Source organism: Hyaena hyaena, unplaced genomic scaffold, assembly GCF_003009895.1.
Source record: "Hyaena hyaena isolate Hyena2069 unplaced genomic scaffold, ASM300989v1 scaffold_275, whole genome shotgun sequence".
NCBI lineage: Eukaryota > Metazoa > Chordata > Mammalia > Carnivora > Hyaenidae > Hyaena > Hyaena hyaena.
Window position 1 is genome coordinate 1,432,939 of NW_024080908.1, and position 72,089 is coordinate 1,505,027.

At 42.4% G+C, this 72,089-nt stretch overlaps 1 protein-coding gene across 1 annotated transcript; it reads right to left on the reverse strand.

Annotated features, from left to right (window-relative positions):
- Positions 1-6,991: 6,991 nt before the first annotated feature.
- On the reverse strand, positions 6,992-56,379 carry RGS5 (regulator of G protein signaling 5). The gene is made up of 5 exons (XM_039245982.1): positions 56,244-56,379; positions 28,989-29,099; positions 21,686-21,747; positions 11,435-11,601; positions 6,992-8,600 (listed from the first exon to the last, which is right to left on the reverse strand). The coding sequence occupies exons 1-5, from the start codon at positions 56,285-56,287 to the stop codon at positions 8,439-8,441; spliced, it is 546 nt and encodes a 181-aa protein (XP_039101913.1). The 5' UTR covers positions 56,288-56,379; the 3' UTR covers positions 6,992-8,438.
- Positions 56,380-72,089: the final 15,710 nt, after the last annotated feature.

Sequence of the window (72,089 nt, forward strand, 5' to 3'; positions counted from 1 at the left end):
AGAGAGAGAATCCCAAGCTGGCTCTACGCTGTCAGCGCGGAGCCCGACGCAGGGCTCAATCGCATAGAACCATGAGATTATGACCTGAGCCAAGATCGCAAGCTGGTTGCTTAGCTGACTTAAATTTGTTAATTTAGAATACTGGAAATGACAAGCTAATAGAAATTCAGGGATGTTTCTAAGTGAAATTTGCATTTTGCCTTTCAAGACCCGAGTATTTGAAATAATACAGAGATGCAAGGTGTTAATGGATGGTGCACACACATCTTTACCGATTCTACTCTTGGGCCTGGAGTTTCTGGGAGGCTGAAAAGGTCATGGAAAGGTTTTAAACAGAGGAATAACACAATCAGATAAATCATAAGAAGAGAGACATGAGCAGATAAGCTTCGTTCTCCCTTGCTGTGAAACCTGTTAAAGATTTTGTGTTATTCCTCCTACGAGAATTTGCATTTAAGGAAGATCACTGAAATGATGGACAATGCTCAACAAAATGGAATAAACCATAAATGGTAGTTGAGAAATTTAGCATAATGACTTCGCCAGTTCTCCAAATCCAGGTAAAGAGTAAAACAATACGTAATAGTTGCTAGACTGTTCTGCATCCGTAAATTGTGACTTATTACCTGGTGCTGTTGGAATGGGGCCATGCAGGACATAGAGGGTTGAGCAGATTTCAAAAAATAAGATGATAAAAGATAGATCTGCGCCCACAACCAAAACACTCTTTCCTCCTGGGTGTCTTCAGGAAGGTTTTGAGAAATAAGTTATATGTATCACCCTATTGGATTTATTCACGTTCATGTTGAATAGCTGATAACTTTCTAATAGGACATTTTACCTCTCAATGAGTACTTTGTTAACCCAAAAGGATATCTGATTGAGAGAATTATTATAGAGATAGAGGAAGGATGAATATTTTTGAAAAGCACGGCCTTTCTGGGCCAGCCCTACCTTACCATTTCTCTCATATCTTACAGTTCTTTGATTTCTTTCCTTTTTAAAAAAAATTTTAATGTTAATTTTTGAAAGAGAGAGAGACAGAGAATGAGTGAGGGAAGAGCAGAGAGAGAGGGAGACACAGAATCGGAAGCAGACTCCACCCTCTGAGCTGTCAGCACAGAGCCCAGTGTGGGCCTTGAACTCATAAGCTATGAGATCATGGCCTGAGCTGAAGTCAGACCCAACTGAGCCATCCAGGCGCCCCATCTTTGATTTCAACTTTAAGAACACTCACTGTTATGGATATGTGAAGGAGGCATACCGTGAATTTCATTCCATAGGAAATATTCCCCAGAGTGGAAATCAGGTCATCTGTAAGATGTATGCTGTTTATTCAGATGCATAACTTTGGGCAAATCATTTCACCTCTATGGTCCTCAGTTTCCTCATCTTTAAAATGAAGATCAAGAAGAATAATTTCTTAGAATGGCAGAGTGGTTTTTCATGTGGGACACCTGTTACTGGACTGATCACCCGGGGCAATCCGGCTTACCTAGGCAAGTGGAGGCCCTCAAGGGTTGTCTCCCAACTGCTGGCATTTAGCTGAAGAAGAACTTTGCAGAATGAGGAAGACTACACTCTCATCCTGGACCTTAGACAGCATCTGGAATGTCTGTTCCAGGGCTGACATTTCTCGCCCCTGGAATAGACCTTCCAGAATCTGGATTCTTCCTATATCACTCTTTCCTCACTCTCGGTAGAACTGTTGGAGAAACTCAAGTAGATATTAAAGCGATGGCCTTAGCTGCTAAATGACAAAGCAGTCAAAATAAATATTCAGTTAGAAGAAATGAGCGAGCATCAATCTCCATTTACCCTTCTTCACTAAAGTCTCTGGGCTCCAATTCCTCTTCAAAGTGTTTATGTTTTCCAAGAACTTTGTTTGAAACAAGGAGACTTAGGGCATCTGGCCACATGGTCCGAGGCAGGTGTCTACTTGTCACAGGTCACAGGTATTTCTTCCAGTGGCAGTCACAAGGCACCAGTTCTTCAAGACAGAAAACTTCCAAAGTCACTTGTGGGACCATGTACCCACTCTGGCCTGGCTACCTCAAGCTCAGAATTGTCCCATGGCTGAAGTCACTTGGAACTAAAACAACCAAACAGACTTAGCAGTCTGGCCGTGAGCCCTGGCTGCCAAAGATTGAGCAATGGTGGCTTCCTTATAAGCTTTGCTTTCTAATAAAATTCGCATCCACATTTTTAAGCAAGCTATAACACTGAGAGGGTAGGACTTGACCAAAAAATGGAAAAGCATGGAAACAGGACCAGGAATTCAGCTGATGAGACTAATTCAAATGAAAATTGCACGGAGGCATTGGAAAGCTATCTGAGAAGGCTTTAAGGTAAGATTTGGAAAGGAGTTTACGAGCAAAATGATTTTCAAGATGCTGCTGATTTAGAAATGGAAAATTAGCAAAATGTGCTTTAGAGATCTGGAGAACTTGGCTTACATCACTGACAGATGATAGACTGGACTCCCACTTGGACAGTATTGGTCTAGTCTGTTCTACTCAAGTAAGAACTAGTAACCTAAGGCTGTGAGGGGTTGCATGTGGATCCTTTAGTCCTAGTGGAACAGACAGGAGTCCGAGAGGCAGTGCCGAAAGGCACTCTGACCTTTAAGTCTGTTCTGCCACTAATTTATAGTGATCTTGAGAACATCACTTCTTCTCCACGGGGGAGAAAAACCAATCAGTGATCTTTGCTCTAGTAATACTTCTTGATGGGAACTCCCAGAAACTTATCCAAGATAATTAAAGAGGAAATTAGGTGGTAATTAAATGACTCAGGGCCATGTATAGTAAAGAGTTAGGCTTCTTTATGCTTCTTTCTGTACGCCAACTTTCCCTACCCCCTAGTCCCTGTCCCTCTAGTTGAATAATTTCAGCCCATTACCTAAACCATCTGAACACCAAGTCTAAGGTCATAGAATTGAGCTGCTTGCAAAGGCACTGGGATTTCAGTTCTTTCATGAGTGCAAGGGGAGAAGGGAATGATGATACTCACTCAAAATTGCAGTATCATGGGCTTTGTTCTAACTGAGCAGCAAGGTCAAGAAACTGTCACTCGAATCCAAAGGAAAGTAATCAATGGCGTGCACAAGGCTGGGGTACTTCGTATCTCCCTTTCTGAGTTTTGCTGGCTGTCTATATTATAATCGATGCTTATTAGGATAAGGATCATCCCCATCGATCAAGTGCTCACCTGGTGTCGAGAGCATGGTGAGCGAAGAAGCTTATCTGGAGGGACAGTTTCACATCAAATATATGCAGGAGTCAAGAAGGACCCACAGGAGGTTGTGATATAGATATATATTTAATATAACGTATGTGATCATGGTTACAGATACATATATGGTGCTTTATTTATCAAGAAGTGTGAGTCACATAGTACACAACATATTGGATACACAATCAGAAGATAAACACGATTGTTTCTAAATGAAAAACTTATGGGATAAATGCTGACAGATGCGTTTCCAGCCTCTCATTTCTCCTCCCATTTCTCTGTCTGTAAGCTCCAGCATTTTTAAAAAACTCAGTTCTCCCAAACCCTCATACTATATGATATGTTTAAAAAAAAACTTATAGCAAAAAATGATCCAGATAACATCCCTCCATTGGAAAATTTCTCAGCATATCCCGTTGCGCACATATTTTCTTAGACAGGAAATTAAATGCTTTTAATGTATCTGTTATTACATAACTATGGTTACACACACCTATTTTAAGTGTTTCCTCTTACAGGAGGGAAGAACAGAAAGGAGGTATAGGTGTGAGGTGGGGAGGGAAAATACCTCAGGAGACAACTAAAGAGGCTTCTTAAACTGGATTTGAGTAAGTTTGATGTGTCACTTCTCTACTAGAAAAATCAGATGAAAAGATTATGATTGTTATTAAACTGTGAGGTGAGGATAATATTCCAAAGGTTATTTTTCTCCCTTCGCTTTCTTCTCTGGGTCTCCATTCAAAGCTACAAATGTCTCATCAGTTGGAAAAATCTTTTCAGCTCCAGGATGGTTCATGGAGGCTGGGGAAAGCCTTTCTTTGGGTATCAAATACTCTGGTCTACCAGATGCTCTATTTGCATGAAAGTATGTTTAACACAAGTAGCAGTTGAGCCTCCTCCCAAAAAAGTGTTACGTACATACTTGTCTCATAGAATGAAGAGACCAGAAAGCCAGAGATGTCTAATGACAATTCAGTCAGGATACACTGAGATGCATGAAGACCTCACGTCCAGAACCTACATAGAGTTGCCTAGCTCTTGGGTTTAGACGTTTGGATGTTAGAAACTCAGTTCTTCATTCTCTGCTTCCCGGCACAGGTGAGCCAAGTGGGGACAGCAGATCCACCATATTGATTCTTCCCTCTAATTAAGACTGCCTAGGGGTTTTATTCTTTTTTAATTTCTAATGTTTGTTTATCTTAGAGAGGAAAGACAGAGAGAGAGAGCGAGCAAGCAAATAGAAGGCCAGAAAGAGAGGGAGACATAGAATCCAAAGCAGGCTCCAGGCTCTGAGCTGTCAGCACAGAGCCCAATGTGGGGCTCAAACCCATGAACCATGAGTTCATGAACTGAACCGAAGTCACATGCTCAACTGACTGAGCCACCCAGGTGCCCTGTGAGACTCCCTAGGATTTTAAAAGGAAGTTTCTCATCAAGCTGCACTGTGAGTCAAGAAATGTCTTTCTGCAAATCGTGGTGATGACAGAAAGAAGTGGTTTGGTTTTCAGTCAAGGGGAACTGTTCTTAAGTGTTTCCTAGGAAATGGATTAACTTTATAGGTCTGACCACTTATTTCTTCACCGTGTCCCTTTCTCCTCTCCCCCCCACCCCGCCTTTTTTTTTTCCCCTCTGAAGCCTTTATCTCCCAGACTTGCTAAATTCCCAGGAAACAGAGGAAATTTTCAGACTGCTGGAGGGAATGATTTCAGGGATAAAAATCATTTCCCTGAAACAGAGAATTTCCCTTTAAATACTTTTCATTATCTAATCTGTGATGGGGCAGATAATTGGACAAAACCCTAGCATGGAATTATTATTAGGGGATCAGTTGATTTGCTGATGATCAAGTTTTTATGGAAACTTCAAAACAGTTGCTACTCATTGGGAAGCAACTGATACCCGCATCCTACTGAAATGGAATCTAGAGAGAGAACACACCAACCAAGCAAATCTTTGTCTTTGTAGAGGATAAAAATAAAAACAGTTTCCTCCACCAAGTTTTTCTCATCATGCACGAAAAACTCATGGGGGTGGGCACAAGATGTTTCCATACAATTGATGCTATTGATGTGAAAGCAAAGTGATTGTACTGTCTCCCTTCTGCATTTCAAAAGGTCAAGATGGGAGGAGGGAAGGGTGTGTGTGTGTGTGTGTGTGTGTGTGTGTGTGCGCGTATGGGGTTGTTCATGTGAACAAATACTGCTTTAGCAGATAAACACAGCCTCTTAAGTTCTTCTATCTCTATCCACATCTGTCTTTTTATTCTGGTCCGGTTGGGACCCTAATCTGATGCCAACTCCAAACCGTATCAAACCCAGGCAGAAAAAGTTAGGTTGCGGGCTATTTCCCGGCCTAATCTTAGGTCTCCTTCAAGAAGGAGAAGCATATGTGCCTCTTCGCCTTGACCACAATTTGGTTCCACTACCTCTCTTCATCCCAGATCACTTACGACTGAAGTCACATTTTCACAAGGGAGAAAAACAAGCCCCACAGGACTCTTGCATTAAGTTTCACTCTTTCCCAACAATTTACTCAAGAGACAAGTGGGGAGAATGGGGCATGAGGGGGAGGGAGTGGTAAATAGACATTACACAGGTTTTTTTTCCTGGAAAGATCATCCCAGTTTTTCTAAGTTCCCAGAATTAAAAGAATGTTATTTTCTTTGTGTTACCGTGGAAACTTCCAGTAACACTGTGCATTGTTTTTTTCTTTTGTCCAAGTTTAAAAACACTTTTAAAAGATTTCACAGAACTTTTTTAGGGAAATTTTGATATGTTTGTTTTTCTCATTTTGGGCTGTGATACTTATATTCCTCTGAATTTCTTCATTTCATATGTTAGAATAGTTTCTAATGTGTGCCTATGCTACTTTAAATTTAGACTCGAGGGGTCATCATTTGGCTGGGAAGCATTCATTTTCACTTTCCTTCACAACCCTGCCCTCAGGGTGCTTCCCCCCCCACTCCCCCCCCTCCTGAGTTCAGTCTATGAAAAGGTGAAGGGCCATCCCTTTCAGTCCACTGACAAGTCCTCCCCACCGCCATAGGGCATGCGGTTTGTGAGTCCAGTCGATCTGGGTCTGTGAGATATCAACCACCTGGGTGAGCTCTGTAACATCTCGTAAATTCTCTGAGAGCTTTCAAACAGTTGGCTATTCAAAGAATGTGAATCAGAACTTTTGAATTTTTAACTCAACGAACATTTTTCTGAAAAATATTTTGGCATTCAAGGACAACAACACACCTAGATCCTGGAGTTCTTACCGTTTCTAGCTGCATGAGAAAGTAAAGGGCTGGAGATTGTATACTGATCTGGACAGGGTAGACGGATGCTGAGGAAGGTGGGGCGAGGAATTTGTGATCTGAGTCTCCTGTCCCTCCCACACAAATGTACGTGGAGAAGCCTTCTCCACGCTCACGGTGGTGATCTGGCCTAGCTATCGACTGCTTATGACCAATTTCTCTGAAGCAAGCAATATTTACACCTATGGATGGATTCTTACCACACTGGCAACAGCGGACCTACTCACTCCAACCCACTTTCAGAATGTGAAATAGCTAGTATTCAAAAGAGCGTGGTATCCTTTGAAATAGCAAAAATAGAGAAAAGCCAACAAAAATAGCCAGTGTTTGCCTGAAGGAAATGGTAACAAGCTTCACCTTCAATATTCTCAGGAAGTACGTGAATACATGGGCTACAAATGTGGAAAACGAGGAGTGTGTAGAGGAGGGAGGGAAATAAAAGGAGGAAATACAAGATTAAACAATGTAATCTTCTCCTGAAACATTTCAGGATTTTTATTCATCCTTAACAAGTTCTTTTAAAATTAACTCAACATCATCCTTTCGGTCAGCCTCATACATAGGTTAGCTTGATTCTCCTCATCACTAAATTAGGTAAGTCATTACTTAGTCAAATCTATTAAAGATAAGAAAAATAATCTAGCGAGACTTATAATAATGAAAGACGGAATTAAAAGTCTAAAACTACTAAGAAATACCATGGCCTGTCAATCATCTGTGCGCAAGCCATGGTAGGATATAAATGTGTGCTTTGAAGATAAGTACAATCCACTAACATGGGTAGCAAAACAGGGAGGGAAGACGGAGTTGCTAAAAAATCAAATTATTTTGCAGAATATGGGGTCCTTTGGGACGCCACCTCAGAAAGCCTCCACGTGCCATCAAATTATTTTTCCTAAAGATAATTTGGTATTTTGAAGATAATCGCCATTCCCTACACAGGCAGATGGCATCATAGGGTAATTAACCACTGTAGGCTCGACAAAATTTTCCCATTTTAGTGTACAGCTCTCCAGAACTGAGTTAAGAGAAATTGCACTGGACAGCATCTGTTTTAATTTACATGAGTGGAGTTCCAAATTTTGGAATTTTCTACTCACAGGGACTGAAAATAATTTGAAAATTGAAACATTGGGCCTACATACTAGATGCATACATACATTTATTAAATACTCCATTGTCAGGTCGTTGACTTAAAATAGAGTTTGGTAACTTAGTGGGGGGAATGAGTTAGGTATAAGGAAAGAATCAGTATGGATTATGTTCAGATTGATTTTGTGTACACATATTTATGGTTCTATCTTTGGTTAATGATCTCCAGCCAGCATGAAGATACTCTAAACGGAAGACTGATATTTTAAATAATGTATTTGCTTAAAAATCAAATAATGGCTGCCTCATAAAATTCTTATCACCTTTTACCACCTAAGGTCAGAGAAGGAGAGGTAATTCTGCCTGCATCAGAATGAACACAACAAATGGGACTGATGGATCTCACTTGATATTGATCTTTCTTCATCCACCTTCTTTTTCAGACCAGTCTGGGTAGATGGAGATCCATTACCTAAACCAAATGGGCCCACATTCTAGGTATCATATAGTTATCTTACGTTTCTTTGCCATAAGCAGAATTTTTCTGTGATTATGATTCGCTTTGATGACAATATACTCAATGGGGCAGGAAGAAGAAAATGGGAGAGGCAGGCATTCAGACACTAGATAAACATCCAAAATACGGAGCACAAAAAGAGTGAGCAAACACTCACAAAAATTCCTGGGATTTTTCCCTGTTTGGGTATCTTTGAACGAAGCCGCTACGGGAAGCTAAGTAGATTGCCGGAAAATGCAGGGTTATTATGGAGGCAATAACTCACTGGACGATCCTCACAGACCAACTAAATCACTACTTGATTAATTCCTGATAAAACTCAGAGCGCACAAAGCGAGGCAGTGAATCCTTTTCCATCAGGGCGTAGATTCTTTTCTGGGCCACATCGAAGCTGCTTGGCGATGGTTCCACCAGGTTCTTCATTGTGATGTCCTTTGTGAAGTGGTCAATATTCACCTGCGGGCCAGCGAACAGGGTCACGAGTCAGCCCAGGTGGCATAGTTGGATGGCGGTGGGTGGCGGCGGGGAGGGATGAGGAATTGGTCACCAATAAAAGACATGAGGGGAAGAGGGTCATAAAAAGTGAGAAGAAACATCATTTCTGTTTTATGGGCAGTGGGGTAAAGCAAGAGATACTCCAAACAAATGCATGAGTCAGAGTAAGATCCAAACAACGCTAGGAAGTGTGTCAGAATTCCAGCAGCAGCTAATACGCACTTACCACTTTTAATCCTCACAAGAACCCTAAGAATATATATATAAAGCTTAAGTGGCTTTCTCAAGGGCACAGAGCTAAGACGTGTATATGGATCAGAGATTTAGAATTTGAATCCTGGTGTCCTCCTGTCTAATCCCTCAGCCTTCCTTCGCCTGCATGTGCTTTCACGCCTGATGGAGAGAGGGAAGAGGAGAAAGAAATTCCGACCCGGATCTTTTTCATGGATCTGGAAGAGCAAGGAAATTCGGTCTTTCCCGAAACAAACCAGGCAAGAGTGGCTTTGAGAGACTGATGATAAGAATAGCAGCTGATGTTTACTGAGCTCTTTGTCTGCACAGGCTCCTTGCCGGGAACGCTAGTTTTATGGGCTCTGTGCCGATGCACCCATTTCAGCTCATGACTCTGAGGGGGCCGCCGACATCTCCGCCTTGCAACCGAGGAACAAATGTGAGGGATTTGCTCAAGGTCATAAGTGGTAGAGAGAAGATTACAAAGCCTAGCAGTGTAGCTTTTAACCAGTAGACTGCAGCGTTGGAAGGCGTGGTGGCTTTATGTCCTGAACGCACGGCCATCACACTGCACACATCCTGGGGGGACCATTCATATTAGGTCCAGGTAGATGGTCCCCTGGAGTTGTGCAGTGCACAGCCCTGCACAGGCATGCCCGAGTGTGATTTGAGAGGAATCACCATTCATCATCTCGATGCTTTCAGGACTCTTAAGCTATCTGAATATTGGAAAATGTTCTAGATCTCTCCTGGGCTGCTAGAGGTCCTCGGCACTGAGGAAACCTCTCAGAGGTTATGGCCGTGGCTGCATGTGGAGTCCGGGACGAAAGCCTGGGTGGAGAGCGCCCACGATGGGTGGGACCGGGAGCGTGAGCTGTGCTCCAAGCTCCAAGATAAAGGGAGTTGACATTGGGGTAAGACTTTCCATGGTGGGAGGGGCTGGAGTGCTTTCTGCAGGCGGAAGTGACACAGAGCAGCCTCAGCGCTGAGGTCCAGGACCTGCCTCTGCGTGTCAGGACTCCAGGCCGGAGTCAAGTTACATGCTCACGAATGCTCCAGAGGGACAGGATGGAGGCGAGGCTGTGATGTGTACTTCTCTGTTCCCAGTCTTTCTCTTTTTTTAAATTAAAAAAATGTTTATTTACTTATTTTGTGTGTGTGTGAGAGAGAGAAAGAGAGATCAGGAAAAGGGCAGAGAGAGAGAGAGAGAGAGAGAGAGAGAATCCCAAGCAGGCTCTACACTGTCAGCATGCAGGCTGATGCAGGGCTCAAACCCACGAACCGTGAGATCATGACCTGAGCCAAAATCAAGAGTCCCGTGCTTTTTTTTTTTTTTTTATATGTTTATTTATTTTTTGAGAGAGAGTGTGAACAGGGGAGGGACAGAGAGAGGGAGACACAGAATCCGCAGCAGGCTCCAGGCTCTGACTGGTTAGCACGGAGCCCAAAACAAGGGCTCGAACTCCCAAACTGAGAGATCATAACCTGAGCGGAAGTCAGAGGCTTCACTGACTTGAGACACCCAGGCGCCCCTCCCTTTATTCTTCCTGCCACACTAAAGCAATGCTTTTTCCTCTCTTACACTGAATATATACTGAGCTAGGTAGGCAATCTTACACAGAATGGTTCAATTTCAAAAAAGTATAAGACTCTCTCCTAATCTTAATGTGTAAAAGAAGGGATGACTTTACTTCCCTTTCAGACACTGTATCCAGCAACTAATAGCCTCTATTGATTTATTACTTTTATGCGCATAGACCCCCTCTAATGAATCATTTTGATACATACTCATGTGTTTGCTGAGCCAGGAAAATATTATTGCATTAATTAGGTATGGTCACATGACAATCTGCAATATACAAATCACGTACGTATTCCACTCTGTGCAGCCATTTATTTCTCTTTTTAAAATCTTACTTCCAATTCTTACCACTGTGTTCCTTACCACTCAGTCCCTGCTGTGAAAAGGCTGAGCTGAATATTCAGAGAAAGAAAATTTAAATTGCTGTTTGACTGGGTAAGTGTGTTATGTGGGTCAATCTGCTACTCATCAGAACAAATGAGTACACAATTTTAGGGAAAAATACAAGACTTGGAGAATTTTTAAAGTATTAATACCTGCAGTTTTAAACATACTCAAGGTAGGGGTGCCTGGGTGGCTCAGTCGGTTAAGCGTCCAAGTCATGATTTAGGCTCAGGTCATGATCTCACAGTTTGAGGGATGGAGCCCCGAGTCAGGCTCTGCGCTGACAGCACGACGCCTGCTTGAGATTCTCTCTCTCCCTTTCTCTCTGCTCCTCCCCACCCCACCAAATAAATAAATAAACATTTAAACATACTCTAGATTCACACACATAGATAAATGTTACAGTGAAGGGGACCGAGGATGGAGAACCTGTCCAAAGTCACACAAGGAGGAAGCCCTGGAATTGGAATGTCTGCCTCCGTTCACCTCACAAATGTTTGCTGAGCACTTGTCATGAGCCCGGAGCAGGGTCCCATCCTCCCTGACGCGTGGCCAGACATCGGTGACAGCACTCACCCGCCTCCCCATCAAGGCCTACCTCTTTCGGAGCCTCTGTTTGGATGAATTCTTCATAAATTTTCTTTGCCTTCTCCGCCATCTTGGCAGGGGACTTGATCTTCCTGTATTCCTCACAGGCCAGCCAGAACTCCAGGTTTTCCTCACTGAATTCAGACTTCAGGAAACTTTTGAAGCCGGCAAGCCCATCTAGTGAGGGAAAAGTTTGGTTGGATGGATGAGTACACACATACTACATAATTACATGCATTTTGAGCAAGTTTATCTAAAATAGATGACAAATGTATTATAAATCTGCTTGCCTGTTTACTAACACTATAGTAAAATAAAATATATATTTTAAAAAACCCTGCTGTATAGCCTGGATTTATTTACTGCATATTTCTGTCACTTTTGTAAGAACCTTACAAATATTAACTCTCTCTTATTTACTCCCCTTATAAACCATGAGGCAGGTGCTGATCATGCATATTTTACAAATGACATAAAACAGATCAAGGGGTGCCTGGGTGGCTCAGTCCGTTAAGCGTCCGTCTTCAGCTCAGGTCATGATCTCATGGTTTGTGAGTTCGAGCCCCGCGTTGGGCTTCGTGCTGACAGTTCTGAGCCTGGAGCCTGCTTTGTATTCTGTGTCTCCCTCTCTCCCTGCCCTTCCCCCACTCATGCTCTGTCTCTCTCTCTCTCTCAAGAATAAATAAACATTTGAAAAAATTAAAAATAAAAGAGAGAGCAAGGGGCAGAGCCAGGATTCAAATCCAGGCAGTCTGTGTTTGGTGAGAGCATCTAGGAATGCTATGAACACTAACACCATTCTTATCAATCACCAAAAAGAAAAAGATACATTTGGAACTTGACTTCCCAGTGTAATAGTGCTGTTGATTATTGTGTGTATTACATTCATTTTTTTTCCCTGCAGATGATTTGTGAGCAGATGTTAGGCTCCCGGTGCTCTGATCGGTCACTATGGTAAGTAAACTTGTCATGACTCCAGCCCTAATGGAGCGTATAGATTCTAGGGGAAGTCGGAAGAAAATGAAGAAACAAAAAAAACATTTACACAAAAAAGGAAAACCATATGAAAGATAGTAACAGAGTAACAGAAGAGTCTTAACTTTAAGTTTAGGGAAGGTCCCATGAGAAACGGATGTTCTGTTTGAGACCTGAGGATGGGCGGGAAGGGACCGAATGAAGTTACCACGTGCTGAGGAGTTACTATCATATGTTGGGTTGTTTTTTTTTTTCATTGTATTTATTTTAGAGAGAAAGAGAGAGAGATAGAGAGCAAGCAAGGGTAGGGGCAGAAGGAAAGAGAGAGAGAGAGAATCCTAAGCAGCCTCTACCCTCAGCACGGTGCCCGATGCAAGGCTCGATCTCATGACCCTGGGATCATGACCCGAGCTGAAATCAAGAGTCGACGATCAACCTACTGAGCCACCCAGGTGCCCCTAATATGTCAGCTTTTAAAACATGTTAGCTTTCATATAATTACAACTATTGTGTGTTTAGTGTGCTGTTGCTCATATAGACTCCAGCTTATTTCAAAATATGTGTCCATCCATGTAGTATATACACATACATACATCTATTACAAATATGTGTATCTTAGAAGTTCTTAGGCCTGATCGCTGTGCTTCTTTTTCTTCCTTAACCTCCACTGGGGCTGATATGTGGAAGGCAAGGTAAAGATTTAGGAAGGCACTAGAGAGGAATATAGGAAAAATCACTCCGTATCTCTAATAGTTTCCTCAGTTATATATATATATATATATATATAAACCAAAGGTCTAACAAATGCATATCTGTAGAGCGAATCCATGTCTACTTATTATTTAAGGAAAATCGATTTCTGAAGGGAGGAGAGAAGAATTCCAGCATTCTACAGACTGTCACAATGACAGGCCACCTCTTGGTGTCTCAGCTGGCATGCCACTTTCCTTCCAGGTACAGAAGGAAGGATTGTCACCAGTACCTTAGGGTCCGATTTTCCTCTAACTTGCTCTCCATCAGGAAACACTTGTCCACCATTAGTCCTTGGGAACCACATCCAGGTACTGAATTCATGTCTTTTTATTTAATTTCTGTCTTTCCCGTTCCCCTCAACTATTCCTCAGTTCTACTTCTTACTCCCAGCTCTCATTTATGCATCCTCGCTGAATGCACTGATTTCATACAACACGCACGCAGCACGTGGGACGATTAAACCAGGATATACAGTTGTCTTTTTTTCCCAATTTTCCTTTAATACGCTTTGATTGTCTGCATGCCCCTTACCATCCCCTGCAACCACATTCAATTCTAAAGAAACAGAATTGGTTAGTTGATAAGTAACTTGGATTAGAGTGACCAGCAATTTCTGGATCCAAAGAAAACACTTTGCATTTGAAACCCCTCTTTTTATAGTTCACCTAAGGTTTTTTTTTTTTAATTTTACTTTTTTTTTTTTTTTTGAGACAGAGAGATAGAATGAGAGAGCGTGAGCAGGGGAGGGGAGAAGAGAGAGGGAGAAAGAGAATCCCCAGCAGGCTCCACACTGTCAGCGCAGAGCCCGACATGGGGCTCGAACTCACGAACCGGGAGATCACGACATGAGCCCAAACCAAGAGTTGGATGCTTAACTGACTGAGACACCCAGGTGTCCCAGATTTTTTCCTTTTTTCCTGATCGACATCTAAGATAGATCTGGGAGCTATGGTAGGCATGATACACAATTTGCTCTAAAACCTTGCTGGCAGATTTACTGTAAAACCATTTGATAACACAGGCCTGGATAAAATCGGGTGTGTCTTCCCTCTCTTTCTTTCCATATTTAATACTATATTTGTAGCACCGTTTGTTATAAGTTCGTGCCACAGGAGTCAATATACATGCTGAAAGAAGAAATAAGACCTAGATCTCTCTCTCTTTCTCTCTTTGTCAGAGTTCAAATTTTCACTGTTTCTTAAACAAAAGGTATCAGGTAGCCTCTGTTGAAATGGGAAAATGCCCAGGACTTTGTAGCTGCTGGGAAATGAAAACAGGAGTGAAGTCTCATGAGCCCCCACACAAGACTAGGGAGGAAACTGTAACTTCACAGAAATAAGTCTGTGGCCAATTTATTCACATCAGGCCCCTGTTCCTACAACCCATCAGTCTCTGTGAATCAGCCATTTCACATCTTTAGAAAAGGTACAGATCAAATCCCAGTCCACCCAAGCATTGTTATTTATGACCTGAGGACGCAGGCCAGGAGTCCAGAAGAATATTAACATTTACCAGGCATCAGGGGGCTGGGCTTGGAAAATAACTTTCCAGTGAAGTCAGTCCATTTCCTGGGCGCTGGCGTTATTACTCACATTGAAGTCTACAATACGAATTTCAGGTCTTTTTATCAATGTACAGGCTTTGATCGGAGACTCGTAACATGGCTTTAAACTCACTCCATTTGTCTGGGAGATTCTTAAAGCTGTTCTTTCTCTTACCTGGCTTTTGAGAATTTTCAGGATGGCCCCTTAGTAAGAGCCTCAAATCGCTCTCCAGAAATCTTCCCCTCCTTAGCCTCTGGTTTTCTAGTGGGCCATTCCTCAGCTCTCTGTTCAATTCCCATAACCCCTGAAGATGTCCTCTTGGGTCAGAGCCAAAGAGCTTCCAGGAGAAACGTCTCTGGTCTGCAAGTAACACACACATCATCTCTGGCCCACACCACTGCCAGCGCGCTTCACACCCACACTGTGGGGTCCCCAGCACACATCCCTGATGGACCTCTGCAGCCTTCCCTGCTGAGCCTGCACAGAGCTTCTGGATACCTCTCCACACACCTACCTCTTTAGGCAGCCATGACTAGGAAGCAGATGAAGCCTCCTGAACCCTGGTCTTTTGGGAAAAGTCTGGGTTGTGACCCACACTACATTCCCAGAGCTGGCCGGTAAGGAACAGTGTCACTTTTGACATCTAAGCAAAAGAATGGAGCAGGCCTACCAAAAAGTGAAACGAAGCCAGCTCTAAAACTGCTTTGAAAATAAAAGGAATATAAGACGAATCCAGGTCAGTTGGGTATAAAGTAAAAATATTAAAGGTGAGGGGGGCTTGGGGGGCTCAGTCGGTTAAGAGTCCGACTTCAGCTCAGGTCATGATCTCAGGTTTTATGGGTTCGAGGCCTGTGTTGGGCTCTGTGCTGACAGCTCAGAGCCTGGAGTTTGGAGCCTGCTTTGAATTTGTGTCTGTCTGTCTGTCTGTCTGTCTCTCTCTCTCTGTCTCTCAAAACTAAATAAACATTAAAAAAAATATTAGAGGAGAGATTAGAATAAATCTCTTCTCCTAGAGGAAAAATAGTGAAATGTCATGAGTGATAGCTGATAGGTGCCATTACACAGCTTCCCGGTTCTGAGCATGGGCTCTGGAGTCAAGGTCCCCTTGGGTGGATCCAGTGTCACCACATTATGACTCAGTAATGTTACTACTCAGTAACTCAGGCAAGTTACCCACCCTCTCTGAGCCTCAACTGCCTCATGAGTTAAAGGGATATAATCATGGAAACCGTCTGATAAGGTTGTTGTGAAGATTCAACAATTCTTGTAAAGCTCTTACATGGTGTCGAACCTAATGGGAGCTCAGTAAGTACTGACTTTCATCATTATTTTTCATGCCTACTTTAAAATGAATGTTCACCATCCTTCACAAGCCTGCTCCCATCTTGCTGCCCGCCCCCCCCAACCCCCGGGAGGTACGCGTCCCTCTACTTGCTCTTGAGGATTCGTTCTCTTGTTGTCACCATTCACCAACACGCCTGTCATCTCCAGGGGGCTGCTAATTCTTTGAGTTCAAGGTGTAAGTTTCACGTACCTTCGCCTTCCTGCACGTCCACCTCCTAGCCTAAATCTGTGCCTTGCATTGAATAGACAGATGCTGAGCCAGATAAGACCCATTAAGGGAAGCCTTTCCTCCCACATCACAGAGCCGAAGAACAGAAAGTTAAGAGAAAAATAAATGTCCTACCACGGTAGTGTAGTATTTCATAAGCAAGTTATCTAACCTCAGTTTCCCATTCTGAAAAATAGAGATTGTTATTGTATTGAGGCACTGAAATTATTGCACTCGTTAAATAAACCACTACGTGCAAAGTGCTTTGGGCAGTGCCTTTCACATGGTGAACCACACGTGTAGCCTATTGCTGGTATCATTATTGTTGCATGGAAGGAAATTTTGGCTGTCATTGAGTGAGATAGGGACATAGATGAGTTAAGAAAAGAAGAAGGGAGAATATTGGAAACCAGCGAGAGAGAAGCAGAAGGAAAAGGCAAAGATACAGAGAGAGAGAGAGAGAGAGAGAGAGGAGAAAGGGATGGAGGGAAGGCTAGATCTGGGCTATTCCATTCCCCACAGATGAGTCTAAATTGCAAGGGTGTCTCAGGAAATATTCTGACCTTTTAGAGCTCCTGGGGAAAAAAAAAAAAAGAATTCACATATAAACTTTCCTGCTGCTACTAGATTGTGTTTCATTCTTCCTTGGCTCTTTCTCAAAAAAATTTTTTTGATGTTTATTATTTATTTTTGAGAGAGAGAGACAGACCATGAGTGGGGGTGGGGCAGAGAGAGGGGACACAGAATCTGAAGCAGGCTTCAGGCTCTGAGCTGTCAGCACAGAGCCCTACTCGGGGCTTGAACTCACGAGCTGTGAGATCATGACCTGAGCCAAAGTAGGGGGCTTAACTGACTGAGCCACCCGGCGGCCCTTCCTTGGCTCTTAAAGACAGTCATGTGGAGGGATTTAATGTCACCGTCTTTTTTATTTTTTTATTTTAAGTTATTTTTTTTATTTTTTTTATTTTGAGGGGGGTGGGGAGGGGCAGAGAGAGAGGGTAGAGAGAATGAATCCCAAGCAGGCTCTGCACTGTCAGCATGGGGCCCAATGTGGGGCTTGAACACATGAATCATGAAATCATGACCTGAGCCGAAACGAAGAATCAGACACTTAACTAACTGAGCCACCCAGGCACCCCTAATTTTACTGTCTTATTTAAACTTTCATGTGCAGTTCACATCTGTGTTTAATGAGCAGCACACTTGATATTTGTCCCATGGGCCTAATGACTACAGGTGATGTCACCTACAGAATTGAACACAAAACATGTAAGAAATTGACATACTGTGAAAACAGAGTCAAATATACTGGAGAACTAAACATGATCTCTTAAATGAGGAAAGGCAAGAGAATTCTTATTAGCTGGAAAAGACTGAATAGCACCTTAACTGTCTTATTTTTTTATTTTTTAAAATCTTTATTCTCAGCAAACTGAGGGCTACAGGGGGTGGGGGAGAGAAGGAGGTGGGTGATGGGCATGGAGGAGGGCACTTGTTGGGATGAGCACTGGGTGTTATATGGAAACCAACTTGACAATAAACTATGAAAGAAAAAGTCTTTATTTATTTTTGAGAGACAGAGAGAAACAGAGTGCAAGTAGGGAAGGAACTGAGGGAGAGGGAGACACAGAATCCGAAGCAGGCTCCAGTCTCTGAGCTGTCAGCACAGAGCCCAACATGGGGCTTGAACTCACGAACCACAAGATCATGACCTGAGCTGATGTTGGATGCTCAACTGACTAAGCTACCCAGGCACCCCTTAAGTGTCTTCTTTTTAAGAGGTTAGATACCAATTGATTTCATTTCCACTCAAGAAAAATGTGGGTTTAAGGAATACTCAGGAACTATATCTATCAATTGTGAGGCAATACCCTGCATTAGCAGAACAGAATGCCAAATGTTCTTGGTAAATCAGAGAAGATGCCACTCCTCGAGGTTCAATGGTTTAATTTATCCAATCAAACATGCAAGCAGAGATCATGGAGTTTCAAATGCAGAGATTTCTCAAATGTTTCTTTCTCAGTTACCTATTTTGCATCGTTCACAGACAATGTTAGGTATTTCTGATTACAGGCCATGAGTTTCAGCAGATTCAAATACGAACATTTCATGAGAGCTGAGTTGCTAAATTTTGACTTAAAGTTATTCACGAGGCTCAGTAGCTGGTATTCAGGAGAATAGATCAAATGTTTCTTCAGGCTGATGGCGTTCCATTAGTCCTCTAGGGAGAACGAGATAGCGAGAAGTGGAGAGCAGGGACAACATGGCAAGAGAGACACACCGAGCAAGAAGGGGAGTCAGAGAGGAAAGCAGGCGGAGAGGGGAATGGAAAAGTAAAGAGGAAGAGAGACACACAGAGAGTAAGAGCAGAGGAAACAACTTCGAGAGAGAAGCGGTCTTATTTACTAATGGCAGCCGCCCCCCTTAGGGCATGGCTCTCCATGCTTTCTGTGAGATCTCTATACTCATACCAGAACCTCTCTGTTTCACTTGAGCTAATTTGGATATAGAGAAATATCCTTTCAAAGGAAGAATTTTGACCTGAATGGTTATCAAATGCTTTTCCATCTATCACTAGGATAAATTAATTTCCCAAGTCTTAAAAATGTTAATTACTGGGGCGCCTGGGTGGCTTCATTGGTTGAGCATCTGACTCTTGGTTCCAGCTCTGGTCACGATCTCAAGGTTGTGAGTTTGAGCTCTGAGACAGTCTGTGCACTAAGTGCGGAGCCTGCTCAAGATTCTTTCTTTCTCTCCTTCTGCCCTCCTACCCTGCTTTCTCTCTCTCTCTCTCTCCCTCTTATCCCCTCTCCTGCTCTCTCTCTCTGACCCATTCCCCTGTTCTCTCTCTTTTTCTCAAATTAAAAAAAACATAGAAGTGACAAAAACACATTTAAAGAAAAATGTTAATTACTTAGGAGGATAATTACATAGAACTTAAGACTATACATACACACACGTATACACAGATACATACTGTATAACACATCTACATGCATATGTAATTTTTAGATATATATGATTAAATGAAATGTGAATATTACATAGATATGTTTACACAAACACACTGATGGGACTGTATATTCTCCCCACTGAGAAGTGGCAGATACTACTGTGAGTGTGTCAGCCCTTAAGCTCACACCATGATGACCGTCTGTTTGCACGCTAAAAGACTTCAGACCCTCAACAAATGCTAAGATGTTAACATTAACTGCCTCTGGCTTAACGTCTATCTCTATCTTTCTTATACCAATAGCTCCCTGTCCCTAAAAGCCTGAAATATATGAACATGTGCCCCTAAGGATTAGTGGGACTGAAAAGGATTGGATATAGGCACACAAATTTATATCCTACTTCTAAATGGTTTTGCAAACATGAAAATAGGTCTGCTAATTCTCAGGTTTCTTGACAGTAGCAATAAACACCTGTACCCAGGGTACTTAGCATTCATAATGTAGCAATATATCATCTGTCAAGCTGTGATTGGCCCCAAACCCATTGTGGAAGACAATAAATAAGTCAATTGATAAACATAAATATTTTTCTCTTAATCGGCCTTGTGGGATTTCTGGATCCAAGAAGCAAAATGAACTAATTCATTCATCCGTTAAGTCAACAAACATTTACTGAACACTTTGTATGCGACAGGGCCTGGTATTCTGTTTGGCACAAGAAATAAAATGAGAATCAAAGTGGATAAGATGAAGAAAGTTACAAAGTCAAGGTTTGGGTGGTCTTCCTCCAAATATAAGATAATGATTATTCTTTATCAGGTAAGCAGAAGCTTACCCTACCCAAAACAAGACAGACATTTTTTAAGTTTATTTATTTATTTTGAGAGAGAGGGAGAGCCTATGCCAGTGGGGAAGGAGCAGAGAGAGAAGGAGAGAGAGATTGCCAAGCAGGACCCCACTGTCAGTGCAGAGCCTGATGCAGGGCTCAAATCCATAAACCGTGAGATCATGACCTGAGCCAAAATCAAGAGTCAGAAGCTTAACCGACTGAGCTAACCAGGTGCCCCATAAACATTTTTTCATACACAATTCGACATATGTTCTTTGTTATCTACGCTGTGCCTATTATTAATGATGCTCCTGTGAGAGCTATTTTTTAAATCTTTATTTTTGCAAAGTATCTAACAGTTTCATATACGATTCTTGGGGTAAAGGTGGAGAAATACAGGTTGGATCCCTTAAATTGAGTCATATCCTCAAAATGAGCTATTCCACAAATATTTATTCTCCCCAAATTGTGCACTTCCTATTGGGAAATTATTCAGATCAAAAGGCTAAGTCCTTGATGTCACCGAGTTCATAATCTAACATAGGAGGGAGACAGCTGAGAAAAAGTACCTGGTAGGTAGTATTGAGCAGCAAAACAGATGTGCAGACAGGTGCTCTGGGAGCTCAGAGGGAGGATAAATCACTCTGGATGGCCAAGGAAGACTAGGCATTTAGTATTCAGATTTGCTTTCATGGAAGAGTAAGAATGTCAACAGACAGAGATGGGAATGCAAAGTTTTCCAACCACAGGGATAACATGTAGAAATCCCATGTGGAGGGAGGAAGACTTCAGTATGACTGCAAAGCAGCCAGATTGTTTTCGTGGGAGAATCTTAAACTTGATACCGTAGGCCTTGGGAATCAGTAAGGATTTGGATTAGGGGAGAGGCAAGCAGCGCTCAGGTGTATTGGTATTAGCTTGGAAACGGGTTCTCTCTGGGACCTCTGTCATGTCTTGAATGAAGATATAAAAGTCAAGCCCAAGAAGAGCAAACCAAGGCTAGGGGAGATAACAGCCCGTGTCGGGCCCCAGGAGGAGTTAAGAGCAGCTTGGACTAGGACATAGTATCCAATCTATGGTCCCTAATCCACTGTCCTTCAAGCTGCTATACCCAGTCCTTATCAAGCCATGATGAGGCTCAGCAGGAAAAGGCAGTGTCTGTCTTTTACTGATGAAAATATTGAGAAACACACAGGTCAAGCCACTTGCTCTGGCTCATACAAGTAAGCAGGATAGATGGGAAAACAATGAGAGACCATGAGTCCTCGGGACACTTTATTTTCAGGTTCTCTTAAGTACGGGAGACCTTTGTCTTCTCATGTGCTGGATAACCACACTCTCAGGGCTCCTTCCCTTGTTGAGCCACCTTGAAAAATTGAAGACGGCACCTGGGTGGCTCAGTCGGTTAGGCTTGGGTCATGATCTTGTGGTTCGTGAGTCTGAGCCCCACATTGGGCTCTGTGCTGATAGGCTTGGATGGAGACTGGAGCCTACTTTGGATTCTGTGTCTCCCTCTCTCTCCCCCTCCCCTGCTCATTCTCTCTCTCAAAAATAAATACAATAAAATTAGAAAAAGAAAATTTGAAGAAGTGTCAAAATTGGAGAAGGACACCGGCCTTCCCCTGACCTTTCATAAAAGAAAATTCCAACTTACAGTTGTTCTGCAGGATCTTGTCCAGGGAATCACGCCACTGCAGAGCCTCATCCAGCGGGGGTCTACATCAAGAATTTAAAAAAAAGAAAAGTTGACCACTATGAGAAGGGTACTAACCACATCCCTGACCATGCCTTGGATCTGCTTTGCTTAGAAGAGCTACAACCAATGACCCATCCTCAGGACGAGAGAGTGTGAATTATTTTCTTTCTAAAGACTGGGTTTGGTGGGCTGTGTTTGCTGTCCCACATCTATATCATGTACTTTCATCTCTGTTTGAATGATTTGTTTAGGTCTGTCTCTTTTTGGAAGTAAAGTCCACTCATCATGAAGCTGTGTCATAATATTCTTGTATAGCCTATGACAGTCCCTCGAATTGTGGCCCTTTCCCCCCAAATGCAACAGAATGAATTCCAGTGGCCCCCTTATAAGGATTGAGCTCATGTCCTCTGCCTCCCCGATGCTCCACTTTCACCACACAATCTAATCAGCAAAGGGCATTTGATTCCACATCCACATCCTGCTGCCATCATTAAGGCTAGAAGATGGAAGCTGTAACGCTGCCTCACATTGGAAATGTGAACAGAGCAAGTCTAAGTTTTTAAAAATCTGGGTGCATTTTTCCTGCCCTGTTAGGACAGGATGGCGATTTTTAAAAAATTTTCTCCATCTGAGAAGAAAAGTGGTATGCATTGTGAATAAGAATGTTGTACATACATGCTCTAGATACTGACTCAAAAGGAGAAGGGAAGAGGCAGCATATAATTTCCCCTTAGGCTGTTTTTGTTTTAACATTTATATATGCGGAAATCCTGCAGGTATTCCATTATAACCACTAATTCCCCTCGCCCCACAGGACCGTGTTAGTCAGGCTGGTGTCTGGGAAAAATGGCTGACTGTGCTCTCCCGGGCCCCACCTGCCCTAGCTCCTGCATTATGATGTGAGTCCTCCCTCATCAACTCAGAAGACAGTAACAAGGCATTTGCTAGAATAGCAAGGCCAGTGAAGGTATTTTTCCTAAACTGGAACTTTCTTAGCTCTTCACTATGTTTATCTACTGTTCAGAGAGTCCAAGACCATTCCTGCCCCCCCCTTTTTAATATTATCTTGGGGTTTCAAGTATGAAGATTAGCAGCTGAGCTCGATAAGACCATTGCTAATTCCACTTTGCATTTTGCTGCCCAGGCTTTGCTATAGATTCACTGTTTTGGGAGTCCAATATGGCAGTAGGTATTTTGGCTAAAGTGCTGTAAGTACTTCCTTCACTTTTTTAAAAAAAATTATTTATTCATTTCGAGAGAGACAGAGAGAGCAAGTAGGGGAAGTTCAGAGAGAGAGGGAGAAGGAGAGAATCCCAAGCAGGTTCTGCACCGTCAGCACAGAGCTCATCGTGGGGCTCGAACTCACAAATTGCAAGACCACAACCTAAGCCAAAACCAAGAAAGAGTCAGATGCTTAACTGAGCCCCCCACGTACCCCTCCTTCACTTCTTTATTTTTCATCCTGGAATATGGGCAATTTGGGGGCATTAATTATTTGATTTTCCATAAAGTTTTGTGTTTTTGCTATTTGAAGATTAAACAGGACAAAAATAAGAAGAACAAAACTGGTGAAATGATCAGAAGTGGTTTCTTTTTGCCTATCTAAGAACACGGGTGTCATAGATCAAGAACTCCACACTAATTGCTCTGAAATTTATTTTAAGATGTGAACAGCCTTCCCTCCCCTCCCCCCCCCTCATTTTCTTCTGGTTGGCATAAAGGAGCACAGGAAAGAGAAATGACATGAAAAAGGGATTGTGAATATGTCCCTATATTTTTCTGCCTTATTTTATTTCTAACCAGAAAAGGACCCACTTTCTAGAGGTCATAACTCCTTGTGGCTCTCCTTTATTACCCCATGCTGAGAACTTTTCCTATGTACATGTTATTTCATACCTACATTTTTACCATAAGGCTCTTCACATCTTAACTTCACTATGGTGGGTCTAATGTTCTGCAAATAATAGACCCCCATCAAGTCTCTACTGATTGTTTATAGAAACAGCAGGACATTAAATAATTGGACAAAAGAAACAGAACAAGGGGAAGGCCTGGTTCCCTCACTGAACCTCTTTCTCCTTTCATGAATATTCTCATAAAAGGAAATCACCTTCCTTTTCCCCTTTTCCTCTGGTTAGGAGAGAGGAACACAGGAAGAAGAAATGACATAGCAGGTGCACCTGACTTAAGCAGGCTCCCAGATCCAATTTGTCCCAAATGGTGTTGTTCGAACCAGACTAATGATCGGTATCAGCGGTACATCACAGCCAAGATTAAATTCCTGAAAAGGACATGTGTAGAGTCCGCCTGGGGGTTAAATTAGCCCAAATTGATTCAAGGACACAGTTGAGCAGGATGCATGCCCCACAGCATAAAGCCCACTGTTCCGATTACCAGCCTAGGAGGCAACAGAGGTTCATCCTGTCCTGATTCTCAGAATTTGCCAGCCCTCATTAAGTCTGACTTCTTTGGAAACAAGATAGATGCGGATCTAAATGGCCAATAAGTGCCCGGTTTGCAAGGCCATCGCTGACCACAGAGAGTGGGCACGAAGCCTCTGAGTGTGGGCGTGGGGGGAAGGGGAGGAAGCCAGTTCACATGAAAGGCAAAACAAACATTTACAGAGATGATTAACCACGCGTTTTCTAATGGCCAGCGTAAATGCCGCCTAGTCCAGGAAGGGACCATCTCGACCGGAAGTGTTGTCTCTCTTTACTGTCCTCTTACCCATTTACTTGTTAAGTCGCTGACAGGGTGACAGCGTGCCCACTGCCAAAATGTAGAGTTTGTCAGTCATGGAGAGCTTTTCCCAGTCCCCCTGTCTGATGGTGCAGCCCCTACAGCATTAATCTACAGCCATAAGTGTGAGTCAAATAAATGCAAACATTAATGATGATTCAGTTTGCCCATAGTTAATTAGTCTGGTTGATGAAAGCCATAAATAACGCCGAAACTTCAATCTCAAAAATGCTAGCCCTCTGAACCATTGCTACAACTGTTGGCAACTCTGACACATCCTAGCTGTAACCATGGGAAAGTATTTTAACCTTTCTAAACACCAGTGGGTTCCCTTCCTTGTTTTTTAATCCACACGGTCCTGGGCACGTACTGAAACACTTCTGGTAATGTTCTCCCATGTTCCCATGCTTGACAAGGGAAATGAAATCCCAGTTATTTATTGGCCCTGATGTGCCTGCTCTGTTCTCTCTTCCTTCCCCGCAGGGCAATGTGCTCACGACTCAGCTCCGGTCCCCTCCCGGATGTTTGTTGAGCCCTTACCCCATGGCCAACAGTGTGACCTGTGCGCCAAGGATAGGGATGCAGATAAAAACACCTGCCACTTTTCATCGTCTAGCTTTGGGCCAAACATTGTACATACAGCCGTAATCCTGGCAGTGATGCTCACACAGCAGCTCACCCGGTCAGACTATGGATACGGGAACACTTCATAACTGTTCACAGCTAGATCCTGCCTCTGTGTGGAGATCGTTCTAGAGTCATGAGATGGTAAAACAACAACAACCAAGTGTAGTTTAAAATTAATAGCATAGGGAGGGAGAAAAGGAACATCTAGAATATAAAATAAACTATAAGAATATTTGTATCACATAAGGGAAGGGAAGCAAAAATAAGATAAAAACAGGGAGGGAAGCAAACCATAAGAGGCTCTTAAATACAGAGAACAAACTGAGGGTTGCTGGAGGGGTGTTGGGTGGGGGGATGGACTAAATGCATGATGGGCATTAAGGAGGGCACTTGTGGGGACGAGCACTGGGTGTCATGTGTAAGTGATGATTCACTAAATTCTGTTTCTGAAATCATTATCCCACTAGATGTTAGCTAACTTGGATTGCAATTAAATTAAAAACAAAATCTGTATCAGCTCCTAAGCATTTCACAATTGATTATATGACAAGCCATGATATAAGTTATTGCAAACTAAATTTATGTGTTGTATTAATTTTTTATTATTCATTATGAGGACCTATGGCACAGCCTCGGGAAATGCTCACATACAGACAGGGTGCAAAAGCAGGAGTCCTTAGAGAGAGAGAAGATGGTGGAGCAGAGTCAAACCCTGGCGACAAGTCAAACCCTGGCGACAAGTCAAACCCTGGCGACGAATCAAAGGCGAGGCCTGAGAGAGGGTTCCTGGGGGCAGTAAGGTTTAAACCTGATAAGCAAGAGTGAAGAGAAGATTCTGGAAACAGCGGCTTTTGCAAAAGAAGATTTAAATCCAAGTAAACATTTTGAGGAGTAACTCAGAATGGAGTCGAGAGGATGTTGAGGAAGCAGGCACATCTCTTAACACCATAAACACGTGACTTTGGTCAGAGCACCTAGACCACCTCCTGGGACACATCCTTCTACTCTGGGCCAAAAGAGAGGTCAGGTAACACCTGTTAGCCAAACAACCAATTGTGTATTTGTTAAAACTGTGCCACACGGGGCCCCTACGTGGCTCAGTCGGTTAAGCATCTGACTTCGGCTCAGGTCATGATCTCATGGTTTATGGGTACGAGACCTACATCAGGCTCTTTGTTGACAACTCGGAGCCTGGAGCCTGCTTCAGATTCTGTGTCTCCCTCTCTCTCTCTTCCTCTCTCTCTCTCTCAAAAATAAATAAACATTAAAAAAAAAAAAACCTGTGCCACGTGAATCACAATTCTTTTAAAACAAGTTACATAGCCTTGTGGTTTTTGACTTCATAAGCCTGTATTTCACGCTGCCAATCAGGACCACATTTTCAGTTTGGGTTGGCTCTGTGTCTCCTAGATTGCCATCCATAAGACCCCAGATAAATGCTTGGGTTGTTTTATAGTCTCTTCATGATTGACACTTTCTGTTTCTAGAATTACCCCATGAAAGCAAGAGAAAGAGATAGGAGTGGGAGGGGGGGCTGAGAGAGTTTTTCAGAGTGGAGCACAGGCCCAGAAAGAAAAGAACAATTAAGAACATGAAAATGGCAACAGACACCGGCTATGGGTGGTAGAGATGTGGGCAACTCTTTCCTATTTTTATTTTTCATTTCAATTTTTTTCAATTTCTGTTGTTTTAGTGACAAAAATAAAAACATGTGGGGTGCCTGGGTGGTTCAGTTGCTTAAGTGTCTGACTTCACGTCAAGGCCATGATTTCACGGTTTGTGAGTTTGAGTCCCGCATTGGGCTCTGTGCTGACAGCTCAGAGCCTGGATCCTGCTTCGGATTCTGTGTCTCCCTCTCTCTCTGCCTCTCCCCTGGCTCGTGCTCTCTCTGTGTCTCAAAAATGAATAAATGTTAAAAAAAAAAACTTTAAAAAGAAAAACATTGAAAAAGTAGAAATGCTTTTTAAAAAATGGATTGCTTTTTTTAAAAGATGAGGGGGTTAAAAATACCTTCAGTCTGGTGAAGGTTTATTTTCTTCTCTGAGAGAGGAACATGGGTACAAAAAAGGCAGAGAAGTTTTAAGTGGGGAGAAGAGAGATCCATTGAGCTCATGCAGAACACAGTCTTTTCTTGATAGTTAAAAGGCAAGGAAATTGGCCAAACATGAGGAGGTGGAAGGGGTTTAGGGGTTTGACAGAGGGTGGGAAAGCCTTGTAGGGGTCACCCTGAGAAAGATAATAGAGACACACAATAGTCTCTAGAGATATGAAGGATGTTTTCCCCCAAACAATTTAAACTCTTGGAAGAAGAACAGCAACAGAAGACAAAATCATCCAATAACTATCGACCCCAAGTTTTCTTCCCAAACTGCTTCTCTGTGAATCCCTGTTAAGCCAAATAGCTTGAGTGTCTGTATGGAAGATTAAAACAGAGAATCAAAGCAGGAAATGTAGCATTATATTTATCTTTGAAAGTGAATTCCCACAGATCCATAACCACCACATTGTTTACTTCAAAATAGATTTTATTTTTTGATCTGTGGCTGCTATGAAATGTGTTTCTCATTCCCCACCACTGCCTGGTGCCTGCCACTCCACACTGAATTAGCTTCCCCTTTCTAAATGCAGAAAACTCAATTATGCCTCACTTCCGGTATGGAATCACTTTGAAGTAATAAGAGGAGAATGGAAATATCCACTTAGGTTGATGGAAAAAGATTTAAAAGGACTAACCCGTCTTTTCCTCTTCCAGCCCACCCACCTATATTAAGTTGAAGGTCATTTGGACAGGAACGATTGGCCAATTTATATGTATGTTACATTTAAAAAGAAGTTCAGGTCTAAAGGGGGTCTTGTGTTCCTACCACACTTCTGCGATCTCCTCAAAGCTTTTAGACAGCAGGGTGAAAGAATGCACTACGTTGGTTTTTCTTCTACCCAGTTGCCCTTCTTGATTTTCATGCCCATGAAAACGTTTGAGGGGGTGGATGGAAATGGAAACGATACGTGTGCTATGAGGAGCATTCCTCCAGTGGTCAGCTGGACTATGCACAACAGCTTGAATCTTTGGACCCCCCGCTCCCCTCCCCCCCATTGTACTGTTGTGGCAGAAAGAATACTGATGTAGAAATCAGTATTTTGGAATTCTAGTTTCTCTCCATGCCTGAATTGATTGGAGTGGGGAGACGGGGCGGGGTGGGGGGCGGGGAAGGAGAGAGAAGTCCAGTCAAGAATAGTAATTTATGGATCGGGGTTAAAAATGCTTCATGTACATTAAATAGACTTGGCTGGTCGGGTGCTCCTTCCTCTGTCAAGGAATAGTTTTCTGTTCCTCTTTTGGACCTTGGGGGAATAATATCTTGGAGAATAAGCTATTGGGCCTAAACTGTCTGCCTTGGTCTTAGCATCTTCCTGAGGGAAATGTTTCCATTTGTATCTTCCTGCGGAGGAAGCCGCCTTGGCTGGTTGGGTAGCAGGTGAGCTCACCCTGTGATCATAGTAATTGGATCAGGAATGGTTCACCCAGAGCCCCAGGCAGCAAGTGAATAGGTTGGGTTTTTTGTTTTTTTTTTATTTTTTGGTCATAAGTCTGTGTGGTAATTAACTGATGAAGAAGCTGGTGCCATTTTATAAGGTATTATCTGTCTCTCCAACAAGGTCCCAAGGCAGGGCCTTATCTTTATTTTTTAAGTCATCTGCCAGTACCCAATATTATGGTCCAGATATAGAAAAGTAAAAACATGCTTATTTACAAACCAACTCTTCTCTGAGGGATCTTATGACCTTCAGTGAGTAATCGAAGGTGGGGAGCTCTACACGGGAGGGTTGGTGCTACACACTTGAGAAATAGCCATCCTCTGGAGGGAAAGCAGTGGGATCCATGTTCATGACTCACTTCTGGGTCTTGGCTGGCTTCTCCGGCTTCTCATTGTATGGAATGACAAGGTCAACAGCTGAGTCTGGCTTCTGGAGGAGAATTCCCAACTTGAGCTTAATCTCCTTGGCCCTGAAAGAAAAAGATGTAAGGGGGAATGGAAACACCATATGAGCACATAGATCTGACACATAGATTTCTTTCTGTGTCAGAGAAACAAAAATGAACAAAACCCCATTGTACTGTTGTGGCAGAAAGAATACTGATGTAGAAATCAGGACACATGAGTGTTAATAAGTAACAACAAGCTCTTATTATGTTCCTGGTTCATCTGCATTATCTCATTTTTGAGAGAGAGACAGAGAGAGCTCAAGCAGGGGTGAGTCAGAGGAAGAGGGAGAGAATCTCAAGCAGCACCATACCTATGTGGAAATTGACATGGGGCTCCAACTGACAGTGAGAACATGACCCGAGTCGAAATCAACAGTTGGATGCTCAACCAACTGAGCCACCCAGGCACCTCCTCATTTTACTCTTAATTACTGGTTTACATGGATTCTTTCATTTTATGTAAGACAGATACTATAGTATTAATCCCATTTTTCAGATGGAGACACTAAAAGTCAGAGTGTTTAAAAACTTGCTTACTAGGGGCGCCTGGGTGGCTTAGTCAGTTAAGCGTCTGACTTTCGCTTAGGTCATGATCTCGCGGCTCATGGGTTCGAGCCCCATGTCGTGCTCTGTGCTGACTGCCAGCTCAGAGCCTGGAGCCTGTTTCAGAGTCTGTGACTCCCTCTCTCTCTGACCCTCCCCTGCTCACGCTGTCTCTCTCTCTCCTAGAAATAAATTTAAAAAATTAAAAAATAAATAAATAAATAAATAAACTTGCTTACGATAACCCAGTCAGTCTGTGGTGGAGATGGGACTGGAGCCCACATGGTGTGACTCTAGAGTTCACAGGTGAGCTACTCACTACATTGCCTATCTGTCCTCTGAGGGCCCTGGTCCCAGATCTGTCATTAATTAGATGTAGAATATTTGAAAAAATAATCATTTTATTTTTTACCACCAGGTCTCAGTTTCCTCATCTGTAAAATGACAGAGCTCCATGTTTTCTTCAGCTCCCTTCAGCTATATGATTAAGTGATTCTACCTGAAGACGTATTCTCTATAAAGCGTTCTTTTATTTAGATGGGTCTGGTTTTTTTCCTAGCCACTTGCCCATTGTTGCATAATGGCTACTGGAGTATCTTATGTGCAGTAAGCCTTCAGTAGATGAGTATTAACTGTGAATGGGTCAACTATAGCAGCATTATCCCATTGCTTTCTATCCTCAACATTTTAGTGAATAGATAAAATCAGAATTCTGGACATTCCACAACCATAGGATGCAACTGTTTTCATGTCTAGTTTCAAAACTAACCTAAATTATCCATTATTTCATAGCAAGTGTGAACTCTAAGAGCACCAGCAAATCATAAACATTAGTCCATGAGGCAAGCTGTTGTGTATTGATAGACCCAAAAAACTGTTCTTTCATTGCTGTCTAGGTGCTTTGCACAATGCCCTTAAGATAGGATTGATCATTTTGCATTATGGTTATTGATTCAGATGTCTTGTTTTCTACTCTGGAAGGTGAAGGTAAGCGCTGAATCCTGAATACCTGTCATTCTTGTGGGAGCTTCATGCATGGTCACACAGTCAACACTCAAAAACATTAACCAGAATGAACTGAAGAGATCCTGACTTTGTTCCTGGCAAATCTCCTCACATTTCTCTCCCCTTCAATGCTGATCCTAGCCAAAGTCTTCAAGAGCTATGATGGGATTCATTTTGTGGCCAGATAGGGTTTTCCTGCTCCGAATAAACTTCCATCATCCATTCACATGGAGAGACCGATGAGACAATTTAAGTAAAGAAAATGTGTGAGAGGCACCTGGGTGGCTCGGTCGGTTAAGCAACTGACTCTTGGTTTCCGGTCAGGTCATGATCTCGAGGCTTACAAGTTTGAGCCCCGCATCTGGCTCTGTGCTGACGATACAGAGCTTGCTTGAGATTCTATCTTTCCCTCTCTCTGTGCTGCTCATACTGGCATGTGCACTTCCTCCCTCTCTCTCAAAATAAATAAACTTGAAAAATTTTTTGAAAAAAAAAAGAAAATGAGATTAACAATCATGGATATCAGAGAGAAAAAGTTAAGAAAATCCACTGTCTACTTTATCAAAAAACCTATAAATATTGAATCACATAATAGTTTCCTTTAGTATTACAAATATAATTTTGAAACTATGATTTAGATTTAGTCACTTCTACAACATCCTTTCTTTTTCATTTCTTTCCACTTCCATTCTTTCCCTAGGACCCTCTCTCTGGCTGGAGCCGGCTCAGATCCCACAGCCCAGAGCCGGAGCACAGCACTTTGGTTAAACTGGAAAGTTCCACAGGCAGAGCTTATATAAACCATGAGAATAAGTGTCATTTTGATTCCAAGCTCTGCGAGTTGCTTAAATTAACCAATGTTTCAGACTTTTGCCCAGAAAATGGGACTGATAAAATAGTACATCCTCTTTTTCGTGATGATTAAATATGCTAATGCATGTGAATCACTTACCACAGCGTTTGGCATATAATACTGCTTCTTCAAAGTTAGTTCTAACTGCATAATCATTTTTCCAACCAGGCTCATCCCATGTTCCCTAGCTTCAAGTACCAAATTAAAACCTCCAAAAAGATTCCCACCAGTTACTAAGAATTACTACACCCACCACCTGTCATATTCTAGCTCTGGAGACAAGAATCACCAATTTAATATTTATCCGGAATAGAAAGAAAACATTACGAAAGCAGGGAAGGGGAGGGTGCACACAATATTTGTGGTTACCCTCTGCTGGCTAGCGTTCAATAGGACAGCCAGAAACAAACACCAGGGCCATTATTTTGCGGTCAGGTCACAGTATCGCACCCAGTTCTTAAAGAACTTCACCCATAACATACTCTCCTTCTGGCCACATATGCCCCTTACTCCCTGCCCTTAAAGGAACTAGTCTATGAAGCAGCTGTTTTCAGTCTTAACCTTGACTCCGTAGTTCACCCACTAACATTTAGATAAGGATGCTCTATTGAACGTCTCTCATATGCTTGGTTTTTTGTGTGGTAGGTTCTTTAAGTTTTGGGTATTTTTTTCTTTCAGTTTCTGTTTCTTTTTTCTCCCTATGTCCTTTGCTCCATTTGAGCCATTGCTTTTTGCAAAAGGTAAAGAGACATTTGTATATAATTGCTGGTGAAAGAGCAGGTTGGACACAAAAGGGTAAAGAACAAGGAGTGGAGTTTTGTTAAATTGTGTTTATTCATCATTAATTTCCCCCTTTAAATTTTTTTTAATGTTTATTTATTTTTGAGAGAGAGAGAGAGAGGCAGAGTGCGAGCTGGGGAGGTTCAGAGAGAGAGGGGGACACAGAATCTGAAGCAGGCTCCAGACTCTGAGCTGTCAGCGCAGAGCCTGCTATGGGGCTCGAACCCACAAACTGTGAGATCATGACCTGGGGTGAAGTCAAGAGTCGGATGCTTAACTGAATGAGCCACCGGCACCCCATTAATTTCCTCCTTGATCATGTTGTCCATGTCAGCAGCACGCGGTAAACATATAAATACAGAGTTTGGTCCTTGCCTTCAAGGTGCTTATAGGCCATTGATGCCTCAAACCTGTAAGCCATCACAAGCAGCGTTTCAAGGAGAGGATCCAGTGAGCAACAGATCACTGGCCCACAAGGGCAAGTCAGGGGGGGCTTCTCAGAGGAGGCAGCGGGAAAAGATGGGCTCTTCCAGGCAAAAAGAGGGGAGTGTGCCTATCCTCTGAAGGGAGGCAGAAGTGGTTCTGCATTGCTTGAGTGTAAGGTGTGAGTAGGGAGAGAAGAAAGCTGGGTTAGAAGCTGGCTCACTCTGCCTCCCCTTCCTGATGAAGAGGGGATGACAGAGGGGCCTCTGTAGAGCACTCAGCCTACCGCAATTTTGGTAGGAAAACAAAAAAGAGGTGATATGATTGAAAGGGGCCTTCAAACACTGTGTCTCTGTAAACAGGTGGCATCTGGTCTTACAAACTCAATCTGTTTTGAATTTTTTTTTTTGTTAACTCTTTCAGGATGTACTTTCCCATAAAAACGTGGTTTTACTAAAGGTGGTTAAAATTTTAAGATATCCCACAAAAGCCTTTTAAAACCAGAATCAATCAGGGGCGCCTGGGTGGCTCAGTCGGTTGAGTGTCCAACTTTGGCTCAGTTACGATCTCATGGTTTGTGGGTTGGGTCACCAAGTTGGGCTCTGTGCCGACAGCTGGAAGCCTGGAGCCTGCTTCGGATTCTGTGTCTCCCTCGCTCTCTGCCCCTCCTCCCTTGCTAGCACTCTGTTTCTCTCTCTCAAAAATAAATAAATGTAAAACATAAAAATAAAAAAATAAATCTAAAAACCAGAATCAATCAGAACCCCAGTGCAATTTCATCTGCATCACTGCTTAAATAAGCTTTTCATGGGATGCTCTAGAAATCAATGGCCATTTATAACATTGCCTATAGAAAATTATATTCCATTTCCTCAGAGTTACAAACACTCCAGAACATCGGATTACTCTTTTCCTCATATTTGCCCTGGGGATGTAAAGGAGAAAGGAAGTGCAAGGCTTTGGGGAATACTTCTTCCGATAGCCTCAACTCTTAGCTTAATGTGTGTTCAAATATCAGTCGTTAAAGAGAGTACTTAAGCCAGGAAGTCCATTTGGTTTAATTAGGAGTTTGCAGGAATATGAGAATGAATAATACGATTGCATCTCTTCTTACAAAACACTACAGGTTTTCAGGATGAAGCCGTTACGGTTAAGGGATGCTGCAGTTGAAACTACTTGAAACCTTTTATGCTTTTTGCAAGGATAAACAATGTTACTACATTTGCTTTTCTCCCCAGGAGTTTCTGGAACAAAGGGGAAACATCCCCCCCCCGCCCCCCGCTTTCCTCCCCACCATAGCTACACACACATATGTGATCAAAATAGACCAAGAGGAAAATGACACAAAACAAAAGCTCAAACCTATCATTTTGTTTCCCCCCTTAAAAATCAACTTGAATATATCTGACATTAACTTAATGTCAAAAACAGCCCCACCAGAGAAGACTTTCTAACTCGTTTATGATTTCATCTCAGTCTCGGCTCTGTTTGACCGCCTCGGCTCCGTTACATTCATGCTGGTGAACACGAAGCAAGTTTTATCTCCTCCCATCTCAACCCCTTCTTGGTTGTCTTTTGTTTTACAAAGAAAACCTTGTTTTGAAATAAAATCAATTGGAGATGCCTGGGTGAGATTTTAATTAAAGGCTCAGAGGGAGATAATTCTTTCTGTAGATGACTCATACTAGCGATTTCAAACTGAAAAGGGGTTGGGATAATTGTAGGGTTTGTGGTTTTAAATCTGCGCCCTCTGTGGGTATTCTGGCCAAGAAATCAAATTTCAAAAGGCCCTGGGCCACCTCGGTCCCTCCTTCTTCTTATGGGTGACTTGAGTCAGAGATATTACCTTAAGGTGCACATGTGTGGAAAACTGTAGAAGCAATCAATCAAAGCAGAAATATAGCTGGATTTTTAAAAGTACAATTCTAGGGGTCCCTGGGTGGCTCTGAGGGTTAAGTGTCCGACTTCGGCTCAGGTCATGATCTTGGGGTTCGTGGGTTCAAGCCCCGCGTTGAACTCCGTGCTGACAGCTGGGAGCCTCTGGTTCCTGTCTCCCCCTCTCTCTCTGCCCCTCCCAACTTGAGTGCGCGCACACGCTTGCTCCCTCTCTCTCTCTCTCTCTTCCTCTCTCTTTCTCTTTCTCTCTCTTTCTGTCTCTCTTTCAAAAGTAAATAAACATTAAAAAAATAGGTGCTCAGAAAAGATCTGCTATGTAAATCGATGAACCAGTAAATGAATTAATGAACTGAATTGCTCACTTATAGTAAAATTGCATTTTGCGGCGGGGTGAGTTAAATACCAGGGTGTAGCATAGAATGTGCCACTGAAACTAGGATTTTTTAAAAAGTCTGTTTATTTACTTATTTTGAGAGAGACAGAGAGACTGAGAGCAGGGGCGGGGCAGAGAGAGAGGGAGAATCCGAGGCAGGCTCGGTGTGGTCAGCACAGAGACTGACCGGGGGCTCGAGCCCACAACATCATGAGATATTGACCTGAGTCAAAATCAAGAGGTGCTGCTTAACCGACTAAGCCACCCCAGGGGTCCCAAGACTAGGATTTTTTTATTTGGTAACTGGGAGAGGCAAAAAGCCATTGAATGACTATAAGGACTCTGAAGGAACTAAATTCAATTTCTATCTGTTAAAGAAGATGAAAGGTTGGGGCGCCTGGGTGGCTTAGTCAGTTAAGTGTCCGACTTTCGCTCAGGTCATGATCTCGCGGTTCGTGGGTTCGAGCCCCGCGTGGGGCTCTGCGCTGACTGCCAGCTCGGAGCCTGGAGCCTGTTTCGGAGTCTGTGTCTCCCTCTCTCTCTGACCCTCCCCTGCTCACGCTGTCTCTCTCTCTCTCTCCTAGAAATAAATTAAAAAAGAAGAAGAAGATGATGAAAGGTAAGTGAGGCTCAAAATGAGCTCGAGCCAGATAGGACAGACTCTGAGGAGAAGAGGCGGGGAGGGCAATCACAACCACTAACACCCTGATCAGAATCTATTGTGAGACCATCATTTATCAGGACTGAAAAACAGAAGTAGTCCCAAGGCACAGACTTTTAGTGACCACAGGTTTCATTCTAGACCCCAGACCTATGTTGGGAACAGTCAAGAGGAAAGACAAGATGGAGGACACGTGGGAAGTACGGAACAGGGATTTTACATTTCCAAAAGAGGTGTCCCAAAACGTCCCCTATCAAGGACAATCCCGTTTAAAGTCAATTCCATTTAAATCTGCGTCGCAGGTGCCCCCTGCTGGCCGTGGGAAAGTGTGCGCATCGGTGGAGAATCCTCTAGAAAGCAGACCCAGATGATGGGAAGATCAGAAGACAGTGTTCCAGGCTGCTGCTTTCTGAAGACACACCACAGAGCTTGTTACCACAGAAGTAAAAAGGACATGCCTTTTCTTGGCTCCTAAAAATGTCATAAATACCCAGAAAAGATAAACAACAGTTTCTAAAGCACTTGTTTGCAGCCGGTCTCCACAGCCTGAGAGTACTGCATCCACAGAATAGGCTAATCTGAGGCTCGGAGGAAGAAATGAGCTCCTCTGAGGTCCTGTGGTCAAGGTGGGAGTCACACAGACAGAACCTGAGCCGAGGCACGGGTACCCTGAGAGGGTGTGTTCCCTAGCAGGACCCATCTGGAAAGCCTCACTGGGTGGAAGACTGGAAAAGCTTCCTCGTCGGCAGCTCTTTTAAAGCTTGAGATGAACAGAGTCTGTTACTCATCGGCGGCTCATGAGAGGCAGGGGTTAGGAAACGACCTTGAAAGACCTTAGCGGAATATAAAGAAATACCAGTAGAAAATCAGGTCAGTTCAGGACCTAAAATTCTCAACTCCCCAGAATGCTCGGAACGTGGCCCCTTAAAATCAAGATCAATGCTCAAGTGGAGGGAGAAAGCGGTACAAGCTCATTGTGGAAGAGAGAGGATGTATCAGTTTGGAATCTACCATCTTCCTGAATCAACCTACTTCGATATGAACGACAGACAGTACACACACTGCTTATGTTCAAGCTCACTCCCACCTCCGCTTCCCCAGATTAACTTGTGACTTCCAGGTCCCTCACAGGCAACGCACAGTAAAGGCTAGAGAGCCGACCAGGGTGCTTACTCAAATAAGCAGACTATTTCATAGGATCGTAGCTGAGAAAGAAAAGACAGGCCGCAGTAGAGTTCTCCTTTCGCTCACTTATTTATTCAACAAATCATTAAATGCTTGTCCTGTGCCATAGACTATTATAGGCTTGAAATCCTCAGTAAAACAGAAAGACGAGGTCCTCTCATGGAGTCTGTATTTGAGTTGAATAAGACAAACACAAAATGAGGAATCAAAACAATGAAATCAAAAATACCAGCTGGTTGTTATTGCTACAGGGTGACATTGTGTATGTAGGCGTTAGCCTCAGCTACAGGCCCAGATAAGGAATTCACGTTACGCTGGTGGTCAGCAAGCTTCTTAGAAAGACCATGCTCTAGAGGTGACCGCTGTGAAGTGTCTCAGCTGTTCTTATTGGGGTCAACGTCAGATGCTTTGCCCGTTAGCGGAATATGTTAGAGATGAGTTTTCACATGTAGGTTTGTTCATTAGATAATGGGCTCTCTCCAGACACAATAATAGTGTTCACGTCATTTGGTTGGGCGACTTATTGTGGAGACCTGCACCCATTTCTCTTCACCCTCAGAGATGGCACCTGTAGCTTGATCCTTAAACTAGTCCTACATTTGAGCCTTGATTCAGGGATTCCTTGTTGCCTGATGTCACCTACAAGGTATTCGACATCCTGCCTTGGAATATTGTCTGACCGAATCTTTCCTACAAATTGTGGTCAGATCACAAAGAATGAGGCCTTTACTGAGATTAGAGAACAAGTTATATATCCTTTGTGCACCAGCTTGTTAATATTTATTTGCATAAATAAGTATGGCCCATTTGGGTTTCACTCTATGGATTGTGGTCTTGTTTTCATCCCAACTCGCTGGTAGTAGAGTTGTGGGGAAAGAAGTATCCATCACCCGTGGCTAACCATTAATAGCTATATTTATCCACCAAAAAGAACCTGATAGTTGGATATGAATACATTGATTTAGGCTAGTTTTCAACGGCCACTTACTCTCTGTGGGACCTTATGCAAGTTATATAACATCTCTTGGCCTCGGCTCCATCATCTGTTAAAAAAGGATAACATTAGTGTGTCCATAAAAAGATTTCTGTGGGGAGAGTGTGAAGTAATGTATGTAAAGGTTAGCATAGTGCCTGGAACATAAATGCCATGCAGTATATGGTGGTGGTGGTTTTCATCATCATCACCATCACCATCACCACCATCATCACCATCATCATCACCATCATCATCATCACCATCATCACCATCACCACCACCACCATCATCATCACCATCATCGTCATCACCACCATCACCACTACCACCAACACCACCACCACCATCACCACCACCACTACCACCACCACCACCACCACCATCACCACCACCACCATCACCATCACCACCATCACCACCATCACCATCATCATCATCACCACCACCACCATCACCACCACCACCATCACCACCACGACCATCACCATCACCACCATCACCACCACCACCGTCACCACCACCACCATCACCATCACTACCATCATCACCACCACCATCACCACCACCACCATCCTGAGCAGCGAAAAGGTTAACATTAGGCAAGGAGAGACAAGGCACCTTCGGGGAGGCAGGCTGCAGCTGCAAGTGGGAGGCTGAAGCTGCTGGCAGGGGTTTGGGGGGAAAATAAGGATAAACACATTCCAGACCTGCCTGGGCTAAGCACCATGAGTGGGGTCTCGCAAACGTTCTGATAAGGTCCCAATAAAAAGTCAAAGACAGAAAACTTTGGCAGCAACCCAGTCGGGATTCCTCTCACTCTTGAGAGCTTTGTACTTTCGCCCAATAAGCTCTATCACTTTGCTCACTCTCTGTTGTCCATGAGATTCATTCTTTGACTCCACGAGACAAGGATCGTGTCTCTCCCACCCTCCTGTAACTACCATAACCAACACCATCATCGTCATCACCATCATCACCATAGTCTTCATCACCCCTACTTAGGAAACTTCATCTTATACCAGTTTTACAGTTTGTATCAGTTTCCTTTAACTTTGGGGATATTAGTATTTGATCACATTAAGCTCCTTTTCTCTTGGTTGGACGAAGGAACTCCACGCTGTGAAAGGTGAAATGAAAAGGAGTTACCTATGTCCAGCGATTTTAAAATAGAGCCGTGGACGCCATTGGAGAATTGGGCCTTATGCACGTTCTCACAGGATGAAACCACAATCCTTGAACTAGCTGCAAATATTCGAACGACTCAGCCTGGACACCTGCTACTTGCTATAGTAAGAGATTTTGCTTAGTGATTGCCTTAGCAACCAATTCTATTCGGCCAAGATTTGTTTCCTGCCACCAACACCAAACAAAATTCTTTGTAAACAACATATACAAGCATTCCTTTTTGTCTTAAAAAACCCCTGACTTTTGATCCCTGGAGGGGTGGCAGGGGGGAAGGTGAGGAGAAAATGACACAATCTGAGTTGCTACCTGAATCTGTATTCTCTGAGTTGCCATTCTGAGACCCCAAATAAATGCTTTCGTTTTATTTTAGCTCTGCCTCTTTTCTTGGTCGACGGTGCCTTCAACGTGACTTTCTTAGCGAAATAACAAAGATACCAAACTGAGAGAATCAGGAAAAGTCAGAAGCAATTTCTGGTGGCCCTGCTCTGGGGAAGACAGGAGGGTCTTAGCAGCGACCAAAAACAGAAGTGAGGGGCTGACTCACGTACGGGTGGTGTGGAAAGGTCTATCTTTGCAGCACCCTTGTTTGCTCCATACTGGTCAAAAACAGGTTGACTGGATGTGGGCAGGTTGATAGAACCTGGCATCCTCTTCCTCAGTCACCTGGGAGAGAAACACTTGGTCTCCCCAGACTCCTGATACATAACGAGTGTGGAAGACCACGCAAGGTCACTGGACTTCCCTTGTAACCACACAAGCTCGGTATCAGCTCTCCACCCGGTCAAGAGGCCCCTCCTCCCCACAGCACACAGGTAGAAAGCAAGCGCTCTGTAGCAACTCTTAAAGATAATAACAGTGATTTACACAAAATATTAATTTACTGAGGTGCTAATTCATGTTTTCCCCTCCGTAGAGATTTTCCTCTTGCTTCTAAGAATCTGTATTCCCTCAGTTATGGTTCTGAGACCATGCTTGTGCTTCCTTACCTCTGACAGAGCCGTGTGGAAGGCCAGACGCAGATGTTAACTGAAGGTAGTCCTTCCTTTCTGGCCTTTGTTTCCCAAGACCCTAAACTCCCTGGAGAAATAGGGTGGTTTATTCTCAGAGAAGAGAATTGCTTTTAATGAATGGTAAAGGAAGAGACCAAAAAACAGAAGGACAAGAGGGGGTTCCTGAAACAAGGTCAGAGGACCGTGGTCCGGTGTTCTCCAAGGCACCAGCCCCCCACCCTCGGCCACCACACACCGTTGCAGGACCCTGGGGTTTGGAAGGACCACAGAGGGGCAAACATATAAGGTGTCCGTGAGACTTGACCCTTAGCACCAGAGCTCCTAGCTTTATCCACAATGGTATCCAGACCCAAAGCAAGGGGCCCGGGAGTGGCTTCAAGGCGTTATGAAGCCTCAAACAAGAAATATAAATAATGATGTATCCGTTTTTAAATTGTTCAAAGCCAGTCACCTGAAAGTGTGAAAAAGTACCCCCCACACAAACACAAGATTGCTTAAATTAAAACAGTAAACGTTCAGGAGAACTCGGTAACCATATGGTGAGGAAACCATGGGAATAGTGAACTATACATAGCGAAGTTTCCACTGCCGAAGAAAAAAATCATCAAGAAAAGACAAGCAAGCAGCTGTTTGGGGTAACTTAAGTCATATATAACCACCTGCATCTGTCCGGATGATCTCAGAAGACACTTTCCAGACCTCAATTCCATTATTACAGTGACAAATAACATGTTGAGTTGTGTTCAGTCTCTTCCCTGCACTTGGCAAAGGAAATGTCCGCCTCCCGACTGTGGTAAAAGCCCATCTCAGGTTATGTAACTGCAAGAGTTTGCAAAGCAAAGTGGAGCATTGAGCTCTTACCCATACAATCGAATTAATACCCAAACAAAAAGGCAAAAGGCAGAGTGGCAGAGTGGTTACGGGCATGGATGTTGGAGCCAAACCATCCAGATTTGTCCAACGACCTATGCAATTTCTGGCAAGTTTTTAAACCTTACCTCTCCTCAGTTTTCTCGTCTGTAAAATGAAGACAGTAATGGCATCTATCTCATAAGGTTCTTACGATGATAAAATGAGTTACTCCATATGAAACACTTATATTAATGCCTGGTATAATTTTTTTTTTTTTTTTTTACAAATAGTTTATTGTCAAATTAGTTTCTACTTTTTTTTTTTCCAAATAGTTTATTGTCAAATTAGTTTCTATTTTTTTTTTTTTACAAATAGCTTATTGTCAAATTAGTTTCCACATAACACTCAGTGCTCATCCCCACAAGTGTCCTCCTCCATGCCNAATTAGTTTCTACTTTTTTTTTTTCCAAATAGTTTATTGTCAAATTAGTTTCTATTTTTTTTTTTTTACAAATAGCTTATTGTCAAATTAGTTTTTTTTTTTTTTTTTTTTTTTTTTTTTTACAAATAGTTTATTGTCAAATTAGTTTCTAATTGCCTGGTATATTTACCATGCATTCTGTGCTTAACAGGGATGATGATGATGATGATGATGATGATGATGATGATTTACTAAAACTCCTCTGCCAGTGAAGGAAAATGTCTTTCTTATTCCTGCTGGTCTCTCCATTATCTTCCAAGCTCACAATCTTGCTCTCTTGCTGTCTATACAGCAATTTAAAGCCGTTTTAATACTTAAGGACCCAAACAAATCTCACTCTTTTCCTAAAAAGTGTGCAACTACTCCAGCCTAGACTGTTTTCTGTCTTTTCAGGTACAGTCACAAAATAGAGGCATATTTAAGGGACCTTAGAGAGCTTTTAATTTGCCCTCCCCTTACTTTTTCTGTCTGTTTTATTTATTTTAAGAGGGGGGAGGGGCAGAGAGAGAGAGAGAGAGAGAGAGAGAATCCCAAGCAGGCTCTGAGCTGTCAGTGAAGAGTTCAATGTGGGCTCGATTTCATGAACCATGAGATCATGACCTGAGCTGAAATCAAGAGTTGGATGCTTTACTGACTGAGCCACTCAGGTGCCCCACCCTCCCTTTATTTAAAAAACAAAACAAAACAAAACACTGAGGTTTAGAGAAAATAAAAGTTTTTTTTAAATAGTTTATTGTCAAGTTGGTTTCCATATAACACCCAGTGCTCATCGCCACAAGTGCCCTCCCCCATGCCCATCACCCCCCCTCCCCCTCTCCCCCACCCCCATCAGCCCTCAGTTTGTTCTCAGCATTCAAGAGTCTCTCATGGCTTTTATAAGGTCTCACAAAATCTTATCACGAGTTCTCAAAGAAGTTACAGAGCAAGGGATAGAACAGTGTTTTCTGCAAAGTTGTGGACAGCACATTTTCACTCAATTACTCTAGTCCCTCACGAGTGTACATCTTAGCTCCATAGGTATGTACTTCCATCAAGATAACCAGTTTCTTGAAGTAAGTACTGAATCTTAGTCTTTGGTCTCCCAAAGCCTCTTGAAATTAACTAAGTATTTTCAAGTTGCTTTAACTCCTAAGAGCACAAGCCTGTGTTGCTTGGGTTATGTCACAACTTTTTCTTACCTGCTGGGTGACTTTGGGCAAGTTGCTTAATTTCTGAGGCTCCATTTTTCTATGCAAAATGGTGATAATAAAGTTTCTATCCCATATCTATTATATGAAGCCAAATAAATTAATGCATCGAAATGTTTAGAATAGCTCTTGGAGCATAGAAAGTATTTGGTAAGTGTTACCTAGTCTTATTGCTGCTTAATTATATTTACCTTACTATCTCTATCACAGCATCTTGCACATGTCCCTAAATATTTATTGAATGGATTAATGGAATGGAATGGAATGGAATGGAATGGAACAGAGTACAATATGTTCAACAAGGATCTGTTTGACTAACATGCAAGATAAGTGCCTTTCAGAAGGCCTCCAGCTTGGAATAGTGCAGCTAATTCTGAGGGTACAGAAAGACACAATCCTGAAGGGCACGCCTATGAAGTAATTGGAGATTATCTGGAGGCTTCTGCTGCTGCCTGGGGCAGCTCAGAGCTCCACTGTAACATCACCTCCCTTGTGCTAGTTAAAAATGGAAGAGGGGCACCTGGGTGGCTCAGTCGGTGAAACGTCTGACTTCAGCTCACGTCATGATCTCACAGTTCATGAGGTCAAGCCCCGCATTGAGCTCTGTGCTGACAGCTCAGAGCTTGGAGCCTGCTTTGGATTCCGTGTCTTCCTTTCTCTCTGTCCCTCCCCTGCTTGCATTCTGGTCCTCTCTCTGTCTCTCAAAAATAAATAAACATTAAAAAATATATATTGTTTTTTCCCAAGCACTGGCTACTCCGTACCCAAGGGTTCCCGTGGAAATTGAGACATTTCTCATGCTTTCATGGCCTGTGGCTGACACACCCATCGCTTGCAGCAGGTTACTGGGGGTGACGAAAGAGGGTCATGGTGGTGGGGACAAGATAGACAAGATAGAAGCAGATTATTTCCCCTTGACCTTCAATTCCCTGTCTTATTCAAAATATTGTTGACAGGATTTCTGGACTTTTGGTAATTCCATTGGGAAGCCAGATAATAAATAGTGGGAACATTGTCCTCAAGTCGAGGAAGACAGAAATTTATGGCTTATTTTAATTCCCAAAGCGGAGGGGCCAGCAACCTTCCCATGAGAGCTTCTCTGGACACTAGTGTGAGCCATAGCCTTCGAACATCTCCATGTCATTCTGCTTTAAATTTTTAGAACTTAAGGGACGTTATGGACTGAAATTTTCTAGTTGTACATGGCCCCTGCCTTGTGTAACTTGTTTCATATATTACAAAAGAAGGCTATAAAATGCATAATAAAGAGTATTGCAGAAGGAAGAAAGGAGGAGAAGGGCAAAATTCTATTTATTGAGACCTTACTCAACGGCAACATGTGTTATATGATTTAATGAAAGTATGGTTCCCAGTACTTAATGTGTCTTCTCTCCCTGAATTTATGTACTGGACCCAAATGCATTACCTCAAATAATCAAAAACAGTTGGTTAACATTATCTTTGGAAAATTATTAAGGGGGTCTGCTGAGCAAAATAATGACCTAACTGTGAGGAAGAGGAGGATGATTTCTTGTCTGAAGCACAGAATTTGATTTCACACCATTTTTTCTCTCCTGCTCCCAATAAGCTGTAACAACTCCTTATTCTTCTCAAGATTTCTGTTTTCTAGAACTATCTACTTATTGATTCCCACATTCATTTCTATATTCATTCACTTATCAGACTCTTAGAGAGTAGCCTCTGTCTGTCGGGCACTATACTAGGGCAGAAGGGAGTGTTCCACAAAATTCATAAGAGATTGTTCCTCACCTTTCACTTGATGGAGAAGATGATGTCTATCGAGTTTTATGGGGATGCAGCTCTGATATGCTGGCATAAGCCTTAGATCTGAAACTAGCACCTTGGAACCCACGCATGCAGAGTGTATTATCTGTCCTTGGGCCAGACATTTAAACTGCCGTCCCTCGGGGTGCCTGGGTGGCTCAGTCGGTTAGGCATCCGACTTCGGCTTAGGTCATGATCTCACGGTTCATGGGTTCGAGCCCCACATCGGGCTCTGTGCTTACAGCTCAGAGCCTGGAGCCTGCTTCAGATTCTGTACCTCCCTCTCTCTCTGCCCCTCCCCTGCTCACTCTCTCTCTCTCTCTCTCACTCTCTCTCTCTCTCTCTCTCTCAGAAATAAATAAAACATTAAAAATATTTAAATTATCATCCTTCTTCATTAGTAAAATAGTGATGTTGATAATATCTACCTTGCAGGGTTGGGATCATAGTTAAAGGAGGTGCTGTCACATACCCCAAAGTAGGGAAAGAAGTGGCATGAACCACAAAAAAAGATGAGAAAGTTTTGTGAGAGCTCAAAGGATGGAGGGCTACCTCCTCCCTGAGGGAGAAACAGAGAAAGTCTCCTTGAGGGGTTGATTTTGGGGGGTGCATGATTTGGCCACAACCATGTGTGATGGGGTGGGGGACGGAGTATTGGTTTGTATCCCCAAATAGGTACTCATTTCCTGTGTTTCTTCCAGCATCCCAGGGATCCTTCCCCAAGTTTAGTACAGACATCCACATCTTCCTAAGACATTTTCTAAAAATCCCAAAGAAGCTTTCAAAGTTTATAGAGTGTGGTGCAGGCTCGCAATCTTGGATACTTCTCTCCAGCACGCGCATCGCATTCCTTCATTTTCCTTCAGGGAGCAATGCAGTCTGCCTTGTGGTACCTACTGCCAAGAACTGAAGAATGGGGTTGCCCTAAATTGTGTGGTTGCTGGGACCGGGACGGGAGTTACTAAGTTAGAGATCTGGGCTCAGGATAGAAACAAGGTCCTCTTCTAGACAGAGGCACAAGGGATCTTAGACAAATGCACCTGTCATTTCATGTGTTGTAAATGCAAGTCACCACTGATAGGAGACCATCAGATATGAAACACAAGGGACAAGAGACCCGAGGAAGCAGGGCCAGAGAGGGGTGAGGGCCGTGCCACCGAAAGTAGATGGGAAGAGCAATGTCTTCTAAATGGTGAAGTATCTAGTTAAACCCTGGAGATATGGCCTGTGGCTGAGAAACGTTCACTCAAGATGGCAGAACCGAGGGCAATGCAATGAAAGAGGCACAGACGGAGAAGGGGGATTGGCAGGGGGAACTGTCTCATTTAACTCTGGGTGCTTCCCAGTTGCCTGTTGTAGCCACATCCCGATACTTGGCTGCAAAGCTTTCCCAACGTGAAGATGACTCAGAAAAATCCTGCACTAAGACAAAGCACCTGTATGTCTGCTAACTAAATGGTTTTACTCAACACATCTAATGCGTAACCTTGCCTAGTGCTTATGACAACCCTGTGAAAGAAGTATCAATATTATCTCCATCTTACAGATGGGAAAACTGAGTTACAGAAAAGTTTGTCTAAAATCATCTAATAAATGACAATGATTGAGTCAAACTCAATCTCCTTTCAGCCTCTAGGCTCTTAATCACTATGTAATAAGTCTGTCTCATGCTGTTCAGTTATTCTCATTGGCAGCTCTATGCATCTGGTAAGTTGACATGGGGAGACACATTTTTTTCTTAAAGACTACAGTTTATTTGGTAACCAAAACCTTTTGAAAGGCGGTGTCTTCAGAAGAAGTATTTTAAAAGTGAAGATGTACAAAATTAATAAATTGAAGTTCATCAGCTAAAAAAGGTGAAAAGTCAAGCTGCAGACTTTGAATTAGCTTCAACTCTAATCAGCTCTGTGATCTTGGACCAGTCATCAAAAGGTCTGGACCTGTTTTCTCATCTAGAAAAGAAGGAGTTTCTCTGTGATTCTGCTCCTGTTCTCAGCCTGTGATTCTGAGTTGATGGTCTTAGAGGAGAGAGAAAAACACATCACATCTCCTCTGAAGGAGCAGAATCCATCAGTTCTGGACACTTGGCTTTACCGTGTGCATCTGAGTGATCAAGATTGTGCAAGGCACTCATTTCTAGACTGTCATAACCATCATTTGTCTTTGCTATTCTTGTCCTTTTCTTACTCTTAAGCCAGTATGCATTTAACAAAATGTGTTCCATGAGTGGCTGAGGAAAGTCACGTATTTCTTCCCTCCCTGCCCTTCTAGTCTTTGGTACTCATTCTGGCTTAATTACGAAGGGCCCTGTGTGGCCCAAGAAGGGAGACAAAGGTTAAGCTATTCTTGGTGAATCTGGAAGAAAAAAGTTAGAGGGCAATTAAAAAAAATCTAAAGGCTTTTGAACCCTCGGCTGAGGATTTTGAGAAAATCCCAACTTACAAAGGGTTTTCCCCTTGACATTGCCAGCTAAAGGAGAAAGTATAACACTAACTATGAAGGCAGGAGTCATGTTTGCCAGAAAAGAAAGAAAATTCCCTTCAGTCTACATTCATCTTTGTGAACAGCTTTGCTTTCAATTTGTCTGCGTGGGTCTCAGAGGTGTGTGTGTGTGTGTACACGCGCACATGTATAAATGTGCATGTTCAAGTGACGTACATTTTTGGATTTGGGGTATTCGAAAACAAAGCCTAAGCTTCTGGAAGCCTGTCACTCAGAAAGCACCAGCACCAGACCTCAGACAATGGGCTCTTTGGAGAAAGTCTTCCGTGTGACCTGCACTGTTGACCTTGCCCCCAAATTGCATAGGTCATCCGGTCCCACGGTCCTGACTCAGGTATCTCTTGTAAACTGTCACTTCAAACACGTTGCCAAACCCAACCAAGGGCTTTGTTAGTGGAACATCTTGATTCTTTCTAACTTTCCCGAATCCCCATAGACCAGTGCCTCATCCCCAGACAGATGTTCTGCACAAGAAAATGTCAAAAAGTAGCAGCTTGACCAAAACAGCTCCACATGCTTCCCTACCAATAATAAGCACTTGCAGAGGAGAGCTCTTGACATTTTTCAAGTGTTTTACTTCATGCTGCATCTCCTCATCTGACTTAAATGTGGTGGTTCCAACATCTTTCTGGAGTGCAGAGTTTGAGGCTCCGAGTGAAAGTCCATCCAGATGGGCTAAGTGTGGTTGGAGAAGTGGCCCAGGAAGCAGTCGGATAGGAAAGAGAAGAAGGTGTAGAATATAGACCAATGGACTTGGCCTCATTTGCTATCCCTAGAGCCATTGAGATCAGATGTCGACTGCCCAAAGCATTTAAGGACTGCTTGGCTGAATCCTTTCAACCTTGCACTATTTCCTTGTGGAAGGAGAATAAAAAAATGTCAGACCAACTTCTTTTATCTTGACACAGGAACTGGATAGAATGCTTTGCAAAGAAATGCCCTGTCTGAGGCTTCCAGGAGCACTCTGCTCAGAGCCAATAAACCCAGTCCCATGTGTATCGGCTGTGCTGATGACACAGGCATCCTATGATTAGGTTGACTGCACCTTCAGATTTTCTAGGAAAGACCCAATTTCTAATGCTTCGGGTAGAGGCAAGCTGTATGTCCTCACAGAGGCAGAAATTGCAGCCATCTTGTGCTGTATGCCTGCCACGGATTCTTGGGGTCCAAAGCAGTCCCCAAGAATTGGGAGGACTCCAGCATCTACTCAGCTGGTAGATGAAAATTGGTTACATATATAAAGGCTTAGAAATCCTGATTCAACCCTTCTCGTTCTAGCCTCAAGGATGAAAACTATTTCACCTTAAGGTAGAGGCTGAGTCCTGCTCTGGGCAGCATTTGGAAGGGCCTGGGTAGGCTACTCTTTCCACTGACCGGAGAAAAACATGACACGGCATGAAAGCAGTGGATAGAACCACACCACCAAGGCCAGGTGAGTCTGTGTTCTATTATCACATTCCCCTCCCTGCCCTCTGAGAGCTTACACTCTGGAGGTTAGCTGTAAACAAAGTACAGAAATCACAGACTGTTAGAATCCATGACCACTGAACCCACGTTACCCCCCAATTTGACAAGAGATTGAAACCATCTTTTCCTTTCATGGAATTCACCAAAATAAAAGAATCACATTCCACTGCACATAAATACAGATTTTTCACAAACTGAAAGTTTATTCTGAATGTGTCATGAGTATTTTTAAGAAATATGGGGTTCTTAATTTAGCCCATTGAGATCCAAAGTGGGTGGAAGAAAGCTGCACATCTTAATTGATTGCTGCTTTCAGGCTACATCCAGAAGTTAGTTCCCTGGCCTTCCTGCAGGACTTGGGAGGAGAGGCAAAATTAGAATAAAAGTACAATCTTTCCTCAAAATACATGGCGTCCAAATTAAAAACAACAAAGTGACAAAGCTGGAAGAAAGGTAGAAGATCCTGTTAACTGACTCATCACTGTTACAAGCACGGTAATGAGGCCCAGAGAGGCACATGACTCATAACTCACCCTCTGCTGCTCATTAGAAGCCAAGGTTATAGCTCAGGGTCCCTATTCCCTACCCAGTACCCTCTGCATGTGTTATATCACCTTTTACACTTGCATCTAAAAATTCTTGTGTTCTACAAATAATTGCAAGAAAAAAGAGAAATAAAAGACAGGAAGCCTATTGGCTAAGGAGTGATGTAAGGGTCTCTCAATCCATCCCAACATGTACGTCTGGGGTTTACGTGTTATCTGTGTCTGGGTGGAGGTTTAGGGACATCTGTTCAGTCTTAGGGCAGGCTGACTGCCTGTGAGGTAGCTGAGCAGCCCATCGGGGCGAGGGCTCTGTTCCCTTACCCCTGAGAAGTAAAAGAGTGGAAGAAGGATCAGTAGCCTAGTAGGCTTCCAGGTCTCGACATGGTGCACTGTATGCAGTAGGAGCTTAATTAACGTGATGTGATGAAAGAAGGCTGGCAGGCTAAGTGAGGTTTTTGCAGTCCATGAAGGGACAGTAAGGGTGGAAGAAAGGGCACTAGACACAAACCCCTCAGGTCAGCGTTGCTTGTGAACCGTGCACCCCACCTCACCACACCTGCTCTGTCAAATCGCTTCAAAGTAAGATTTTGGGGTGCCTGGGGTGCTCAGTCGGTTGACGTCAGACTTCAACTCAGGACATGATCTCATGGTCTGTGAGTTCAAGCCCTGCATCGGGCTCACTGCTTTTAGCATGGAGCCCATTTTGGATCCTCTACCCCCCTTTTTCTACCCCTCCCCTGCTCATGTTCTCTCTCTCTCTGTTTCAAAAATAAATAAAACATGAACCCCCATCCCCCAAAAGATTGCTAATGTCTCCCCACCAGAGAAAAGCACTGGCCTCCCTGTCTCTAGGCTTCTTAGGGGCTTTTGTGAAAAGTGCTTTTATGTAACCGAGCCCAATTAATTGTAAAAAGAACATTAGATTGATCACTAATGCATATCTACCTAATAATAATATATTTTTAAATTTTTTAATGTTTTTTACTTTATTTCTGAGAGAGAGAGAGAGATAGCATGAGCAGGGGAGGGTCAGAGAGAGAGGGAGACATAGAATTGGAAACAGGCTCCAGGCTCTGTGCTGACAGCCAGCTCAGAGCCGGCTGTCAGCACAGAGCCTGATGTGGGACTCGAACCCATGAACCACGAGATCATGACCTGAGCCGCAGTCGGACGCTTAACTGACTGAGCCACCAAGCTGCCTCACCTAATAATAATATAACTCAGTAATAGCAATACAAAAGTAGGGTCCATGTTTGATCCTAATTCAAACAATCCAACTGCAAAAAGACCATTGAGGATATTTAGATGCTTACTGGATATTTACAAATATTAAAGAGTTGTTCATTTTTAAGTACAGTCATGGTTTTCAAAGTATTTTAATGTTTTGGGGAAAGTTGGTATGTTTTTAAAGGAGATACTTGCTGAAAGAATTGTGGATGATATGGTAAAAATACTATGCTATCTGACAAATTCATCTTTATTATTACAAAAAAAGAGATCACCATGAGGAAGGATGAAAATAAATAAGTTTTATCAAGGGCCTTGGCACATAATTGAGACTTAACTCCTGATGCCCACCCCCCCCCACCCCCGCCGTGAAGAGAGAAAGAAGGATGGAAGGAAAGGGATTCTTTAATAAGGATTATAGCATCTCTACCCCAACAAGAAAAATATCCTTATTTACAGATGAGGAAATGAAGCTCAGAGACGTTTAGTGACTTTCTTGAGTTCACACAGCTAGGAAGTAATAGAGATAGAGTTAGGAACACCATAGTCTTTCTATTCTACCTCACCGCTCATGTGAAGGCAGGGAATAGACTGTGAGCTCCTGTCCTTCTCTGGGTTTACTTCACTCTGGATTTTCTTTAGTATTCCCAAAATGTATAATCTTAGGCAGTCAAAAACAGGCTTTCATTGTCTTTATCCTTTGGGTGACTCAGCCTTTAAAATCCAGTGCAGGCTCAATGTTATCTGAGAACTGATTGGAACTTTAAAGAAAGAAGGAGATAGGGACCTGCTATCTTCTGGCCTCCAGCCATATCTGGTTCCTGTTACTAAGGATTGTTCCTGACGGAACTAATTAAAGTTTAGTCCCTTTGCTTTCTGGCCAGCAGGCAGACAAAAGCCAAGAACATGAGCAGCAGAAACATTAACCCCATCCCTAGATATCAGCTATCCCCTAACAGTGGGTAGTCTTTGCAAAAGGAGCAAAAATTAGATAATTTCGAAAAATTTAATGTTTTTTATTTTTAAAAGAGAGAGACAGAGAGAGAGCGCATAAGCATAAGAGGGACAGAGAGAGAGGGAGACACAGAATCGGAAGCAGGCTCCAGGCTCTGAGCTGTCAGCACAGAGCCCTACTCGGGGCTCGAACCCATGAACTATGATATTATGACGTGAGCTGAAGTTGGATGCTTAACCAACTGAGCCACCCAGGTGCCCCGGAAAAATTAGATAACCTTTCAAAGATCCTTCCAAACCGAAGATTTGGGGATCCAAAGGTGTTTTGAGTTGATATCTGGTGTCTCAACCTAGGCCAGGCTGAATGAGGCTGAATGAAAGACGAGGAAGAGGTGCCCCTTTAGGGGATGTAATTCATCAGAGAAGCTGGTGTAGTAACTGCCTGAGAAAGAGCTAAAGCCATATTGTTTTATTTTAGGAGCTTCACCAATAGCTGCAGGCCTACCCTCACTAGAAACAAGAAGATTCACCCCTTTAACAAGGTTTTCACAAGAAAGTGGCAGAAAGGCTCGAGGGAGTCTCCTGTCCCCCCTGCCCCCTCTCCTCCTCCTCCCCTCCCCCGCGGGAATCCCGCTTTGTTTTGGAACAGACACTCTCTCCCATGGCAGCCCCAAATGTCACTGCTATTGCTTTCCACTATCCCTTTGGGGACAGATGAAGCACCAGGCCAACCCAGGAAGCGAGCCTATTTCCGCTTGTAAATTTATTCATGCATTCTCTTGACAAAAATAGTTATTAAGTACCTACTGTATGCCAAGTAGATTGTCTTTTTTGGTAAATAAACTCTTTTGGTAAATAAACTCGTAGGTAAAGAGGAGGTGGATATGTTTCCTCCTGTGTAGATCTCTTCAATCTTCACAGACAGTAGAGGGGAATTTGACAAGTCCCCAGGAAAGAGTAAAAAGGACGAGGAGCTGCACAGGAGGGTAACTGATTAGAAATTCAAAGTTCCCTTTGTGTTTGCCTGGGGAAGATAACATCAAGAGTACAAAGATGTCCTAACAGCAGCCAAGCTCCCTGGGCTCTCCCCTCCTTGACTTTGCACAAGTAGGCTCCGCAGTTGGCCTTGAAATGCCTTCTTTTTCTGGGCTCTTCCCATCAAGACTGGGCTCACTCCTTTCTGAGATTTAGTTCACGAGCCTGCCTTAAGTATCGTTTCCAGTATCTTCCTGCAGTTTCCCTGACCATCGAAAGCTGTTGCAGGGGGAGAGAGGTGGTGCTCAGAGAGCTTTTGGGGTCAGGAAAACTCCATGCATTTATTCTTTCATAGTGGACCTCAACTAATTTCCATGCACTGGTTTCTTGCTGTTTATCTCCCTAACTGGGCTGCAATTTCCTCAAGAGCACGGTCTGGGTCCTCCATCCTTATGCCTAAGGCAAGTGTGGAGGTTTGAAAGGCAATAGTCCAGAGAAATGATCAATACTGTGTCATCAATAAGAATCCACACAAAGTTATTGTTAGTGATTCCCCACCCCTCAGTTTTGTTAAGTTGTTCATTTACTTCCTTAACGTTATAGAATTTCAGTGAACTATTGGCGATTATATTACAAGACTATGAGCTACAGCAAGCTTCAGATTCACACTTATTTGCTGAAAGCAAGATCCTAAAGTCAACTGGAGGCTCCGCCACTCTCCCTGTGGGCTCCTCTGATGATCTCTTACCGATCCTGACTGAGCTACGACTTATCCAATTTTACTGCTACAGTTTTCTCCACAGTTGGCCCAAGGATGTATTCGTGCCTTTGAAAGAGCTGTGTTGAGGGCCACCTGGGTGGCTTAGTTGGTTGAGCGTCTGACTTCGGCTCAGGTCATGATCTCACAGTTCGTGAGTTCGAGCCCTGCATCGGGCTCTGTGCTGACAGCTAGCTCAGAGCCTGGAACCTGCTTCAGATTCTGTGTCTCCCTCTCTCTCTCTGCCCCTCCCCACTTGCACCCACTCTCTCTCTCTCTCAGATATAAATAAAGATTTAAAAATTTTTTTAAAAAAGAAATCAGACCTACAGCTGACACTGACAGAGATAAAGAGGTCGTGACACTATTAATATCCTAGGGAAAGCTCTCTGTCAGAAGCCGAATATTCATTATTTGTTTTCTCCCCTTTTCAGGTTGGGAGGAACTGTGACCTTGGCAACAGGACTAGTCAGCACTGAGGGAGAACAATGATAATAATCACATTGATAAGAGATCACATGATAAGAGATCATCATAAGGCTGCCTTATATTACACTAACAACTTTTTGGGACTCATCATAATGCTTTTTATTTCAGAATATTTTTGTCTTCTTCCAAAGAGCAATGTTTATTTTTTTTTTTAATTTTTTAAAAACTTATTTTGAGAGAGAGAGAGAGAGAGAGAAGGAGCAGGGGAGAGGCAGGGGTCTGCACTGCCAGCACAGAGCCTGATGTGAGGCTCAAACCCATGAACTGTGAGATCATGACCTGAGCTGAAATCAAGACCTGGACACTTAACCAGGCCCCCCAACAATGTTTACTTTAAAAGTTAAGCTCATTCAGAAAAATTCAAGAGACTCTAGGAACAAAATGAATTTTCAAAACGAGTCTCAAATTCAACATTTAAAATCACGGGTAAGGGGCATAATATCTGGGTGGCTCAGTCGGTTAATCATCCGACTCTTGTTTTTGGCTCAGGTCATGCATGATCTCACAGTTCAGGGGACTGAGCTCCGCGCTGACAGTGCAGAGCCAGCTTGGGATTCTCTGTCTCCCTCTCATTCTCTGCCCCTCCTCGGCTCATTCTCTCTCTTAAAATAAATAAATATTTTTTAAAAAAGAAAAAAAATCATGAGTAAAAAATAAGAACTTCAACTGACTCTACTTCTTTCATTTTTCCATTGACCGTAATATTCTCACCCACATAGCACCAATTTCAATATACCACAGGGTAGAAATCTGGGATGGTGGCCATTTGTTGCTCAAATTGGATTACTGGTCACACATATAAAAATATGTGAGGTCGACTTTGAGTTTTAATAAGCAGTTATCTTAAAGATTTAAAGAAAGAATAGTTTCTATCATTACATCCAAGTTGACTCTGGTTTAATGCTTCCCTCCACATTGAAAAAGGAGTATTTTCTGGGTGGGATTAAATCTCCAGGTACGGGATGTACAGTTTGCCTTCTTATAGATCAGAATTAGAATTACTGAGTAGGTTTTTTCTGCCACCACCATGATTTTAGCACAGGGCTTTTTGGCTCCCAAATGTTTAGAGAGAAATTGATTTGATAAATTTCCCTTTAATTGCATCTCCTACTAGCCAGTGAGTTCAACTGTGCTTTGAACATATTGAAACTATGTTAGAATGGAAAAGGATGTTAGAGAACAGCAAATCCAAGTCTCATTGATTAAATAAGAAGATAGAAGCTTTCCTGGGGCAGTGAAAGAAATTTCTCATGGGTGCAAATTTAGATAACGACAAGGCTGAATCTGCTTCTTACTCCTTCATGGGTCCCCTTTCCACCAGGATAAATCACAACATGTTAATCAGATTTTTGTAAGCTGAATTTTATTTCCAAAGCAACTAAAAGGTGCACCTTAACTCTTCAAGCAGAGCTTTGCATTATAAACAGATTTGTTTTGTATGCATGTATGTTGTCCTAATTTCTTTTACCTGAGTCTTCAAGTATCTTTATAAGCATTGAGACCAACCCATGTTCCTCTTGTAGCATGGAGAGAAATGGGGAGGGGGGACATCTGGTGAAGAGGGAGATCAGAGACAGAGAAGAGAAAGAGATGGTGGGTTTTGATGCATTCATTCAGGCAACATGCTTCCCTTAGAATAGATAGTCTTGGACTTTTTCCACGAATGTGTGCTAACAGTTGCACAACCTTGTTCCTCTAAAACACTCCTCTCAGGCAGCATTATAATTGGAAATCAGACTCTATTTGCAATGGAAATCAACCACACACACACACACACACACACACACACACACAGACTTACTAGGACACAATTGCAAGATTCTACCAATGCCAGTAAATGAAAAGGTTCAGGCAATGCAGGAAAAATTGCTTGCTCCTTGGCCACCCTAATACACGCACATTAGTTATATCCTGGAGCATAAGAGTTCATTGTGCACTCAGAGATTCCAAAAGTGATTCAGTATTAAGGTTGATCATGAATCAGATATAAAACAGAAGTAGGAGCCAGACCTGAGCTTGTAAGAGATGAGAAAGATCCTAAATAGCCCATTGAACACGACCTTCTTAGGTAAACACCGCCAGAGCCTTTAGGGATGGGGTTAGGTTGCATACAGGTCACCTTTATTTCCTTTAAATAATGAAGCCTCACACCAAATGCAATCAAATCCATGCTTACGAAATAAGAGGAGAATAAACATCTCTACTTCTCTGCATCAGGTAGGGTTGTTGGGTTAACTTTTCTAACAAGTCAGATATTTCTTTTCTTCTCTTTACTTGACCCAAATGTTTAGGATTCCCTCCAGAATATTGACCAGCCGGATGGTAACCAGAGAAACTCAAAGGTGTTTTCCCATTTATCTAAAAAAGAAGGCCAGCTAATACCCAACCCCTGTGTCCTGATCGCTTTCCTCTCGCCAGGACTCTGGCTAATTTTATTGATGGAGATTGATATATTAAGAACAGTGAGCAATCCCCTCTTCCTCATTGCAAACCTGCCTCCCTGTCTCAATCCATGTACATTAATCAATAAAGGTTAATGTTTATACAGTTCTGATACGTGCCAGAGAGTGTGCTGAGGGATTAATATACAGTAATTCATGCAATCCTCATAACCGCCCCCCAGGCAGGTTACTGGCATGTCCGTTTCACAGAGAAGGAAATTGAGATACAGAGAGTGAATAAATTGCCCAACCCCACAAAATAGTGGAGCTGGGATTCAAACACAGGCGGTTCGATATTGTATTCCACGCTCTTAACCATACACTTCTGACTCTGAGCCAGCACCCTATGGACGAGACATCTCCTCGGAGGAAATGAAGTTCGAGATCTTAAGTGATGCATGAGATACCCCAGGCTGCCTCTATCTGCCTCCTATAGCTCAGATCTTCCAAGCCTCTGTGCTGTTAGCAGAGAGGGAGGAGGCGAGCCCCAATCTGTAATCACAGACCTGTTTCAGCACAAACAACAAAAGCTCTCTATTGTCTCTGAGAGCCTCCCCCTGCGCCAAGATTCTCTGTATCTGCATCTCTTAAGCCCAAATAACTTGGTTCTCACCTTTCCAGGCACGAATGGGGCAAAGCAGCAAGTCCTTTGCACATTTTGGCACGTGGCGGCTTAACTTCTCAGTTATGAACACAAGATTCTGCAGAGCAGAGCGAGTCTTTGAAAACTTCTGAACTGTCTAGGACTGCCTTTCCCTCCAAGGAATATATAGAGGCTCTTTGCCAGCCCTCTGTTGCTTCCTGGACCAATCCAGACCTCAGAGGAAATCTCTGGCCGGGGATCAGCAGTTGGAGGAGGAGGAGGAGGAGGAGGAGGAGGAAGAGGAGGAGGAGGCTGGAATCCTGTCTCTGCAGCATTAGTCTCCGGCTGCTCCAATGATGACATTCATTCTTCCAGGGCAGGGCCCTCTCTTGTGCACACAGGTCATTCACATTTTAACGCGTGAATGTGAACCAGTCGCGGAGCAGAGGACCCCGGCCCGCCCAGATCTGCCCAAATCATAGCCTGTAGGACTGCAAAGGCCTGGACACCGGTCAGCCCAACTCTGTGTCACAGTGGAGAAGGCGAGACTTAGAAAAGCCCTGGGGATGTGTACTGAGTGCCTCCGTGTGCCAGGCTGCCGGGCACTTAGCGGGATGCTAGGGATTCAAAGAAAGGCATTCCCTGCTCTCGAGACCCAAAAGCATCATATCAATGCAACGTAAGTGAGCGACGGAGGAAGGACCAACGTGTAAGCTTTCAAGGGCCACCAGATAAGATGTGGGGGAGGAAATGAGCCCTGAGCTTAGTGATATAAGAAATAAAAGACCCTACACCATTCTATCCACTAGGGATCACCCCCAGGTCCCCTGGTTCTGTCATTGGTCTTCTGATTAGTCTTTACTTTAGTAATGACTTCAGCTAATTCCTTGGACCCATCCCCTACTACCCGTCCTGAACCAGGCTTGTCTTCCCTTACCTTTCAACCTTTCCCTGCCTCCTACCACTCGAGGATTATTTCCACCAAAAGTTACCTTATTTGTGTTTCATCCTGTTAGGACCCAAGGGATTGATAAATTAATACAATGCCCTGAAGGGGCAGGCAGGAGTCCAAGCTAAAAATAAACAGCACCATTACCATCTGTAAGAAAAGCTCTAAATTTAGAATTCAAGATGATTCTCATAGAGTTCCGTGTTGTCTGAAATTATTTGTTTTAAACTGTTGGTCAGGACCCGTTATTGGCTTGTAAAATCAATAGAAGTCTATTAGGATATAACATTCTAAATTAAATAAATAGATTATAATAGACATATATGCAACTACATTGCATGAGGAAACTTAAACATGGTCTCCTGAAATTTTTGCTTTAATTATCAATGTGGATATATGAACACGGTCAGTAGATAAGCTCTGTTTCTGACTATAATTTGTAATCAAAAAGGTTTGAGGACCACAGCGTTACACCATATATTTTATTAGCGAGGAACAGTGTCATATTCACCTTTGTAAACCCACATCGACATTTGAAAATATTGCTTGAACTAAGTGCAACTGTCCAGATTCTGCCATTTCCTGGCTGCATAAACACCTGAAGATCAACTATTCTGAGGGATGGAACACTCAGTGTTGGTAGAGATTATGAACAGCATTGTTGACCATTGAGTCTCAGGTTGGGAATATCTAAACTAGCAGAGGAGACTCCTTGGGGCAAGAGCTTAAGTTACTGCTTCATGTTTAAGGATCCTCGAGGAGAGAATAATATGAAAACAATTAAGGTAGAGCCACGGAGGGTGATGTCTTAGCCAGGGCTGAAGATCAAAGCAGGTTTCTGGCTGATCAGAAGAGCTCATGTGATGCACGGGGTGGACGATTCAAGAATCAAAATGATCTCAGTCATACCAAAAGGTGGGCTAGAACCCGAAGTATGAAAAGATGCGAAACACAACAGAAATAAGTAAGAATCCAGTACCTATTTGTTTCTAAAGCTTCATTAAGGGTGGAATCGCCCGAGAGCATGTAAAAGAGCCTGCTCATTGTATCAATCAGGGTTCTACAGAGAAACACAGACATATATATACTTTATATAAAGAGAGATTTATTACAAGGAATTGATTTATGTGATGCGAAGGCTGAGAAGCCCCAAGACCCACAGTCCCCAAGCTTCAGGCCCAGGAGACCCAGTGGTGTGTAGTCTTAGCACAAAGCACTGAGACGCAGAGCCTGGGGTAGATTTCTACCACATCTGAAGGTGGGGAGAAGACCCAGGGGCCAACGAAGATGGGCAGGAAGAGAGAATGAATGCTCACGTCCTTGGTGTTTTTGTTCTATTCAGGACTTAAGTGGGTTGGATGAGACCCACCCACACTGGGGATGGCAAACGGGTTGGCTGGTTCAAATGTTAATCTCATCCAAAGCCACCCCCGCAGACTAGAATAATGACTAGATTCACCCACATGACTAGAATCATGTTTAGTCAAATATCTGGGCGCCCTGTGGCCAGTTAAGTTGACACGTAAAATTAACAATTACGCTCATGTAAAATACATTTGAAGTTCTTTTTAAATTAAATAGAACTATTTTTTTCTCCTCTCCCTCCTGAACATCCCTCAAAATGATAGTAAATGTATGAAAAATGTAAAAAGCTATAACACCACAGAGAAAGAGAAACAGGTGGTCATATACGGAGTGGTTTCAAGGTCTTTCTAAAAGGCGGAAAGGGGTGGTTGGGAGTGGCCACTAAGAAGCAGGGAATAGAATTCAGAGAACAACTCGAGAGGTGTCCGTGTGCTTTGCAGGATGCCACAGGGGTGCGGACTCTGAGGCGCTAGGTTCTACAGAGCCAGGAATTCCCTCCGGACCTGGAAGGGAAGTGGTGGGAAAGATTTCCCGCTGACCCCGCAGAATGTCTGTGATTCATTTCTAATTCATTTTCTTAACTAAATCATGCACCCGTCTATTTAACTATTATGATTATTATTTTTTAAAGATGCATCTTTTTTTTTAATTTTAGGGAGAGAGTGGGTAAATGGGGGAGGGGGAGGAGGGTGGAATCTTAAACAGGCTCCATGCTCAGCACAGAGCTTTCTTCGGGGCTGGATCCTATGACCCTGGGATCCGGAGTTGAGCTGAAATCAAGAGTCCGATGCTCAACTGTTTGACCCACCCAGGTGCTCCTATGTAACTATTATTAAACAACACATTTATTGAGATGGCCTTTTTAATTAGAAAAATGTTTATTTATTTTTGAGATACAGAGAGCATGCAGGGGAGGGGCAGAGAAGAGAGGGAGACAGGATCTGAAGCAGGCTCTGTTCTTATAGCAGAGAGCCTGATGCGGGGCTGGTACTCACAAGCTGTGAGATCATGACCTGAGCTGAAGTCCGATGCTTAACCCACAGAGCCACCCAGGCGCCCCGAGATGCCTTTTGTAACCAGTGATGGCACATGGTGGGGAGAATCTCTGATCTGGAAACTTCTGGGCTCCTCTGGATGGTGAACAAACTTCCACCCGCTGATCAATCTCTTCTGGTCGGAGTTTCACCCTAAGGCCAACTAAAAGCACACAGAATAAATAAGGTGATGTGTTCACCTTACATGGTGCTTGATTTCTTTCTTTCTGATACATTTTTAAAATCATGTACTGGTTCAAGTTGTAAATCTGCCACTAGAAGTACACCCTGTCAACAAGTTGTTATATTCACTTCTACATTTTTTTCTTTAAATAAAAAAGCAACAGATAGGACTAAAATCCTTGTAAATAACCATTCCTATTTCCATTTTTCCATTCTTCTCTCATCTTCCACACACACTCCCTATTCAGATTTTGGTATGTGGTTTTCTTCCAGATCTTTGAAAAATTGCTTCCTGCACATCGGATTCATAAATAATATGAAGTAATTATGTATATATGCTTTATTTATATGTAGTGATATAATCTCCACCTTATAGTTTTATTCAGAATTATGAGCATTTTTAAAATTTTTTAACCTTTTATTTTATTTCTGAGAGAGCGAGAGACAGCGTGAGCAGGGGAGGGTCAGAGAGAGAGGGAGACACAGAATCTGAAGCAGACTCCAGGCTCTGAGCTGTCAGCACAGAGCCCGACGCGGGGTCTGAACCCACAAACCGTGAGATCATGACCTGAGCTGAAGTCGGATGCTCAACCGACTCAGCCACCCAGGCGCCCCTGAACTTTTTGTTTTTAGACTATAGTGACACAGAACATTTTCTATGTATCAGGGATTTTAAAAATACTTTCCATATATTTACCTATTAATTTCTCTCAATGAAACCATGAGATAAGTGGCCTAATTAATGTCATTTAAAAATGTTTATTTAGGGCAGAAGATATGAACAGACACTTCTCCAAAGAGGATATCCAGATGGCCAACAGACATGAAATGATGCTCAGCATCCCTCCTCATCAGGGAAATACAAATCAAAATGACACTGAGATACCACCTCATGCCAGTCAGAGTAGCTAAAATGAGCAAATCAGAGAACTCTAGAGGCTGGTGAGGATGTGGAGAAATGGGCACCCTCCTACACTGTTGGTGAGAATGCAAACTGGTACAGCCCCTCTGGAAAACAGTGTGGAGGTTCCTCAAGAAACTAACAGTAGAACTCCCCTATGACCCAGCAATAGCACTGCTAGGAATTTACCCGAGGGATACAGAAATGCTGAGGCATAGGAGCACATGTACCCCAATGTTCATAGCAGCACTCTCCACAATAGCTAAAACATGGAAAGAGCCTAAGTGTCCATCAACAGATGAATGGATCAAGAAGATGTGGTTTATCTATACCATGGAATACTACATGGCAATGAGAAACAATGAAATCTGGCCATGTGTAGCAACATGGATGGACCTGGAGGGTGTTATGCTGAGCGAAATAAGTCAGGCAGAGAAGGACAAATATCATATGTTTGCACGTATAGGAGGATTAGGAGGAACTTAACAGGAACAAGGGGGAGAAGAAGGGGGGAAATGGTGGGGGAAAGGGAAAGAGGCAAACCATGAGAGACTCTTGAATGCTGAGAAACAAACTGAGGACTGATGGATGTAGAGGCGAGGGGGGAGATGGGCATGGAGGAGGGCACTTGTGGGGATGAGCACTGGGTGTTATATGGAAACCAACCTGACAATAAACTATTTGTAGGAAAAAATAAATAAATAAAATAAAATTTTTAAAAAATGTTTATTTATTTTTGACAGAAAGAGAGAGAGAGACAGAGAGAGAGAGAGCGCGCGAGAGAGAGCACACAGGACCAGGGGAGGGGCAGAGAAAGAGGGAAAGAGAGAAAATCCCAAGCAGGTTTTGCATTCTCAGTGCCAAGCCTGATATGAGGCTTGAAGCCATAACCCTGGGATCATCACCTGAGCCAAAATCGAGTCAGACGCTCAACCGACTGAGCCACCCAGATGCTCCAGCGTCATTTTTAAAATGAGAGAACACTCATTTTAAATGAAGATGAAATTGTTGAGGGTTAAAAAGCATCAATACTAACACAGCAAGTATGGAGTTTACACTCTACCTCCAGTTTATCTCTTATAATCGCTGGAGAGCATTTTTTATATGCACATGTAGGTGCAATTCTCTGTAGACTTACTATTGAATACTTAGGTCAATTCCAATTTTTTTACTATTGGCAAAAGGACTTCAATTAATATCCCTGGATATGTCTCCTGGAGGAGTCACTCTACAATGTATCCTACTAAGTGGAATTGGTAGATGGGATACTGGAAAACTATAAAGTGGTCAGACCAGTCTGGACCCCCAATAGAAATGATAGGAGCATCATTTTTCTCTCACTTTCCCCAATATGCAACATTTGCCAGGCTTTAGATTTTTACCACCATTTTTTTTGGCCAAGGAAAAGAAATCATGCCCTTCTAAATTGTACCTTTCTGGTTACTAGTGGATTTGGGCTTCTGTTCATATTTATTTATGTTGGCCATAACACTTCTTCCTGTAGTTGTTTATTCTGTTTTAAAACAACTTGTTCTTCTGCAGATTGGCTTTTCCATATTGATATGCAACTTTCTACAAATAATGGAACTGGAAATGTGGGAAAGGAGAAGAAAGAGAAAAGTAGAATTGGGTCACTGACTGTTGGTTAGGCAATGGGTTAGTGTTAAAGGATCCCCACAGAATCTGGCAAACAAGATAGGAACAGGTGAAATAAGGGAACAGAATGAAAACAAGAACAGTATACGTACAAAGGTAACCATTAGGACAAAAATACAAACCCTTCTACTTGCCAAAATGAAAGAAAAATGATAGATTAAAGAGCTGAGAATAGACATTTCACAAAGAACAAAAAACAGAAAATACTACAAAACACACATCATCATACAATATCATGACAGAGCTAAGACCAAAGATTTAAGTTGTATCAATAAATGGGAGTGGATTTAAATCTCCTATTAAAAGAAAAGTTTTCATTAGACTTACAAAGTAACACCCAACTATTTTCTTAGACAAGGAACACAGTTAAGACAAAGTTATTTAGAAAAGTTAAAAACAAAGAGATGGACCAAGGCCTAAAGGAAGATACAAACACAAGAAAGTAAGAGAAGTGATTCTTTTTCTTTTATTTTTTGAGGTTGAAAGTACTTTATACATATTCTTATCGTATTTTCACACTGGTGCTGAATTTAAATTTTTTTAAATAGTTTATTGTCAAGTTGGTTTCCAAATAACACCCAGTGCTCATCCAACAAGTGCCCTCCTCCATGCCCATCACCATAAGAGAAGTGATTCTGATCGAATGCAAAGAATTCAAGCCACAAAGTGTCAAACATGACAAAGGAAAATACTTTTTCAGGCTTAAAAGCCACAATTCACAATGGAAATGCTAAAATTATAAGTTTTTGATACGAAATAACAAACATAGCAGCCACCCTCCTGTTTGATAGAAACACATTAATCATCAGAGAGAAATATACCATTCTTAGCACAGGAGGGAGAGAAAAATAAATACAAAGATAGAGGTCCACATCTGTTCTGTAAAAATGTAGTCCATAAAATTTGAAGAGCTATCTGGGCTTGGGGTTCTTTGAAAGAGTAGATTTCATATTGCCATTTTAGTTTTACCAGCAGCAACAAATTTAACTTAGTCTTATATTTCTCCTTGGGTCAATTTTGGCAGTTTGCATTTTCCTGAAAAACTGTCCATTTCATCTAGGTGTCCGAGTTTATTTGTACACTTCTTGATTTTTAGAAAATCTCTAGTTTGTAGTTTTATGCCTTTCCCCCCTGGTATTCTTTGTTTCTTTGTATTTCCTCTTTCTTTCTTTCTTTCTTTCTTTCTTTCTTTCTTTCTTTCTTTCTTTCTTTCTTTCTTTCAGAAGTTTATTCTGTTAGCCTTTTCAAACAACTAATTTTTGTTATATTTTTTTGTTATGTCTTTTGTTTCTGATTTTATTGCTTTGTGTTTGTATCTTTCTTGTTTCCTACCTTCTATTGTTTTTAATGTTGGGTCTATTGAGTACATCTTATTTATTTATATATATATTTATTTATCTTAAAGTTTATTTATTTTGAGAGAGAGAGAGTTCATGAGTGGGCTAGGGGCAGAGGGAGAGAGGGAAGAGAGAAAAATTCTAAGCAAGCTCTGCACTGTTAGTTAGCCCAGAGCCCGATGCAGGGCTCAAACTCATGAACTGCAAGATCGTGACCTGAGCTGAAGTCAGGAATCAGACTCTTGAGTGACTGAGCCACCCAGGCACCCCCTACTGTGTATATTTTAACAATTAGTTTATAATTTTAAACACTTGGTTAATTTGTATTCAGTTTCTTCTACTTAAAGTCATAAATTGTCTTCTCTTTAATATTATTTTACTTGCACTATACAAGTGTTGATATATTATTTAGTTAAAGTATTTGGCAATTTTAAGTATAATATCCTTTTAGCCCATGCTTACTAAAAAAAATTTGGGTTCTCAGTTATTGTATTTTACTTTCTTTTTTTTAAAGTTTATTTATTTATTTTGAGAGAGAAAGAGAGAGTGGGGAGGAGGGGCACAGAGAGAGGGAGAGAGAGAATCCCCAGCAGGCTCCTTGCTCAGTGCAGAGCCCAACATGGGGCTAGATCTACGACTGTGAAATCATGACCTGAGCCAAAATTAAGAGTCAGACACTCAATGGACTGAGCCACCCAGGCACCCCTACTGTATTTTACTTTCTAAAGGTACAATTTTTAAGGTAAAAATTTTTAGTATGGATTTAATTACATGGCGGTTGAGATACTGTGGTCTTTGATTTTTAATTCTGTTGAAATCTGTTGCCTATTAGTCAGATTTTAGTAAATATTCCTCATAGGCTTAGAAAAATACACGCATTCTTTTTGTTGGGTATACAAGCTTCTACACATATTTATTATAATTATCCATTTTATTCAAACCTTATCCATGCTTACTCATTATGTCTCTTTATCAGTTCCTGATTGAGATATTTTAATACTTCCCACTTTAACATGGATTTTTCAGTTTCTTCCAGCAACTGAGACAGTATTTGCTTTGTACAGTATGAAACTATATTGTTAAATGCCTGGCAGATCATTATGACTATACCTTTTAATTTAAAAAATCTGTTTATAATATTGTCATTGTCTCTCTCAATTAATTTTACTCTAAAATCCATATTGTTTGATATTAACATGTCTATCTCTCCTTTGCTGTGATTACTACTTGCCTATGTTCACCACTTCTGGATCTATATTACTTTTATTTTTTTAAGTAAATAGCATATCTCTTTATGTTTTAAATCTGATCGTCTATGTCCCTTAATAATTGGTAAGTATAGTTACTTTTTCCATTTGATCTTGATCAATAATAAATTTGGATGTGTTTTTATAATCATATTTTGTGTTAATACTTTCCTTTTTTCTAACCTTTTATTTGAGACAGAGTTTCTTTATTCCTTTCTATTATGCTTTGCTCATTTGGTAGTCATACATTGTATTATTTTAATGACCACTCATAGATTTTTTAACACAGAGTAAATTAATTTTACAATCTAAACATTACTTATTATCTCTCTCCTCCAAATAAAACAAAAGCCTTACTTGGATATAATGTTTCCTTCTTGCCTATTGGTATTTTCCAGCTGAAGGGGGAAAAAACACATGAAAAGATGCTCTACATTGCTCATCATCAGGGAAATACAAATCAAAACCACACTGAGATACTACCTCACACCGGTCAGAGTGGCTAACATTAACAACTCAGGAAACAACAGATGTTGGTGAGGATGTGAAGAAATGGGAACTGTCTTGCACTGTTGGCGGGAGTGCAAGCTGGTGCAGCTGCTCTGGAAAAAAAGTATGGCGGTTCCTCAAAAATTTAACAATACCCTACGACACAGAAATAGCACTGCTAGGAATTTATCCAAAGGATACAGGAGTGCTGATTCATAGGAGCATTTGCACCCCAATGTTTTTTACATATAGAATGGAATACCACGCGGCAATGAAAAAGAATGAAATCTTGCCATTTGCAACATGGTGGATGGAAATGGAGGGTATTATGCTAAGTGAAATAAGTCAGAGAAAGATATATCATATGTTCTCACTCATATGTAGAATTTGAGAAACTTAGCAGAAGACCATGGGGGAAGGGAAGAGGAAAAAACAATTACAAACTGAGAGGGAGGCAAACTGTAAGAGACTCTTATATACAGAGAACAAACTGAGTGTGGATGGGGGGACAGGAGGGAGGGGGAAATGGGTGATGGGCAGGGAGGAGGACACGTGTTGGGATGCGCACTCGGTGTTGTATGTAACTGATGAATCACGGGATCTACTCCCAAAGCCAAGTGCACACCGTATATACTGTATGTTAGCCAACTGACAATAAACTATATTTTTAAAAACATGAATTAGTTATTGTTTTGTTTCGTTTTTCTAATTCCTTATAGTTACTGAAGTTTACCCTTACTTTACACTGATTTTTTTTTTTTGTCTGTGTTGCTTTTTGTCTCCCACTCTTTGTCAGCTCATCTTCCTTCTTGTTTTAGTAGTTTTTTTCCAGCAAGGATCTATGGGAGTACACTTTACACATTTTTATATTTCTTCTAAAAAAAGTTGGGATAGAATTTAGATCTTTTACAGAATTACCTCCCATGGACACTTAAAAGTAAAGTTTTTAATATTTATTTTTGAGAGAGACAGAGAGAGAGGGAGAAAGAGCATGAGTGGGGGAGGGGAAGAGTGAGGGAGACACAGAATCCGAAGCAGGCTCCAGGCTCTGAGCTGTCAGCACAGAGCCCAAATGGGGCTCAAACTCATGAACTGTGAGATCATGATCTGAGCTGAAGTCAGACGCTTAATTGATTGAGCTACCCAGGTGCACCCTGTGGGAAATTTTAACCAGGTGTCCTGGGTTTCAGAGGCTGTAGGATGGACAGGTTCTACGTTGGCTGCCAGACTATGCCAGATGCACTGGTTTTCAATCACGTCTCGTCTTGTGTTGGTGGAACATGGACAATGGAAGGGGGAAATTGGATTATGCATATGGAAGACCCACAGGAAGGACACTAGGATTCCTGGCCTGAGCTGGGAGGAAGCAGGAGGAAGCAGGTAACACTTTGTTACACGTTTTATCCCAGCTAGTTGACTGATTTTGAAGATCACAATTTCTGAGAAGTTGTGTGTATGCAGAACTCAAGTTTTAAGAAATTTGCTCATGAATGGGAGTTGAGGGAGTTGAAGCTAGGAGACCTATTCTTTCAAGAGGTTTGGGGGCAGTTGGAAGGAGAGATGTGATATGTAACTTGAGCACCACTAAGGGTAAGAATTATCTTTAAAAGGATGAATGAGATATGAGTTGGTCTACAGGGTGAGTGGGGGGGAAGGGCTTAGGTTGGGAAAGGAGGTAGATCTGTCTGAGATAGAGTGGAAGGAAAATTAAAGAATGATAATTCTAGAAAAATGGATGATGAAGGGAACAGAAGATGAGCAGGTGTCTTTGGTAGCCCTGATGTTCTCAATTAAGGAGGAGGTGAAGGCACAGATGCTTTGGAAATATTCTCATTCACTCTTTCTACTTAGCTCATGGAAGAATTGCAGTTGGAACCCCCATATTTTATTAAAGTATTAAATATTTCGATGGCGAGAATTCTCTGTTAGGGAATGCCTCGCTGTGTATGAACAACACTCAGCGGCAGAGCAAGACGATTCCCATGGAAATTCTGGGAGTCTCTCTCTACATACATTAAATCAGAAGAAGCATGGAATTGGACCCAGACTCCATGCTTTTCTGCTTCTAGAAGACATTGAAAACAAGGAGCTCTACTCTGTCTATAAAGGGCACAGACAGCCAGCATCATTCTGTGAGAGCTGCTTTTCTGGTATAATTACCCGAATGTAGTATTTATCCTCAAGGTCAGTAGTGGCTGTTAAAAAGGCTGTCCTTTCCCTGGAGAACAGCATCCTCCCCTGACAAATAATATCTGCTGGAAGAACATTCTGTAAGTCCATGTTCTCACTACAAATATTATCCAAATTAGCGCTGGAGGACATTTTAAAAACAAGGCCTTTCTTGAACTTTCTGAGCCAAAATGTCTTGGACTTAATTCCCTTTCTATGAAATAAACAGGATCTTTTGGATGAAAGGTGAGTCTTCCAATCTTTCATCTCCATCTACCTTGCAAGCGTTTTTTGTCTCTGTGGGGTTTTTTTGTTTTTGTTTGTTTGTTTTGGTTCCCACATCTAAATGAGGGATTTGGATAGATGACCTCTAAGTTCTCTTCCATTTCTAGCATGCCGGGGTTCTGAATCTGGGACGTTATGGCCATTTATGCCTTAGGTCCGCCACAGTGTGTCATCTCCCTGAGGCTAAATATGAACATGTCTTGTCCTCGGGTCTCCCCCAAAGCATGTAGAATGGAGTACTTGTATAGTAAATATCTGTGATTGAAAATACAAAATGAGTTAATTAAATATGTGGTAATACCTTCAAGCATTAAAGCATCGCCCAGGGCTAGCCCCTTCCTGAGGACTGGAAAAGAGAGGCCATCCCAGGCGGAAGAACATCTAACTGCACAGCTTCATTGGTGGGGGCCTGGCTGAGGACCACCCCCAGTCTCCTTTCTTGTCACGTGCCCTGCAGAGGGCAACCCCAACAGCAGTACTCGGTGGCTCTGCTACTGTCGCACATCACCAGACCTCTTGTAAAGACTGAACGGCAAGGTGCTCATAATTCCCCCAAAGGTCTGCACATAACCTGTGGGGATAGCTGTCCTGGGCACCAGCATGCCACCAACCTACACAACCAGAACACAGCCACTAACCCCACATCCCCTCCTCTTAGATACGATCAGGCGTCAACATCACGATGTTTCCCATCCCTCTAGACCTGAGGGACGTCCAGAAGTAAAGCCTTCCTGTTCGTCAGCTGTTAACCTCTACTGTTCTGACCCCTTTTCCCTCTCGTTCATATTGCTGGCTCTTCTGTCGCACTTTATACATTCGCTTACTTGCTTTATCTTTAGCTTCCTCTCTAATCCTTCCCTTAAAAAAAAAAAAAAAAAACGAAAATGAAAAATTCCTGGCAGTTAAGATTAGCCAAGTCATGTGATTTTATCTCGTGGTGGAAGCAGAAATCACTGCAGAGAATTTGCAGGAACTCACTTGGAAAAGGAGACCCACTCATCTGGCTCTACTTTTGTCTCCTTCCCCTTCTTCCTGACTGTAACGACAATGCGCCACCAGCTAAAGATGGTTTAGAGGAGAGAAAGAAAGAGCCTATCGGTATCAGCATTGAGAGTCTACATCCAGACTTCTTGTTACACAAGAAAAACAGAACTCATTTATTTAACCCATATTTGAAACTAAATGAGACAACTAACTTCTCTCTCCTTGTTCTCCGAGGACTGTGACTGTGGGGTCACGACCTTCCCCCCCTAGCACGTTGTACCTTGATTTTCATCATCCTTCATATTGATGTTGGTATTCGGGTAGAGGTCAATGGGGATTCACATCTAAAGATTTTTTTAAAGCTCATTTCTCATTAGCTTTGTCTCATTCCATGAAGGACTCACTCGGGATTTTGTCATAACCAGAAACTGCACCTCCAAGATCTCAAATCCAGACTCTCCTTTTTTTTTTTTTTTTTTTTTTTTTTTTTTTTTTTTTTTTTTTTTTTTTTTTTTTTTTTTTTTTTTTTTTTNTCTCATTCCATGAAGGACTCACTCGGGATTTTGTCATAACCAGAAACTGCACCTCCAAGATCTCAAATCCAGACTTTCTTTTTTTTTTTTTTTTTTTTTTTTGCCACCATCTCTTCTTCTACAAGCTTCATTAATAGAGTAATCCTATTATCTTTTTTCTTCCAAATTTTTCTTTAAATTCTAATTAGTTATAATGCATTAGTTAACAATGTTGGTTTGAGGGGTAGAATTCTGTGATTCATCTCTCATATACAATATCCAGTGCTCATCCCAACAAATGCCCTTGTTAATACTCATCACCCATCTAGCCCATCCCCCACCCACCTCCCTCCATCAACCCTCAGTTTGTTCTCTACCTTTAAGAGTGAGTTTCTCATGATTTGTTTATCTCTCTCTCCACACCCCCATCCCATCTGTTCATCTGTTTTGCTTCTTAAATTCCACATATGAGTGAAATCATGTGGCACTTGCCTTTCTCTGACTTATTTTGCTTTGCACAATACACTCTAGCTCCATCCACATTGTTGCAAATGGCCAGGTTTCGTTCTTTTTGATTGGAGTAACCCCATTAAAACAATCTTTTGACCTCATCCAATCACCAGTCTATTGGACTCTCTACTTCATCTCTAGCTACCGCCCCCCTCAGGTGAGACCTCAGAAAACTAAAATATGATACTCTTTGGCAAACACTGCCCACATTTTGACACCTGCTCCCTCCTATTTACTCATATAGAGAAATCCAAGTCCAGGTTCACAAAGCAATCGCACATCCTTGAGAATTACATAGGTTTTCACATGGGGAGACAGGCTTCATGTGAATTTTGTGGCCCACAACTTCCAATGGTCCTCAGCTCTCCCCAGCAATTCCTCTAGCATGTTCTAGTAAGTTCGTCTTCCCAGTTGCCAAAAGAACCATCTGACACCTTCTCCTCAAGGTCTTGCATCATATTTTATTTGAGGAAAAAATAGAACCTGAAACTTTCAAAAATGAACTCCTTTGTATTGCCATCTCCAAATGCCTCCTTCCTTGAAGCTACCAGGGGCCTTACTCCCTTGAATAATCTGCCTCTTCTTTTCTTTATCATCTGTCTCTCCATTTCTCTGGCTCCTTCTCCATTATTACTCAACCTGCTTTCTCATCGTCCAGAACCTACCCTTGATCTCAACTCCCTGCCCATAACCACCTCTATCTCTCCTCCCCTGTGATCAAAGTCCTTTAAAGAAATTTTTTCCACATTCAATCTCCATACCTTTGCCTCCTATTTTCTATTCATGTTATATTTTTATTGTTGCTGTTAGCTTTTTGAAATTGAGCTTTTATAAAGATTTGTTTTAGTGTGACGGATAATAGAGCAAACACCTACTCATGACCTAGAATCAAAAATTGCTAACATTTTGCCTTATTTTTTCAGATTCTTTAATGTTTTCTTAAAAGTTTTTAATGTTTATTCATTTTTGAGAGAGACAGAGTGCGAGCAGGGAAGGGGCAGAGAGAGACAGAGACACAGAATCTGAAGCAGGCTCCAGGCTCCGATCTGTCAGCACAGAGCCCGATGCAAGGCTGGAACTCACAGACTGCGAGATCATGACCTGAGCCAAAGTCAGACACTCAACCAACTGAGCCACCCAGGTGCCCCTATGTTGCGTTTTTAAGCAAGTAAATCATCACAGGTGAAGTTGAAATTGCTTTTCTTTTCTTCTTTAGACACATTCCCTTCCACTACCAAGAAAATCATTATGATCCATTTAGTTTGTATCTAAATCATGTTTTATACTTTGCTGCATATATATCATTTTTATTTTATGAATTTTACTATATATAAATATATCTATACATATATATCCATAAACAATCTAAATCTAGTTTTGTATATTTTTAAAAGACATGCATAAGAATAGGGGCACCTGGTTGGCTCAGTTGGTTGAGTGTCTGACTTTGGCTCAGGACATGACTGCAGTCAGTGAGTTCGAGCCCCCTTTGGGGCTCTGTGCTGACAGCTCAGAGCCTGGAACCTGCTTCGCATTCTGTCTCCCTCTCTCTCTGCCCCTCCCCTGCTCACACTCTCTTCTCTCTCAAAAATGAATTAACATTAAAAAAATAATTAATTAATTAAAGAAACATGCGTAAGAAGGAAAGAGTCTGAAGCTTTCTTTTTTCCTCAACTTTAGACTTTTGAGATCTCTCCTAATGATTCACATTTATCTACGTCATTCATTGTAAATGCTGTATTGTCTCCCAACACGTGTATTCAAAATCACTTACTTGAGAGGCAGGATTGTATGGCGACTAAGAACAGGGACTCTGGAGCTGGGCTGTTTGGGTTTAATCCAAGCACCTGTCACGTGCTCCCTGTGTGACTTTGGGCAAGTTATTTAAACTCTCTGACGTCAGTTACTTCATCTGTGGAAATACAGTTAATAACTGTAGGGATTTTTTGCATTAAAGGAGGATTAAACAAGTTTACTTATGCGAAGTACCTAGGAGCTTCCTGGCGTATATCAAGCACGCAACGCTCGCGTGTCAGTAGGGGAGCAGGTGGCACGCTCACATTAGGATAATCGGGAAAGGGCTTACTTATTAAAAGGACTAATTACAAAAGTGTAGGCAGAGTGTAGATAAACCGTAAGGAACAGGACAGTAACCCTTGGCGGCGGGTGATAGGGGAAGCTGCTACCACTCCTAGGCCAGAATAAAAATAGATGTGTCATGGGGAAACAAATAAACCCTCGCAAATACAACTGGC

Excerpts from the sequence above, each read along its gene's own strand:
- RGS5 (XM_039245982.1), bottom strand. The coding sequence starts at position 56,287 with ATGTGCAAAGGACTTGCTGCTTTGCCCCATTCGTGCCTGGAAAG. Across the intron at positions 29,100-56,243 it reads CCCCATTCGTGCCTGGAAAG|GGCCAAGGAGATTAAGCTCA; the intron begins GTGAGAACCAAG and ends TTTTTCTTTCAG. Across the intron at positions 21,748-28,988 it reads AAGCCAGCCAAGACCCAGAA|ACCCCCGCTGGATGAGGCTC; the intron begins GTGAGTCATGAA and ends TTCTTGATGTAG.